Source organism: Trachinotus anak, unplaced genomic scaffold, assembly GCF_046630095.1.
Source record: "Trachinotus anak isolate AG129_WGS33_773 ecotype Australia unplaced genomic scaffold, CSIRO_AGI_Tana_v1 ptg000013l, whole genome shotgun sequence".
NCBI classification, from domain to species: domain Eukaryota; kingdom Metazoa; phylum Chordata; class Actinopteri; order Carangiformes; family Carangidae; genus Trachinotus; species Trachinotus anak.
In genome coordinates this window covers 19,098,482-19,155,688 of record NW_027273864.1, presented here as the reverse complement: position 1 = coordinate 19,155,688, position 57,207 = coordinate 19,098,482, and the positions used below count along the sequence as shown (strand labels likewise).

General features: G+C 41.5%; 1 protein-coding gene across 2 annotated transcripts; it reads right to left on the bottom strand.

The window, feature by feature from the left end:
* Positions 1-9,666: 9,666 nt before the first annotated feature.
* Positions 9,667-56,751, bottom strand: pax7a (paired box 7a). Of its 2 annotated transcripts, none has more exons than XM_071494690.1 (9): positions 56,276-56,751; positions 54,717-54,952; positions 53,763-53,907; positions 53,182-53,310; positions 34,189-34,388; positions 26,114-26,279; positions 25,494-25,690; positions 13,731-13,980; positions 9,667-12,541 (listed from the first exon to the last, which is right to left on the bottom strand). In XM_071494690.1, exons 1-9 carry the CDS (start codon positions 56,358-56,360, stop codon positions 12,426-12,428), a joined length of 1,524 nt encoding a protein of 507 aa, XP_071350791.1. In that variant the 5' UTR covers positions 56,361-56,751; the 3' UTR covers positions 9,667-12,425. The 2 variants fall into 2 exon arrangements, with proteins under 2 accessions (XP_071350791.1, XP_071350792.1); XM_071494691.1 differs by having other exon boundaries at positions 10,944-12,541; positions 53,778-53,907; positions 56,276-56,727.
* Positions 56,752-57,207: the final 456 nt, after the last annotated feature.

Sequence of the window (57,207 nt, the reverse complement as noted above, 5' to 3'; positions counted from 1 at the left end):
TCCAGTGCGCTGAGCGAACGCCACTGACGGTTTGACAGCCCTAATGAAAGCTGATTACCAGGAGGCATCTATTAATTTGTCCTTAATCATGACAAAGAGAGTCTGTGGCTAACAGCTGTGAAATGGCAGCCGCCGCGCGGAAATGAGGCTCAGGGAAAGGCCGGGGACAAGGGGTTAGGCCCTGCGCTGTCATTAACTGCCTGCCATTGTGTGTGCTTGCTCAGAGCTTAGCTACAGGTAACTCAATAAGATAACACGGAGCACGCTCTGCCCAGGTCTTTGTGAAAAGCTATTGCTGGGAATCCTGGGCGGCTGAGCGAAGAATAGGAGGATATTGGTTTGCATGCTCTGAGCAGGAGTTCTTATGATCCAGGTGAGAAGCTGACAGTAACAGGTTTAAGCTCTGTTCCTTCATCTGCTGCAGGGGTGCTAAGGGAAAAGTCAATCACTGACTGAACAGGTTGCTGAATAAGGAACTGAGCTGGCTTTTCAAAGAGACACAGTGCAACAAATGTATGCTCAATCAAGCCTTAATTTTAGAGTTTTACAACCTGAAGGCGTAAATGACAAGTCTGTCTTGTGTTTGAAATGCACCGAAATTAAAGCAAAAGCAAATGCTAACTCCAATAGGCTCAGATTTCATGTGGCGAGGGCGCATCATAATGAAATCATCATATTTGAATATTTACAGCTGTGTCAAATCCTGGATGTAGATGCTTTGGCGGATTGGTGGAGTGATGATCAGAGAAGGAGGCCCCTCAAATAAGTCTAAATGATCTGGCTGGCTAGAGTGGCTAATGTGGTTTATAGGACCCTTGGGGAGCATTGGGAGGGGCATAATTATAGTAGCTGTCACAAGGTCTGTAATATAACAACGCCAATAAGTATTTAACCCACACAATGATCAATCACAAGACTAATCATCTATGAATTTTTGCTTTCTTTGTGAGTATAATAACACTAACACATGCTTTAGAGTGTAAGACAACACCACATCCCATCCACAAACACATACAACACAACACATCTTAGTTGAGGCAAACGCACAGTTTAATCATGGTTGGAGGGCTTTATTTGAAAACATCAAATCAAAATGGACTGGGTTAGATTTGCTGTTTTCATTTCCTGCTGCTCTTAGGTTGTTATGTTTGACAGCTTGACACTGGAGCGCACATCACTAATGTTAAATAATCTGAATATGAATGAATAATACATTTAATTAGTGTGCAACAACACAGACAGGTTTGTGTGGTGATGTTAAATCTGCTCGGCTCATGTCTTACATTGTTCCTGTTCTTGCCTTTTTCTGCGTCAAGTCTAATCACAAGTGACCAGAAAGATTTTACCCAATGGGATGCAGCCGGGGACATGTTTGGTGTGTACATACACAATAAAAGGAGCAGATATGACGCCATTGCCCAAGCTTGTGGAAGAATAATTGTAAAATTTGTACAAGACAGGGACCTATTTATGCCTTGTGAAAATCTCAATGGAGTTTTTCTACCCTTTTTCAACATGAATGGCAATGATTCACATTTAGTGTTAGTATTCAGAGTTAAGAGTTCTTCAGATCCATTCATTTGTCATACAATTTTGCCATCGCAAATGTGTGAAATGATGAATTTTGATGACATGAATCTTGGCCCACAACAGAGGGGTAGATACCTTTGTTTTGTGTGTACATGCTGCTACTGTAGACCTACAAACTGAATATCTCTCCATCTTGTTATGATTTAATATTCAGATACAAATATGTAGAGATTATAGACACACTAAATAATGCAAGGAAAATGCAAGGGAAACTCTGCAATTCTGCTTATATTCTGAATATAAATCTGGATTATATTGTTGTTTATATGAAGTCTCTACTTTATGTTTCAGTATTTTTTTCTCAAGCCTAGAAACATTCATCCTGATAGAGGAAAGACTGCAGGGCTTGGATGTAACGTGACAAACAAGGCAGAACATTTCGTTTGGCTTCATATGAATTAATCAGTGGAAATGGGCAGACATGTCGAGCAAACAGTCATTTAAGACTCTGCTGAGACACTGATGGAGGCCATGATTCAATTAGATACTGAGCTCTTATAGATGCAACAAGTCTTTCCTCAGGAGGGAGGACAACAACCACAGCTGGCTTCAACAGAGACCCACAGCTGACTGACACCCACGCTTCTGTAAAGCTCCTGAGGACTGGCTAAATTCTTTGATAGATGAGAAGACAGAACAGCTGCAGAAACTGATTGATGTTGGAAAATACTGTGAATTCAGGTGATATTTCATTTTGATTCAGAGAAATATCATAGGAAAATGGTCAAATTATTTTGGGTTAGCACAGAGCATCTCAGCACCAGAGAATGTGAGAACTTGAACACACCTTGAAAACGTGTCCACGTGTAAAACACAACCTCACTAATGGGAAAATCTTGTCGACTTAATTTTTCTGACTAATATCTTTTCTACTTTATTGCATATTACTCCATTTTATATTTTACCCTCACCCATTTTGTAGCTCGGTGTTACATCATAAACTGGCTAACTTGCATAAAACACGGTAACATCAAAATTTCCAATCATTTATTTGACATGGACTGTCACTACATTATCACTGGTTTGTGTTAAGGCACTTACTGTCCCAGTACGTGTTGGCTAGCAGAGTAGCGACGACTTTGAAAGCATATTTTCAGTTACAGGTAACTGAAATTAAATGTACATACATGTACATGTATTTCAGAATAAGACTTTTGTCTTCTCAACATAATCTTCAAAACACATCACATGTTAAAACGACACTGAAACTTGTATTTAGTCTCTAGTCAGGCTCAGTTACTCTGCAGACTTTACTCTGATTCAGCCTTTACAAAATTATAATATATAAAATACAATAATAGCAAAACAATTAAAAACAAACATTATGTTTTACTGTTAATGAGAACCATATGTGAATCTGATTCAAATAGTGTAACGTCATGAAATAAGAGTTCAGAGAAGTTGTTGGCATTAATTTAAACAGCAGCGGCACTGAAGTGTGCCATCAAAGACATTAAGTGCTGTTACTGTGGGGCCTATAGAAACCAGCTCCTCTCCTCTCAAGTGAACTCTGTGCCTGCATTCAGCTATTTTAACTAAACAATTGCAAAAGCATCCTTCATTCTTACTTAAGTACTTATTTTCAATGCTTATAAACAGGCGGCAGCAGGTACGTGATCAAGTGGCATTTTAGTGTTAAAAGAGGACTCACAGTGAAACAACACGCAAAGTAAATTTTCAGTGTTTTCATAGTGTTTCTCAATGAGCCAGGCAATATTTTAGTTGCATTTTATTAGTATATTAGCATTTTTATTAGCATTTGACTATTACAGACTTTGAATATGACTGCACTGAATGGTTTTTCTATATTTTTGTTTGTCATTTGGTGCGTGTTGTCAGTTTAGGGTTGGGGCAGCAGGGAGTTGAGAGGCACCGCAGGCCTCACGCTGAGCTCCCTGGTGATGCCCCCTCTCATCTACGAGAAGAGTCTCTTCTCCCCTGCTAAGTTTGCAAAGTCCAATTTTCAGCTAATATGGAGGTCGCAACAGCAGGCGCAGAGGGCGTAGTAGGACATAATGGCTATGGGATTGTAAATATTGGGTTTTAGAGAGACACAATTGGAGGGCAAGCGGAGAGAAATTTCCATAGAGTATGTGCTAGCACCATTGGAGGCCTTGGTGCGGCAGAATAGATTTTCCATTCTAGTGTGTCACATTAGATTTTCGGAGGTGCTCAGTGGCAGGTACATGTCATTAGTAACACTTTAGCACAGTAATGAACCTTTTTATTTATCCGGTGCTTCTCTCATGAATGAATAAGGAGCTGCTCCCCAACTGTGCCCAGCCGTGAGGAGCAGACAGAGGAGGCAGAGAGAGAGAGGGAGAGAAAGGGAGAGAGGGAGAAAGGGAGGGAGAGAGAGAGAGAGAGAGGATGAGGGGGGGTTGGGGGGGCCCGGAGCAATATGAAGTCGAAAGGGGGAACGTGGAGCCCTGGGGAATGCTGAGGAGGGTTAAATGATCATTATGGTGACACTCACCAGCACACACATATGCATCAGTGGACAAAAGAGCACACACACGCACACACACACACACACACACACACACACACGCACACATGCACACTCCCCACCTCCGCTCCCTGGGGTCCTGATCTGACACTCTATTTACACACACATTTACACAGTCTACTCCCTCCTTTATAAAGCTGACAGGTACTTAAGCGGTACATTACTCCGAGGAGCTCAAGCCTCACGGCGGTGTAACCAAACTGTCCATTCACTGCTAGCCTTGTCTCAGTGTTCATTCAATAATGGCCTCTGAGAAATGCACCAGTAATGAGCCCTTGTAAGTGGGCAGGCAGGCCAGGAGTCTGACGCTAAGCATCAGGACAATTTTAAGACGGTCCAGGCTCATTGGTGGAAAAGAAAAATCTGTCAGGGTTCAGTAGCTTGTGGAGCCTCAGTGGCGTTTGAGTCACATGGGAGCTCAGCTCTCCAGACCCGCTGATAGTAGAGTTGCTTGACATATGTCTGCTTCTATTAGTTTGTCTGTTTCTTGTGCTGCATCATAAATCAATAGTGCAAATAAGTTTATCGGAGTTGTGGCTTCACTGAAAACCAACCAGTACTTATCTGTTTTAGGTGGGTGACTTTAACCATTGGTGGCGAACTTCAATCTCCTCCTTGGCTCCTCTCACATCTCAGCCTGGTGCAGTGAAGCGGTTAGAGTGGCATTGGCTGGCGTGGTCAGGGCCCCCATGTCACCCCCAGCATCCTCAGTGTTCATTTCCCTTTCATCTTGAGTGTGAAATCGCTGCCGGTGCAGCACTGACCTCAGCATTAAGAGGTCAACTATTGAAATCTGATGTGCGCCTCTCTGGCTGAGGGACTTCAACAGATGGAGGGAAAGAGAGGGAAGGTAAGAAATGGAAGGCGAAAGGGGATGTTCGAAAAAGAATCACCTTAACCAGATATGTATTATAGCTTTGAGTCTTAAAAAGTTACTTTGTTCAAAATAAGATGAAGAATATAAGGAGGGTGGGTAATGACATAAGTCGGATTCTTGACACCACGATATGTTCTATCCTGGTTTGTTTTAATTTTCAAAATGTTTATTCTTAAAATCTAGATTTTTAACAATACATGTGAGAGCAGATGATGTTTAAAAGAAAATTTGTGTAGTGGAGGTGAACATGTCCGAGCCTTTGTTTGACTAAAGTGAACACAAGTAATGAGAGGATGTGATCATGAATTTGAATATTATAATGAAAATTTGTGCCCATTTATTCAAGGTCATGTTCAATATTTGGCCTTGTTTTTGCTTTGTTTTCGTCAAAAAAACATTCCTACTCATTTTGATACATGGTTAGTTTGCAGTAGGTCACGTTTTACATCGTCCATTTACTTTCATATTTTTCCTCCCAGTTGAGGGCAGTTATATCTCTGAGTAGAGAAACTCCAAAAACTCCAAACTTTGCAGCTTTTGGCAGCTTTCTACAGAACACATGCCAGAACTTCCTGTCTCCATGTGTTTCAAACATTAGGTTCTGCATTTAAAGTCAATTCGACACCTCATCTCAGTATGAATCCCCTCCGAAAGCATATGTGATATGAAGCGTCAGAGAAGTTTGAGGTCTTGTCTCATATTTCCCATCGGCTACACTTTCATCCCTCTCTCTGCAGCAGACCACCCCTAGCAACCCTGCCCAAATAAGGTGTTCTGCCTTCAGTGCTCTCCTCTCTGAAGAATCTGAAGAGTTCAGAATCTGCCGAAACTTTGGATCTCAAACACAAACATCTTTTATTCAAAGGGTGTCTGTAATCACAAATAAATAGCATTTCTGGCGATGAGCACAAGGCACAAGAGAGAGAGGAGCCTATCTCAGGAGCAGATAACTAGTAGATATGATTCCTTAGATAAGGAGCAGTAATTTGGCTTTTAGAGATAGCTCCGGGGGCCGCTGTGCTGAGCTGCGCTGATTTACTGTGTGTATGGGAGGTTGTTTTTTTCCACATTTTTATCTCTCCTGTTGAAGAGCTTTTCATCTCTGATGATTTTCTCTCTTTTTTATGTATTTCCCCCAGAAGGTGAGATCACAAACCCACAGAAGGCAGAGTGGCATGTTTTAAAGCGATGGACAAAATACAAATATTTGAAAATGTATTTCATGGTAATTATGTCAGGTTTCATGGCCTTGGCACAGTACTGAGGCACAGCCTGGATGCCTTAATTTGTATAGAAATTGTAATCATTTGTTCATTTCAAGGTGAAAATTGCATTTTTTAATTTAAATTGTATCCTGCGTGATAGGCTATTATCTAGAAAAATTGTCTCTGTGTATGGCGGTCTATGCCCTGCCGTCACGCCTGTTTAGAGCCCACTTCTCCTGAGAAAGGGCTTATATATGAATCTCCTGACTGAATGCACCCAGCTTGTTCTTCACTTAGGGCCGCCACTGCACTCATTTCCATTTTTGTTATTAATATTAATTAGTTTGAGAGCACAGCTCAGATTTTAAATGTAAATCAAGCTTGGCTTCACAGTGATTTTTATCTCACTCCGATTTCTTAGATTTACAACTTTACTTGGACTTTTTTTTCTTCTCCTTTCGTTATTTAAAAACTGCTTTAAGGGAGGTATGCATTGGTGTGTGTTTGTATCTGTGCATGGATGTGCACATGTGCATTTGCAATATTGGACTAATAAGCCATTTCCTATAAACTAAATGTAAACTAATCAAATGCAATGCAGGTAAAAGATTCTCCAATTGGGACAGAGTTTCAGGTAAATCAGACGACTTTAAGCTACGACAATACCCTATTTCAGATTCTGCTTTTTACTTATACATGACAGATTATCTATCTATAATACCTAAGAGGGGTAACCGTGAAATTCAAAATACCAAAATGTTCTAAAAATAAGATTGTCTCCCTATGCAAAACACACATTTGGGAAGAAGATATATGCACACCAAGCTGTGCGTCTGTGTCAGTGGGATCCTTGAGGTGACGAGCACAAAGCTGAGGCTCAGGTACACGGCGTATGCTGGCATAATTACAGGATTTGGGGGATTATTATACTGTAAGTGCTTTCATGGCGACAGCTGGGAGCTTTTTACTCCCTGTGACACATAATCTCGAAGAATAAAACCAAGACCCCCAGAGCATCGCTTAATCATTTCTTAGCATACCTGCACACGGCTCTGAACTCAGTTTCTGAAGACAGATTTGTAAAATTAGAATATGATTATCATATCTGGTAAAAATCATTCTAAAGTCATGTTTTCAAACACGTTTTCTTTAAAATGGAAACATTTTTGGCCTATTTTTCTTCACTGAAGGCCCTTACTGGCTGTTTGTATTCTACCCGCTTCCTCTTCTCCTTCTTCCCCTGCATGGCTTTCCCGACTCTTCAGCAGCAAGTTATTTATCACAGCATGGTCAGGTTGAGGAGCCTGGCCCTAAATTAGATCTGAATCAGAGCCTCTATTCCATGGCTCATTCTGAAAGTGAGTATGACCAGGCTGAGGTTGTGACTTCTCTATCGCTGCCTCCTGAGCGATAGGGCCTCCTGGTCTCTACAGCGAGGCTCAGGAGTTTCATTTCCATCCCTGTGATCTAAACAAACCCATTACCGCCAGCCATTTATGCACAGGGGCAGTACGCAAGCCCCGGGCCTGAGGACACAGCCCACAGCTAAGCTACCGTGGCACAGAGCCACCTTCAATGGCCGTATGTCCATATAGAGAGCGGAGAGAAGGAACGGAGAGCTCGGGCCTCTGCACTTTATCTAAACCACTCCAGAGAGGCGAGTGGAATCGGCTCTTGTGGGCTCTGTTTATCCTCTGCTCCTGTAGTCAATCAATTAGGGGATCAAAGAAGGAGATGAGGGAAGTGTCACAAAGCTCTCCCACACAGCGCTGCCTGAGCTGCCACCTTGTCCAGTCTGAGTGACAGCAGACCGCAGGGAGACAAAACTCCCAGGCCGGCACCTCAGGAGACAAGCTGGAGCAAAGGGGACAACCATGGCACATGCCAAGGTCTAATCTGGACAACCAGAACACAAACTTTTAGAGGAATATATGAGGGATGACACATGGCAGGCAAAAAGCCACCTAACAATGCATATTAAATATGTTGAGAGGATCTGCAGAGAGATCCTTCAGTCTCCTCAGACTGAACTCACATAGAAAATATGCTTTGAATCTATTTAATAATTGACCATATTCCTGCCTCATTGACATGCTTCCCCAGAAGCCACACGTGTGTTTTGTAATTAGACATTGAAGAGTATTTTCCATTTGCATCAAATTAAACTGAGCCTTGATGATGATATAACATAGTGATAACACTGCAGTTTGTAGTTGATCTGAATCTGTAAATCTAAAGGGAATACTAAATATTCTGTGTCTATTTATACTCGCTGAGCTGTTTAAATCCCTCCAATATTTAACAAAGTATGAAATATGAATGATAGTTACCTCATGATAACACAGTCTGAATAGAAGTTTATTCAGATCAGTACTTACTTTATTTAGCATCAAATTTATCTCCTAATACAATTTGATGTTAATGATGTTAATAATTGTGATTAGTGATGCCTTTAATTAGTTTCATTTAATTGCAAATGAACAGTAAAGTATTGGTTATTATTTTGTGGTATATAAAATGTAAATACATCTCTCACAACACAGCTTGGCATGATTTGCTAATTTACACAAGATTATGTATAGACATTTTATAGCTGCAGTGACTGCAGACATGTTTGAAATGTGTTTAAAATCAGTCAGGACTGAATGAACATACCTAAGACGTGTTTGACATACCTCCAGCAGTGCTGACGGTAAAAAACTGAATGAGCTCCAGTGTTCTGATGTGTAACATAAAGCACAACGGATGCTGCCGTACCACACTGGTTCGTTCCCCTGCATTCACACCATACCACAGAGATTTGCAGACAACATTCCCCGGCCAACAGCGGGAGAGGAGAGCGCTGCTGGTCAGCGGGCAGAATGAATGACTTCCTACAGCTGCAAACAGACACACAGACACACTCTCACTCTGTGTCTCTGAGTCTGCGACATCTGAGCTCTCATCACTCCCTAATCACATCACCGGCACTGGAACAGTCACTGGTGGCCCGCTGGCTCCACTGATGTACTTTAAACACACATGGAAGACACATGCAAACACAATGTGCACATGTATGCATGTATGCATATGTGCACAGATGAGCTCATAAAATTCACACTAACAATTATTTTCATTATGAATTCATTGGCTGACTTTTTGTTTTTGATTAATCATCACGTCTTTTACTCTATTTAATTTTTAGAAAATACTAAAAAAAAAAAAAAAAAATAGCCCATCATCATTTCCCAGGGCCCAAGGTGAAGCCTTGACATTTATCTGGCTGACAGCCCAAAACTGAACTTCAATTCACAATGACGTAAAGCGGGGAAACGCAACAAATTTTTAGATTTCAGATGCTGGAACCAGAAAATCTGTTTAATGAATAACTTCAATGGTTCCTCAATTATCAAAATACATAGTAGTAGAGAAGAGACCACACCAAAAACATGCAAAACAATCAACAAACATGCAGTAAAAAAAAAAAAAGAGACAAATGTCAGAAATCAGTTTTGGATCTTTAATTGATAACAGTTACGCCAGTGTTACAGTAAACACACCAACAGGCTGAAGGTAGTAAATACCAATACAAGTTTCCCACTATTCTAATACTTCATACAGCAGAATAAATTATACCATGATAATATACACACATGCGGAACAGAAAAAGGACTAAAGCAAAGCACAGGTGTCAGAAAGCAACTAAACAGGTTAAGGGTGAAACAGACGGGAGGGGGATAAGGAGTTGTATGCTTTAAATATCCAAATGTTTATTGACGCAAATGTTAGAAATGGGTTTGATACACTAAAGACGATTCTAAAATTCTTCCTTTTTAAAATATACACGAGTGAGGCGTCTAAGCGGAGCAGTTGGAGCTGCTGCGATTCAGTGCGGAGTCAACGTTACTTTGACTTTTTCCTTCTGAAGTCTTATTGGTCCACAAATCAAACGAGACTCGATTCAGTTTCCCAGAGCAGAGAGGCTGTCTTCACCAGCTTCATCATCACCATTATCATCATCATCATCGTCAATGTCACGCTGAACCTGCTGGCAGAGTCCCACACCGAAGATTCAGGGGTTCAGGTGTGTTAGGTCCATGTTCCAGTCAAGTCTGGTCTGCAATAATAATCAGTCCGTAAGATCAGGTGGTCAAAAACACCCTCGAAATGCTCTGATGTGTAGAGACGTTTCCTCCAGCCACCTGTTCAAATATACAGTGGTCCCGTGGTCCAGGGAGTCTGTCTGTGTCACCAAGCTTTCATTTTCCTTTGAGCTCAGTTTGATCCTCTTTTATACAATTTTAATTTCAACATTTTTAATGGAATTTATATTTTACTAATTTATACAAATTCATTCCAACCTGGGCCCAAAACAAACCAATCTTTTTGGTCAAAACAGGTTAAACCAATTAAATACAATTAAAAAGAAAACCAACAGAAAACAAGCCAGTTAAGGAAACTCAAATCAAACATTTACTTCCACAGATCCCTTGCTTACCTACCACTCAACATAGTTTTGTTTTAGTATAAAACATACTCTTTATAAGCAAACAATACACAATCTGCTCCAGCTACTTTACAATTTTTTAAAGGCGACAAAGGACCAAATTCTGTCTTGAGATTAAGTTCACAATTCTGTGTACATCATCAATATCACACTGATGCCAATGAAAAAAATAAAAAATAAAAAATCACACACATCTCAAGGGGAACAGCTGGTCCTGGATCATGTCAAGTCAACTATGAGTGCTACACAAATGTCTCATATTCACTATTCTTTAAATTTTTTTCTTCTTCTTTGTACATTTCAGTGAGTACGTCAAAGTGGAGGATTAGCGAGGGCTCCGGTCCAAACCAGAGAGGGGGGCCAATCAGTGGTGTTACCTGTGCCCTTTCACAACTGACTGGATTATATGATTTTTCCAGAGTGCATGTGAATGGCACAGCTTGTGTGCTTTTTAATCTCATAACAGAAAGAGCTGGAATGCTTATATTCATAAATGGAGCCTGTGGAATGTTTCGAAGGAATGCTTATTTAGTCTGAAAGTGGAAACCGACTGAAGGTGCATTTACAGAATGTGCTAATTACTCTATAAAAACAGAAATACTGGCTGGTAATGGAAAGGGTCACTGTGAATTAGCTTTGACATTATATTTGTGTGATTTAATCTGCTTTACACTGTTTAAGTCACACAGGATTCCCTGGCAGATGGGGATTTGGGAGGAGTAGGGGGGGGGGGAATTGAGTTAGCCCTCCTTGGCAAGGTCCATATTTCTAAACAAAATACATTAATTTCCCCAATCCTGTTTTTGCAAACAATGCCCCCCTCCCCGTGGACCGCGGCTAAGGATGGGATGGAGGTTAGAAGGGGAAAGCTATTGGCCGCCAAAACGCTGCTTTAATTCCCTGCAGAATCCATCCAGCCAGACTTCCCACAGAGTGGCCAAGTTCTTTAGGAATGTCAAGATGAATATGAAAGTAGGAAGGTCAAATCGCTCACGAACATTAGAGCTCAGGGAGCAGGCAGAGGAACAGCAGCTTGGAAAACAATCATCCTCTCTTGTGAGACTGTGCCGACACGCAAAACATGCACACGCAACAGACACTCACTCCCAAATCGTCTCAGTCATCCACTGTGTTTTACACACCAACATCTAACAGAGAAAAGAGATACGAATGGAATCAAAGAACAACATAAATCACATTAACCATAATCATATAACAGCAACAATAATCTTAACAATATCAAAAAGGAACAAGAATAAGAGTCGCTCAAATGATATTGGCTTTGTTAACTACTATGAACAGCAAGGTCAAAGTACATGTTGTTGATGGCTCTAAATGTGTGCTGGACTGCAGCCATGACAAAGAGGAATCTGGCCCAAGGCAGCCGACCATTCTTGGGTCGTCTGGGGTCCTGTCTGGCCCTCTGAGCAAAAACAAAACAGGGTTTGGGGTAGGGGTACAAGTACAAGGAGCAGGCAGGGGTGCCCGAAGATTGAGAAGAGAGGGTGCAGAGCCGCCTGGTGGTTGACAATGGTGTGAAAAGTTTAGTTCCATTCCCAGAAGAGCCTTGTCACACCCGCAAGCGTCACTTTCTCTGGTGCACAGCAAGGCTGCGTGTCTGTGCGCTGATGTCACGGCCGGGCTGCAGATCGAGCAGCAGAGAGGCTGGAGCTGGAGTTGGAGTCCAGACTTGATGGAGCATGGAGGAGTGGGTGGCACAGGGTGGAGGAGAGACGTCTAGGATGTGTCCCGTGGGCTTTAGTAGGCCTGTCCCGTCTCCACCTGCAGAAGCCCCAGCACGGCCGAGTGGTCTCCGAGTTTCATCCTCCTCTGGGTGGACAAGCTCACGTTCTTAGCTAGGTAGTCCACAGCAGCTGCACGGAAACAAAAAGACAGAAAAAACAAACACACGTCAGACAGGTGGTAGATTCCTCAGACATATGTCCCATTCACTCTCATTTCATTCTTCTGATTAAGGTTGAAATAAGTTGTGGCAGAAGCCAGTGAGTCAAATAAAAAACAATTCACAGAGAGAGAGTGAAAGATAGAAACCCCTCCCCTGTCCCTTGTCTGAGGTTGGCACGCTGCTGGCACAGAGCATGTGCATCCTGGTAAAGTCTCCATGCTGTCACTCAGATGGGTCCCCGTGTGTGTTCTATGTGCCAGTCTTCATTACACTTGGCATCTCTGATTTCATGCCCTCCACACTCCACATGGCCGATCATTTTCATCCTCAGACAGCAGCTCTCTCCTCTCTCCTCCATTCATTACACATCTACTGTGCTCAATCACCATCTTAATTAACCTCACATCAGCTCACATCCGCACTGCCATCAGTTTCGTGCTGCTGACAAAACACTGGTGCGCACACACAAAATGTGACGGATTGGCACGCGCTCACGTGCATCCATGCACCACAACACAAACACGTCAAAAAAAAAAAAAAAAAAAAAAAGAAAGCTAGCAGATGCGCAACACACCAGCTCACTACTAGAACCTGCATATAAATACAAACAAATGTCGGCTAGCTGGCGCTGACTGGCTTGTTGGGGAAGTGTGCTTCATTTTACCTCTTATGAATGGCTGTGACAGCATCAGTCAATTATGCTAATCTAATAAAGCTAACTCTTTCCTGCCCTGAGGGTGTGTGCATGTGTGTGTGTGTGATGGAGATGAGAGAAAGAGGGAAAAAGAGAGGTGGGCAAGAGGACACTGTGGCCCCTGAGGGTGTGCCGTTCTTTGAAGTGGCCCTCTCCTCTTACCCATCCAAGTGGAGTGGGGTGTGACCGAGGCAGCTCTCTAGGAGGATGGTGGTGGTTGTGGTGGTGGTGGTAGGGTGAGGGTGTGTGTGTGGGGGGGTTCTTTATCAAGAGCACGTGTCTGCTCCTACCAACCAGGGTACAAAGGTCAGGAGGCTCTTGCCTGGGAGCTAGGCATCCCTCTGTAGGCTTTTTAAATTTAGTACACTTAAAAGGAGGATAGAGACAAATGACCTGTTTCTTGCTGGACACACAAAAAGACAAAGGCACTCAGTATATAAATGTCAGTGCAGGGTTTACTTACTCTGGCCGTACTGGCTGTACTGGTAGCCTGCGGTGACGGGATCCACACTGTAGCTGGTGGCGCTGTAGGTGGGGGGGCAGTATGACTGGGAGGAAGCCAGGCTGTCCACACTCTTGATGGTGTCAGAGCGCTGGCTGCAGCTGGCTGAGATGGGGTTGGAGCTCTCCAGGCTGCTGTGCAGGGGGGAAATGGAAAAGTCGTGCTGGGGCTGGGAGGGTACGGCACTGGGGTTACTCAGGATACTCATCACCTGGGGGGTGAGAGAGAACGGAGGATGTTAGAAATTTGGAAAATTGAGGATCAAAGCATTGACAGAGTTGAGGGAAAGTACTTTTTTTCCCTGCAAATATAGTGCCATCCTAGCACTTCACGGTGAAGATGCTTGATAGAAATACACCATTTCAACTTTGTAATAGGGAAAGGAAAAAACTTCCCCATCTTTTTTTTTTTTTTTAAGAGCAGGGTAAAGGATACAAGGAGGGTGATGAGGTTAAAAAAAGGAGAAAGGGAACAAGAGAGACTGTTTCCATTAGCTGGCGCTGCCAGTAAGTGTTCTGCTGTGGGACAGAAGGGTCCCAGGGTGATAATAGACCCACCATCCGTGCCAGACAGCCCCTGTCCCAGAGCCTGAGGCCTGAGCCTGAGCCTACAGCACAACAAGCACCAAGGGAGTCCCTAATCCCTCGCCCCTAGCCTACCCATCTCATGAATAGTAATGGAGTTGGAACTGGTAAATGATCCCCTCAGATCCCCACACAAAGTAGGCTCCACAAACCTTACTGAGGGGCCCGCTGATACTGCAGGTTGGGGCTCGCCTGAATATTACAGTGTGTATATTATTCATAGTGTATAAAAGCTTCCAATTCAATATTCTAGATTAATGTAATAGCATGTGGCATTCGTCAGAAGAAGGTCTCACAATATGTTAAAATGGAAGAGATTACCTCTAGTGCTACCCCTGTCTGAAGCGCAGCGGCCCAGAACACTGTGAGGAATTTTGTTTTCTTATGCTGCAAGTTTCTTGAAGTGAAAAAGAGAAAGTAGCGAGTGTGTGTGTGTGTGTGTGTAGGAGGGGGCGGTAAAAAGAGAATTGTCCCACACATGCTTCCCTCCTATTGCAGGAAAACCTTCCTTTCAACATCAGGTTCATGTTGAGTTTCGCTATGCTGCACTGGCCTTTGGCCCCTTGGCTGCTAAACCAATTAGCCCATCATGGAGGTGGTTACACAGGGGTGATACACATGCAGACATATGTTTGCATGCACACACCCACACACACATATGACACAACCATATAGGCAATGCAGGGGCAAGCCAAACAGTGCACAAATGATGCACTAAGCCAAGAATATCCCACAGAGGGAAAATCAACCATATTCTGCAAATTAATCATATCTTTAGAAAAGGCCTCCCAGGAAATTTGAAGCACTCGAATCACATCAGAAACATAAAGGCTGGTTAGTCATTTCCACATGTTAATTCTATCAGTATGGAAACCCCCATCGTCCCCTCCACATCTGCAGACAAAGCATGTGACATGTATCCATAAGAGGGAGATTCATGGCCCTCTTCATGCTGGACACATGTGATGCTCCCTCTCATATGGAGCCGAGCTGCACACTCTGAAGAAGATGAAGAGTATGAGTGCTGATGGTTTGTGATGGCAGAAAGCGAAAGGAGGTGGGGGGTGGGGGGCTTGTTAAGTGTCCTGAGAGAGACAGCTGGAGGGCAAGAGTCCATTTTAGTCATTGGTTAATTGAAGCTCGATAACGTCGCTTCTTATGAAACAGAATAGCCAACAATTGGCTCGATTATTCTTCATGCTCATAAAAGTTCTTCAAAAGAAAATGACTTCTTATCATTGACATTGCTGCAGTTTTGCTATTTTAGTGAATTAGGATGGATCAGCCACTTATGAGTCTGACAAGTGTTGTCATCTGTGAGGATATAGCAATTCTTCAGAAAAAAAAGAGAAGAGGATCCTGTTTTAATGATTAATGGTTTGCTAGAGGGGAAAAGGTAAGCTCTTCTGGAGTTAAAAGGTTTTTGTTAGCTGTGTGCCAGTTGTATTTTTCGCTCACACTGCTAAATAGAAATCTGACATCCAAACCTTCAAATCTGACGAAGGTACAGATGGAGGTGAACTCATCTATCAGGTGCTGGGTTAGGGCCACTTCAGCTTCTAAGCATGACTCAAAACTCTCTGACTAGTTCACCACATCTCTTATGTTATCCTTGGGTCAGTTTTAATTGCTGCTTTGATGTCCCCATAAAGTTCTTTTAGTTCACATTCAAGTGTTACTTTAGCTTAGTCACATTACTTCAGTCACATTTGCTCGTAAAAAAAAACATTTGCTGCTGGATACCTTCACATATTTCTGCTGCTACACGCTATGTATAGCAAAACTTTACAGATATTAAATTCTGGCATAAAATGTAGGATCCCTGCTGGTGGTGTTCAGTCAAAATCCCCCTCACACTCATACCCAGCATATTTACTCTGAGAGAGGAATAAAGAAGCTTTTTCTTTTTTTTTTTTTTTACATAAAAAATACCCACAGCTAGACATTAAGATGGTGTGATTTTGAATGAAGTCTGGTGCACCAGGATGTAGCTCGAATTTCTAAAATATCCATCTCAGTAGACGCACAGGTACATTAAACAAGACTTGTGGAGTTTGAATTTGTGTAAAATTTTTGAGCTGAAAAAACCTTAACTACATCAAGTTTCCTAACATACTCTTGTGGAGAAGCACTTCTTTCCTCTCTACTTCCCTCCCTCCCTCCCTCTCTCCCCCCCTACCCCTCGCCACCTCCCTCTCTTTCCTTGCATACAGCGTCCTCAGCAGCCCAGAGTTCGTTTGTTGTTTGACGTTGTGTGAGTGCTGGTTTGGGAGATAATGTGAGCCAGGACCTAGTTTAAAGGACAATGCTCCAGGGCGTTCCCTGCCTCTCTCACACACCCCTCCCCTTCTCCTTTTTCCGCTCCCTCTCTACAGATAGATTACTTTATAAATAATAATAAAAAAGTAATTAATTCTCTCAACTTCTGAGCCCTCCAGCCTGTGGCGAAGTGAATGGGGAAGTGTAAATTGATACAATGTGCATCCTTTCAGATAAATAAATAGTGCACTTGAGACACAAAAAGAGGCCCTTTCATACCTCCCTAATTTCTTCAACAGTCAAATTACATTTTTTTTTGTCTGCTTGAATGTTTGACGAGTTGTTCTTTGTTGGATTTCCTTCCAGAATGAAACAATGAGACAGAGACAGAGCTGAGAGAAACACTGTGAGCGAGACAAGAAAAATAAAAACAAAATAAAGGGAAACAAAGTCAGCAAAGAAAGAGGTTGCAATTGTGCCTCGACGTCCACCACTTTTTTTAAAATACTGATGTTATTGCACTTTTTATTTTATTTGAATATCTTGTGCAACACTGAAATGTGCAGCATTCATGTCTTTTTATACATTGCAGTCTGGACCTGATGTGTCTTAGATCTGTGACTCACAACAGCCATACTGCAACTGTCTGTCCCCATTCAAGTAAATGGCAATAATAACTGGGTACATGAACTCATGTTGGACTAAAACAACACAATTGACAAATGTGAGGAGAGGAAGCGGAGCAGCGAAAATATGAGAGTCTATAGAAAGAGGGTGGGGGGGGGGCAGAGAGAAGAGAAAGTGATATAGACTGAGTGAGAGGAAAAGTGGAGGCTTTGGGAAGTACAAAGACTCCTGTAGGACTGCACTGGCCTGAGGGCTAGCCTGCCTGGAGAGCTGATAGGAGCCCCTTCTGTTCCATTCCCGGCGCCAGCGCCAACACACCCCACTCCACAAATACTCTTAATCTGCGCAAGACTGGATTAGTTCCTCTGTCACCGATAGCTCCCCGTTCTGCCCAAATCAAAATGCCCCCAAGATGTACCTTTAAGTTAGGCAGAGGTCACCGGGGCAGACAGGGAAAAATGAGCACTCCAAATGTCTGTAAGTTATCTGAGTGGTGCAGAATAGCATCTTGCACCTTAGCAGATCTGCCAGGCTGATACTCGCTTCAGCAGAGAATGATTAAAGATCCACAGTGATGGCACTGAATTTCAGATCAATATTTGAAGGCCAGTCCTGAGGGCATGATTACAGGAAGAGAATAGTGTTTCATTCTGTGACCCAGTAGTCATACAGATCCAGTGACTGGAAAGAGTCTGACTTTGAGAACAGCCAAAATATTGAGGATATACTCTTAAAAATATGTGTATGCGGAGCACTTTTTTTTTTTTTTGATCACCTGCTAAATAAAAATGCAGTTTACAAAATCAGAATCAAACACCTAATAACCTGACATAAAACAAAAATGAAAGAGGTAAATAACAAATGAAAATATCAGGGACTTTCCCTCCCGAGTCAGTCGACTCCTGCTCCCACAATGTCCCACCCTTCCCCCATCCCTCACATGAGAGGGCCGGCCCAGCAGGCAGTAAGGCCCCTCATCTGAGCAGACAAAATGACTATTTAAAAATAACAGTGATTGCATAAATTGAATTAAAGCGTTTTGGTCACGGTGGAGGTGGCGCGAGGGGTGGCGTGGGGCCGCAGCAGACAGCCGGGATGGTGGCAGCCAGCAGATGACGGGCTCTGGCCTGCATGCCACTGCGTTAATTGGCTGCGGCACATTAATAAAAACTGAAAAGTGTCTTCCACCATAGGATGAAGAGACAGAAGCGGAATGAGAGGTAGAATGAGAGGAAGGGTGGGGGGCTGATGCTGGAGGGAGAGAAATGGGCCTTTGAAGAATGTGGTGCATATTGGGGGGGTTGGGGTGGGGTGCTAATTGTGTTCAATTAAGAGGCTGATTGGCACTGACAGAATCTGGGCATTGACAAGTCAGGCACAGATGAGGACGATTAGCGGGCACTGGAACAAGCTGTCAGTCCTCACAACATGTTAGCTGTCCTCCGCCTGTGTCTCCTCTCCCTGTGCTCCACGAAGCTGTTCAGTCATACAAAGGAAACTAAAACAAGTATAAATGTAACAGAATATTAATCTATTTTAGGGTTATCCACACCTCCTCTGTGTCTCTTTACAAATTTACATTAAGCTAAATCCTTTCTAGCCCACTTTAGCTCATGCTAGCCTTAGTGTTCAAGACAGCACAGCTGCACAAGCTGGAGGAAGGTCTCCCCTCCCTCCTAAACGTCCCACAGTATAAGCCATAAACTTGGCCCTGCACTAACCAGAGGTTAATATGCCGTCTATTGGACTGCAATTGGAGAACGTGTGGGGAGCAATCCTCTATTCTCTGCTAGTGATATGCTTGAGTAACTATGGGATGGATTCAGCCACTGGGAACAAGAGAGGCCCCTTCAAAGCACGCACGCACACACACGCATGGACACACACACACACACACACACACACACACACACACACACACACACACACACACACACACACACACACTTGTGTACACACACACACACACACACACACACACACACACACAGACTCCAGCTCTCCGCACCTTGCACCAACGCCTCTTCTAAATTAAACGGCAGATTTTCTGATTCCAGGAGAGTGGTTTCAGCTAGGCAGGGCCTGTGTGTGTCTGAGGGAGCTGCTCCAGAAGGAAAGCGAGGCGGATCGAGGGAGTGGAGGAGAAAAGGGGGGAGGAGGAAGAGGAGGAGGAGGAGGAGGAGGAGGAGGAGAGGGGTGGAGGTTGTTTGCTAAAAACAGCAGGGGCCAGGTCTAGTGAAAAATGTCAGGTCAAATTGTTCTTGACAGTGTTAATATCTGCACCTCATAGCCATAATTACATGTAAATAAATAGTGAAATAGCTCTCAGCTGGAGACTGAGAGGGGAGAGCTGCTGCATGAGACAACCAGCTGAGGACCCAACCACCTCCCATATTCTCATCGTATTGTCAGGAGGAAGAAAAGAGAAGACAGAAAAAGACATGTGAAATGAAGCGTGCTGGCAGTAGATACTCATATTTTCTTTTCTTTTTTTTTCTTTTTTCTTTTTTTTTTTTTACAAAGACCAAGAAAACTGAGTGTTGACTCAACTATTTTAATGGGTCACAAATATAAGTCCATAATGAATGAGAGGGAAGGTGGAGAAAGTCAGGAACCAGTGAGGGACATGCAGGGAGAGACAGAGGGAAGGAGGGACAGGATGAGAAAATGTGGGTGAGAAGAGAAAAAGTCAGAAAGAGTATTAATCACGGCTATGCACCTGTCAGAGTGGCATCTGGAACTAACGGGAACCACATGCAGCTAGACAACATCCCAAACCTCAGGCTAGTAGGGCAGGTTCACAGCAAACCAGCCCTCCGTCTTCCCCAGCCGTCCCATAACCCTCTGCACCCTGACCCTTGACCCCATAGAGATAGGTCACCCAGCGTATGCTCCACAGACACTTCACCTGTCCAACAGCCTGCTGTTACAAGTAGCTATTATTATTATTATTATTATTATTATTATTATTATTATTATTATTATTATTATTATTATTATTATTATTATTATTATTATTATTATTGTTATTATTATTATTTCAGTGCAAGTGTTTAAAATTGTGGTTGTATGCAGCTGGAAATTTCTGCAGATGAACATGTGACACACTTCATGCCTGTGTGTAATAGGTATTTTAGATAGGATCGATGTCTGTGCCTATACTTTAATAAAGACAGTACCACTCTCCACCTTATAGGCATTTCAACTGCGTGGGACACACAGCATGTGAATCAGTCTCAGTCATTTTCCTCCTTAAATCCCCATCTTCTAGGATTTACTGAAATTCATATTGGCTGCCTCTGCAAGATAAATGTAAATCACATTCCCTTATATTTACTATTTATCAGGATGCAGCAGCTCACTTTCAGCAGGAAATATCTCTCACCCGCACACAAACACCCTTGCATTTAAATAGCATTTTTATTGTCCGCCATAGCCTTTCATCTGGGCGTAGGGAGAAGAGCTGCCTCTCCAGGGGAGAGTTGGAGCAAGAGAGGAAGGTGGGGAGAGAGAGAGGGAGACACAGAGAGAGAGAGAGAGAGAGAGAGAGCAAAGCCCTATTGGCAAGGCACCATGGGATGACAAAAAGCCAAATGGAGGGAAGGAAGGTTGGTAGGTGAAAAATAGATGATGAATACACAAAGCTCCGACCAAAAATATTTTGGAATGAAAAGGAAAATGGCTTCACTCGGGTTCTTGAGAGACCTAAAAGATGCAGCGAGCAACAAATGGCTCAGGTATACAGGGGGGTAGGAAACGGAAGTGCAGCTACTTGTGAATTAGGTCTGCCTGTAAAGGAGCAGTTATGAACATGATGTGCTCCACAAGTGGCACAAGGCTTTGAGTTTAGACTGAAAAAAAGTGCTGTTAGTTACATCATACTTCATAAAAGCTCTGCATGAAAACAAGTCTCTGCAAACTGCAGAAGCAAACCAAGACACATGATCATATAGAGGATGAAGGCCGACGCAACACAACAACCACGGTATGTGCAGAGGTACATTTCTGGTGTCACAGATGCAGAATCTTTCCTCAGAGTTCAAAAGTGTTGCAAAACAACAGCAAACACTAATAATCTGTTCAGAAACAGTATAGCCAGTGGATATGATTTACAGTCCCTGGATTTTCTTGGCAGCTGCCAACAGCAGGTCTCTTTTTTCTGAAAGCCTCTTACATCTTTTTTTATACTTGCCAAATTGAAACAGTATTTGTTTTAATGGGAGTTCTAATTAACCAGTATGTATTCCCCCTCTTGCACTGCGAGTGGCTGAGCTATGAATGCAGGCTATGTGCTCATCCCCTTTGATTTGTTGTCAGTGGAGCCTGCCAGCTGACACAGTGCCCGGTGAGAGGCTTAATGCCCAAGTTTTAATAATGTGGGGGACTACATGAATCTCCCCCTCTCATTGGTATTCAGGTGCAGAATGTCTTGTTAGAAGTCAGGGAGGGAGGCGGAATGAAGCCAGAGCTCCAGATTGTTCCGTACATTTTCCCCTCTCCATTTTTTTTTTTTTTTTTTTTTTTTTTTTGGCAACAGCAGAGCTTGCTTCTTAAAAATAATTCATCCCGTTTTTAAAAGAAGCGTCTGCGCTAGCTAATGGAAGAGCAGCAGCACAGTTTGGAGTCTCCCCTGGCTTATCTCTCTCAGACAGTTGTGGGGAGTCGCTGGTGAGCATGGTGTCAGCGTGCGTGGTACGGTGCAGCGGCGCGCGGGCAGGCAGGCCTGGGGACACAGATCAAAGGGAGGCAGGGGTGAGAGCCGCTCTGCCTCTGATCCCGTGTACGTGTGTGTGTGTGTGTGTGTGTGTGTAAGTGTGTGTGTGTATGTATGTGTGGAGGCCCGGCCCACTCACACAGCCCAAAGGCCCTCCTCAGATACACACACACACACACATCCTTGTCATTCCAAAACACACAACACTTTTATAAAACTGCAAAACAGAAAAAAAGTTCCTCACAAAACTTTGCAAACTTCCTTCATCAAAACAGCAATAAAATCTCTATCCACCATACCTATAGAGTTCACTGACTTCCAGCTGTTTCTATCATGTTGAATCATCTGTGGACACCATGCTACATCACTGCATGCATTCAACAGTGCATTTCCCACTTTCAGCCAGGAAGAGAAGTGCTTTTTGTTCTTTTCATTCCCTGTTGTCATTTCTAGAAATTTCTCTGAGGAGTGAAACCCAATGCCACTGCCGTTGAACTCCTCTTGCTATGGCTTCAGCTCTTCATTGCAGTTCGGTTGTTTTCTTTCCTCTCCCAGCAGGTGTCCCTGTCATGCAGTAATGAGGAATTCAGCCCAAATGTCTCCCCACAAATGCCATGCCCATGAAGACCGCTTCAAAGAATCATTTGAAAAGTATTATCTAAAAGGCTCTTTTCATCTTCATGTTATCAGCTTTTGTTGAAAATATACAATATTCTTTAGAGATGACTGCATGTTGGCTATTAAAGCGCAACCTCTTCATTGAAAGCAATGCTGTTTGTCCAAAGCAAATATTGTTTATTTGTTTTCTAGTCAGAGTATGCAAAATTCAAATTTGAAGCCTCAGGATAAAGGAGTCAACACAGGCCTATTTCAAGTGCAATATCAAAGATGAAAAATACCACAATGAAAAGGCAGACATAAGCTTAAATCTTCAGGTAAAGATGGCTGAAAAATACTGGCATGCCTGCCCTCCGTGCCCTTGCCTTTCCCTCTTTCTAACACCTGCTGTGCCGCTAAATGAAACAAGACCAACAACAAAACACACTTCTGGTGTCATACCTTTTGCCCAGCCATGCACAGCTTCAGTCTCACCACCTCTAATACACTGCCTCCCTCAACCAGCCAAACACGCTGTATATCCCACAATGACAGCAACCAGTTTGAGAGTGGATAGCTTTTCCACCGCCTGTAATGGGAAAATGTGTGCTGTCGGGATAGGTTATGGGATTGGGATGGACGCGAGCTCCTGTCGGGACTGCTGAACGCTGCAGGATTCCATTACAGACTTGGCACCTCGCCACCACAGCCCATTTACTGGGAATCAGAGAATTTTTGTCAATCTTTACAGCAACCACTAGGCCATCAATGCCAGACACTTGAAGAAATCGCTCACACATACCAATGCACAAGCATATCTCCTGCAAACAGATGCTGTCTGTAACTTACAATATCAAATTCTCATTTCCATCTCGATAGAGAGTCGGTTTGTGTTCCTTTTTTTCCATTACAGGGGAGGGAAAACAGGAGAGGGGAAAAAAAACATGCTATAAATCATGAAAAATAAACTGCAAGGTGTGTCAATAATTTTCCAAAGCGGAAACTGATTGAATGTTTGAGTGAAAATTTGTTTAAATGCAAGCAAAGACAAAGCTAGGTCTGGCCTGGACAAGGTAAACTGAATGTTTATTGTGTGAGTTTTCAGTGTTGTGGATATCTGCATGTTTGTGAAGTGACAGGGAGAGAGAGAGAGAGAGAGAGAGGGAGAGAGAGAGGCTGCCCAGCCCAGCAGGACCCTGCACCACAGAGTGAACTCTGATTCTGCTGTCAGTGTGAACATTCATCTCCATGCTGAGAGACTGATAGGAATGCCACACAGCATTCTGCATGCATTCAATACATTTCAATACTGCACTGCAAACATGGTGTGACACATCAAAACATCCACTCCATGTGCATATGCCCCCCACAAAAAAAAAAAAAGATAAGATAAAAAAGATAAAATAAAATAAATAAATGACTTCAAAAATAATAAACTACATTTCAGGTGGGTTTTGATAAAGACTTTCATCAAACCCACTTGATCGAGTAATTGAATACTGAAAATCCATGCTGTACAGTTGCCCAAAGGCTCCTGTTCTAATCCTCACTATGACAGGAAATGTTTAATATCCCAACACATTCTTGAATGCCTGTGCAGAGAGGGAGAGAAAGCGACAGTGCACCCCATGCCAGTATTAGAGAGAGCCATTAATGAAAAAAAAAAAAAAAAAAAAAACGACTCCATGTTCCTGGTGTTTTTGTGCAGGTTTGCAGTGAGAGCATTAGCAGTTAAAGCCCCTGTGCCACGATTAACAATCAAACACGCTGTGAGCCTCCATGTTATCCTCCGTCGCTCCAGCAGGAGAGAAAATCTCTTTTTTGTCACAAAATCCTTAATTCTTTCTTCTCTGAAGAAAGAGGGTAATACCAAGAATGTTTCCAATCTGCTTTGAGAAATATTTGAAGAAAAAAAAAAAAACTCCCAATAAAACACGTGTGAACGACGGGGTAATTGTGGACAAATGCAGCATTGAAATTCATTTTCAACTCTTTACACACCATTTCAATCTTATTTTCTGCCTGTTAACCACATCTTGTTGGTGAGGGTGGGCAAGACTGGCCAGTATTGATGGGTAATTGTGTATAATTCACTCCGTACACACGATGTGCATCAATACAAATCATTTTTCATTCTGTGCTACTTAAGGCTCAACCCTTATCATTGAGTCGCATTTAAATGCTCATTAAGGGAGGTGTCCAAAGAGGTTAACATGTGAAATCCCACGCTTTTCAAAAAAGGAAGCGAACAAAACTGCACATACAGTATCAGACATTAAGATGGCACAGAAATCATACACATTTTTGGGTCTGGTACAGATTTAAACAAAAATTTTGAAATCTAGGAACTCAAGAAGGAGTGTGCGAGAGCAGGTGAGGTGACCAGCAGAGGTGGAAAACATATGGAGAGCACAACACCTCCGTGTCTCTGTGCATTGAACTGCCTGGAAATCACACAGTGAAGACAAGAAGAAAATCACACATAGCACTGGAGTCTTCCAGCTGCAGACAATTACGTGAAGAAGATTATGGGTCTACATTTATAAGCTTTAGCTAATTATTTCATCTGCATGTGTTCTCACTGCACAGCGCAAGGATTTAGATGTCCCAGGAAAGTCGAAAACCGCTGTTTGGAGCAGCTTGAGCACTTGCGGTGCTATCAAGATGAATTTTAATTTGTTGATGTTAATCCAATTGTTTTACAAATGTAGCAATTTAGAATAGCTAGAATAAATCCAGGGCTTTGGAAAGTGAACATAAAAGCCCACACTGGCAGTTATTTTGCTGAACATGCTGTTTCTGAATTTTAATTTCAGTCAAATACAATTACATATTCTGAACACTGAGGGGAGGAGAGGAGGAGGAGGAGGATGAAGAATGTTAACACTTTGTATAGGGGAACATATAGATGTGGTATATCCAGGTAAATCCTGCTGGACTGACCTGTGGGGAGAGCCCGTTGCCGACAGGGTTCATGTGGTTGCTGGATGCTGAAGGGCTCATGAAAGTATCAGAGTAGCTGGAGAAGCTGTGGCGATTGGACGACAGGCCATAAGCAGAGCTGCTGTCAGCACTCAGACCTCCCTGGTGCATGGAGGATGGAGGCAGGGGCTGGGGTCTGTGCAATGTACTGCTGCCCTCTGACATAAAAAAAAAAAACCAAAAAAACAAAAAATAAACAACACAAAAAGTGACCAGGTAAGAACAAATCCAGGAAAATATGCTGAAAATTCTGAGTTCAGGAGGTCAGAAGTCAACGGTTAAATGTCATTCCAGCAAATTATTTATATAATAAACACATATAGATTAAAAGTTTTTTAAAGGACAAATATGAAGTGAAGGCTTGTTTCCGTCCCACTGTGACAAAGCAGTGATTGTAAAGATAATTACTTGCTGCATGGATCTTATATGCAGCAAATGCTTCATATATAATTTATAATGTTGTTAACATGAATATATGGATGGCATACCCCAAATAAACAGCACAAATGTAATCTACCCAAATTAGATTAAACTCAGAGCATACTGTATGTTTCAGATGGGACTGTTTGTGTAAGTCTTACCCTGCGATAGCGTGGTGCTGGGGTAGCTGGACTCTGGTAGCTGGTATGTGGGTAAAGTTGGCATGCCTGTGGGTGGGAATCCTCCGGGAAGCAGGTGGTTGAAGGCCGCTAGTTGGTTGGCCCCGGCCTGTTTACGCCACCGAGCTCGTCTGTTGCTGAACCACACCTACAAAAGAAATTAAAGTCTTCTAAAAGACACAATTTCACAGTTGAAATTCTTTGTTTGTTTTTTTTTTTTTTACTGGTTTTTAGCTTTGAATGTTGAACTCCTGCAGGTTTTAAATTGGTTTTGTTTTATCTTACGTTCACTAAAATTTATGCTAGTGCAGTGAGCATTTGACTGCGGAAGACCCTCTGCAGAGTCGGCTGGCTCCTGCCACCTGTGATTAATCTGCCGGTTAATGTGAGTGGTGGTGCTGGTGGTAGCTGAGAGTCAGCAGTCCCTGTGGGAGCTGCCATAGAGGCCCAGTGGTCTGTCCCTGTTGTTCTTAAGTGGCTGAAGCTGTGATCTGTGTAAACAGGCTGCCCTAAGCCTCCTTCAGAGGGAAGAAGTCATTTAAAGGTCAGAGGTAGGCCACCAGTCCCCATATCACACACCTCAGCTATGTTTGTGAAACTATTAGATGCTTTGAGAGAGGCCATCACTACACATCATGCAGAGAAATATCAACAGCTATGCTACAACTGTGCTGCTCTAATGTGGTTGTTTTAAAGCTTTAAAAGTCAGTTTAGAGAGAGTGCTTTAACTTCAGAGTCGAGACACAGAATTCTAAGGCTGCAAACAGCAAAATGCTCGCAAAATGAGCAGCACTAAAGTGCAGACATACAATGTCAATTGCCTGAATGAAATGGGGAAAAATAGGGCTCTTTTGAACCGCAAAGATTTACACATTTTAAAAAGGCTTCTGCTTCAACAAAACACGAATATAATCAGGGCCTTTTGAAAAGAGCCAGCAACCTGTTCCATTTAACCAAGACAAGGCCCAGGCTTCACTGTGTGCTAAGGGTTGAAGGACATTGATCTATGCCTCGCACAGGCAATTCATCAGAGTTTAATACACTGTCAGCGCAGTTCATCTACTGTTGTGTTTCAAACGGCCCAGGCTATTGTGAGAACACATGAAAGAAGGGGACAAAAGCCCCTCCATACGCCACGGAGAACAGTGGGCACAAAGAGGGGGCGTCCCTTTTAAACAGGTCTTAAAGAGGGACACTTTCAAGGGGACTTACACAGCGACATACTCACTGCTTTTCGGGGGCTGCCTCTTTTTTTGTACACACAAACATACATATAAACGCGTATAGGCCTACAAGGGATCTTAGCCCAACAGAGATCTTAATTTGAATGTGGTTCTTTTCCCACACAGTCACTACCTCTGCAAAAGACCTGTTTTTTTTTTTTTTTTTTTTTAATTCTTATGCTTATAGTTCGGTTTACTTGTGAGCACTTTCTAGGATGCAACAGGCGACAACTGTGTCGGGCAAACCTCAATTATGCAACTGGAAAACCAACAGGAAATCTTTATCTCAAACCCAATTGCCTCTAAAGACCCTGTCTGAATCCCTCAATCAGATATTCCAAAACAAATGTGGTGTGTGGCTCCAGTGAAATTTCTGCTATTGGGATGTAGTGGAGCGTGGTCCAAGGTCTGAACTAAGCTCCTACTGGGCCAGACAAACAGCTGCCTGGCCCAGGGGAGGGGGCACGGGGGGCACACCCCTTCCTTCCACACACTCCCCATCACCCCACCCCTTAGTGCCACTTCACCTCCGACCTCATCCACTCACCCCACCCCTCTTTTATGTTCAGTTTCACTTCCTTCCCCCTTTGTCATCCAAGCTTAGGAAGGAGGTGTTCCATCATGGCAGACACAAAACACTTAAACGTTGAAGTCTTTTTTTTTTTTTTTTTTTTTGCTCTCAGTACGTATATTTATTTGTGGCTGCTCTACTGCACTGTTAGGTTTGCAAAAGTAATGGTGCTTCCCACTGTAGATTTAGTGTAAATTTTGATATTCTTGCTGATAAAATCCGACACAATCATTGAGCTTGTTTTCTGTTTTCACCTTCATGTAATTGAAATTTGAAAAAGTCTTTTATGAGACCAGGAATTATACAAAAATCTGTCACTCATAACCTGTCAGTATGTCACTTAAAACTTCTGGAAAGGTGTTTTCCCTCTGATCTAACCCTGCTTCTTGAAGGTTTTTATAACACTAAAATGTTTTACACATTTTTTTTTGAGGAAATGTAATTGGTACTTGAATCATGTTCAGTGGCAAACTTTCCAGTGAAGGAATTGTAGGTTTTTCTACAGCATGAAAGTTGTTTCGAGGGTTACAAGCACAGGACACCACAGACATGGGACCAAATCCTGAGTCCAGTCTGTGGTCACATTTAGGCAAGGAAAGTGCTTTGGTTGAGGTTAGGTTTTGATTAAATCTAATAGCTTTAAGTCACTATTGATTGTTTCAGCACTAAACCAATACCACAATCTTTCCCGAACCCCAACCAAGTGCTGTGAGTAGCTAAACATAATCATAAATAGGCTTTAGCTGCTACTAGCAGACACTGCAGGGAAGACAAATGAAACAAGTTTCAACCTTCAGTGGTAACATTTGGTGACTTGGCAGATATGTTCATTGACAATGTTTCCTTATTATTGTAAAATGAAATCCAGCCAGCATGATGTTTCTTGCGAGATGTATTTGCTGTAAAAACTTCTAGGAGACAAAATTGTCTGATCACCATCCCTTCAGCTGAGTCAATTCTCATTTGTAGGTACTGGCTTTGAACAGACTATGTTAATACACAAATCTATGTAAACTACCAAAGAGGCTGCAGCTCCACTGAGTTATTGTGCACAACTACAGGTGCAATGTGTCCACTTCAACAATGTATATATAAATGGTACAAGAGAGGAGCATGTGTCACTGGCTAAGTGCTTTCTCCAACAATCATCAGGCTGTCAGCACACACAAGTGTTGATGCACATGCGCACAAGCCATCACAAACATGCATACATTATGAGCACACATTTGCACGTAAACACATGCACTTTCACACAAACTAACACACAGCCTGAAGCTGAGGATTTGAGGCTCCGCTCTGGAACCTGATCACAAAGTCACCTTGGACCACAGATTCTCCCCAATCCGGTTTAATTCTCTGCAGCACAGAGAGCTGCAGCGCTCCTCCATGTCTCCCTCTCTACCTACAAATGTGCAGCCGAATTCATGTGGCTCACTTCTGGCTCGTTGTCACGGACTAAAAGGCTTCCCTGCATCCAGTGCACTTGGACACGTCTGCACTGCATCTCTGAATCATTGTGGAGAAAGTTTTGGGAGGGAATGGGGATAGAAGAGCAGTAACCCATCTTATAGAAGTCAAGCTTAGCCCCTGCTTGTGAAACAAAAGACTTAAAGGAGGACACAGCTGGAGGAGGACAAAGGGTGAAGGTTGTTCTACAGCACAACCAGAAGAAGGTTTAGATGCAAACCTCAAACCCGCAATCCCATAACAAACCTGCAACCACAACATTCAGTACAATTCAGTACAGTGACACATTTTAGTCTCCAGTTCAAGTTTCGCTGTTTGCATCGGTTCATTGTCGTTAATCTTCCATTCACTCTCAGCCAAAAGAATTGATTCCTAGCGATATAGAGGCATTTTGCCTTTTCTTATCGCTGATCAGCGATAATACACGCTCCAAACACTGTAAACGCGTGACACTGCACTGCAGTAAAAACCTCTCTATGTTGTTTCTCTTAAATAGGATCACTCATATTTCAGAAATTCCCCGTTCAGACAATCCTCCATGAATTATTTTGCCAAAGACAAGTACTGAATGTGTGACGCCTTTCAGGAGCCAATTTGCAACATTCGGTAGATGAATACCGAGAGCTGAGATAATGACAAAACAAAATGTGCTGCTGACTTCATATCCACAAAAACACAGAGGGGTGATGCAACCAGCCTCAACATACAAATCCTCCTCTGTCTCATACCACGCAATACCCCCCCCCCCCTTCCCTCCCTGCCTCCTTCCCTCCCTCCCTCCCTCCCTCACACCTCCTCCTTCTTGTCTCTCCTTCCCCTCTTCTTTCCCCTCTCTCTCTCTGATTCCCTCCCTGCTTGCCTTCCAGACTGGCACTATGCTAATTAAAGTAGCTAGGAGTGTGAATTTGAGAGGAGAGTGGGATTAGCTTGATAAGTATCAGGAGTACAGAAGCACTGTACCAAAGTCATTTAAATTCTAATAATAAGAAACTGTTAGAACATTCACACTGATGCATTGCAACAATTTCTCCCCTACAATCTACACAAATCCTATTTATTCCTTTATGAAACATAAACCCACACTGGCGGGAATACAGTTGCCTGTTGGGTTTGGTTGTCACCACTCGGCTCCATTGTGATTTTCTCTCTTGCCACTGGTACTTGACTGATATTCTAACAATCAGGAAACTGTGTATTACCTCTTGATACCTCCCTATGGGATTATATTTTCACTAGCTAAGTTGAAAACTGGTGTGACGGCCAGTTCAGACTCCATATAGGTGTTTACCTGTGCTCATTCCATACATCAACAGGCCAACACAAGCCACAGATAAAGGGAGAAACTTTTAACCAAATTGATTTGCACGCCTGTAAAAAGCAATGCTTATACCTTATTAGATTCCACTAACTATAATAGCTACATGCAGAATGTTTATTGGCAATGAAAGAGGATCTATGTGACAGATGTGGTAAAGCGAGCCGGCGGCGGCATGATGAGCCTCAGCCCAGACTCAGGAGTCAGTCTCTTTAAAAACTTCAGTCTAAATAGAGGAGAATGTAATTTGCTTCTTCTGTGATCGTTGATTTACAGCGGTCTGCTGCCTATTGCCTGCACACACAACCCCCCTTCCACTTCTCCTCAGTGCTACCCCCACCTGGTCCACTTCTCGGAGGGAGCGGACACAAATGCTGCTCTCTTCTCTAATAGCTCATGGAATGGCTTTGCTGCCTGCTCCTGTTAAAACTGAGGGGCTATCAGATGGAAAGTGGCAGCGCACACTGCATCAGCAGAGCATATACTGAAGGTAGACTTGGCAGCATCCCCTCCCACTGAGACAGCCTGGAACTAATTGCTGAGAGATATGGATCATATCCCACAATTTGTCAGTTGGGGTGATAAAACCATTGCGAGGCTCGTGGTGGTGAAGGAGTGCTGGTAGCTCTGCTGAAAGGGGCAGCGGGGCTGATAAAGATGGATGGTGAAAGGGTCTTAAAATGGCAGGCGAGGGCACACACAAGGGAGTTAGCTCTGTTTATGAGTTTAGGTTGTGAGTCAGCGCTAAGCCAAACACTCATCACTTCCACAAGAATCTAGCAGTTTAATTTACAACACAGCTTTGGGCTGTGGCGGTTGAGCGCCAGTGCAGCCATGCTTGCACTCCACCAGCACACTTTACCTCTGCACCCAACCTGAAAAAAAAAAACTACTTTCCACATTATCACCATGTTTAATGACAAACGGTTAGCAGTGAACCATGACCGTGGACACAAATTCAAGTTAAAATATGAGTGTGTGAGACCCCTCCAACACCCCCTGCCCATAGTTTCTTTCTCAGCCCCAAACACCGATTAGTCTCTGGACGACATCTGGAAGATGCGTCACTGCAGCTGTGCTGGAGAAGCTTTGCTCTCAGGCCAAAGGGTCTCCTCTCTCCTGCCCTGTGATGGGCCATTTGGGCACCTATGTGAAAGTCCAGCTGGTGGACATTTTCAGAACACTGTGATACAAACAACACACACATGCACACACCAGAAAATTCACATTTAAACCAAAAATGTAGTTTTTCTTTATTATCTAAATGCTCATTAAGAGGATTACATGTTGAAATTTTTATGTTATATATTGGTAGAACTTGAAATACTATAACTCCTTTCAGATGAATTTGAGAAATGCTTCAACACATCTATAAGACACACATCGTCTTGCAAACATGCTCACCAAACTGCAGCGCAGCTTTGGGCATTATTTATTTTGGCTACCAGCGCATATTTCGTTGTAACCTTCTCAGAAAATTAAGTTTGAGTTGACCTTTTGAGACGTTCAAAGCCTTTAAGTATTAGATTATGAGGAAAACAGCATTAACAAATTATAGCCATGACTCAAATTCCTCAGGTTTTCACATGACATCATTTAAGTCTATTATCTAACAGCAAAGAGGCAGCAGTCACTCCGTTTTTTTCTTTCTTCTCTTGCTTTCATGTTTAGATATTTTTGTCATTCTCCATAAATAGGCCTACATGGGTGTTAATACAGGCATAGATTATTCTTTCAAGCCTGAAGTGTTACTGTCCTCTATGATCACTATAAATTACACTAGAATGATGTATTTGTATATGTCATTTACTGGAAAAAAATGGTTTGTTCGATTGTGCAGCTAAATTAAACCATATTAGAATAGTTGGAACCCAATCTACAAAATGCTAAATTGAATTTACTTCTAAATTGATATTATCAGAATGTGTTAGAGTAGATTTTCTATAAAAATTATTGATGTAGCTTTCAGTTCTCCCACCTCTTGTCCACATTTACCTCTTATGCAAACACACACTAACACAAAAAAAAAAACGAATAAATTGCCCTTTAACAGACAAGAGATAAATTTCTCCTCCCTTGAGTGAGGCATTAAACACTCAGACATATAGGACATCCTTGCGTGTTGGGGGGCTTCGAGATGGACAAAGACATGTGTGGAATCAGTTACCCCAACTGCATGTTTGTAGTGTGATGAACAGTTAGCATGCGGTGAAGAGTTTGTGGGGGTTCAGAGGGAGTGTGAACGACTGTGGTAAGTGGAGAGCAGTGCCCCAGAGCTTTTTTTTTTTTTTACTAGCAGTTGATTGATTAATGTTGTTGTCGGGGCATAGGTTCCCTAGAGAGGATGAGGAACCCTATGTGATATGTGGAGGGTTTTACAAGCAGCGGCGAGCTTGAAAGTGATGGGATGAGATCCTGGCCAAAGGCCGAAATGAGAAATCCATCAGGAATGCATTCCCTTTCTCTTCTCTTCTTTTTTTTTCTCCCTCTCTCAGTCTTTGCAGGAACAGCTGTTGCTGTAACTCTACTGTACATATCTTCCTTCGATCTAACGTACAACTGCAGGGCACCCAGGCTGTCAGACAGATTCTTGGGTCTGAGGTGTGAAGATGGGGAGGATCACTGTCAAAACACTCAAGCATGAAGGATCACAGTAAGCAGCAAACTCCCTTACATGAACCGCGCAGTACGGAAAGAAGGGCAACATTTTCGACAGATGAATACATCATTTCTTTAGGTAAAAGAAGAGTAGTACTTTTATTTTCACGAAGAACACCGAGTGAGTGTGAATGCAGTCAGGTGTTATGCTTTTTAGAGGAGTGTTTAGGGGAATTAGAGTGTTTGCTCTTCATGTAGCACAGAGCCCCGTGAGGCCTGAACAAGGTGTAATAGAGTGTGAGCCCCTACAACTGGCTGCGTGCTACAGTAGAAGCCAGATATTTGTCTCGGTGATTCTCAGGACTGAGCTGCTACAGCACATTGATATTGACAGGTGGAGTCTTTAAAGTTAGCAAAGCTAATGTCCAATTACACGTGTTTAAAGGAACACCGAAAGTACTAGGAAATATTTCCTCACTTACCCCTAGCAGTATCTAGGGATGGAGATGGTTTTATCCACATTCTCATATGTTCAACTGGAGGTAAATGTAATTTTGTTTGTGGTGTTTACAGCATTGAAGAAAAAAAATTGTACTGGCAACCTCTCTTTCTAGATCACTGTCCCAGTTAGTCTGCATAATAATCCACAGATCTCACTGTGAACAGTTTTGATTGGACAAACAAAATAGTTCCAATGAAAACAGAATATTCAGATGAAAGTTCAGTGTTTCTGGAAAACCACATTGCAAGTGTCAATTTTTTCATTTTTCATCTATTAACATGGACAAGCTAAGCAAAAACTTTCTGCCTGGCATGGTCCCACAAGAGGTGAGTGAGAAAATGTGTTTACATGCAGGCCTTGTTACTCTTCTGTGTATCTGACCTGTACTCTCGCCTCTGTGAGTTTTGTCCTCTGAGCCAGCTCCTCTCTGGTGTAGATGTCTGGGTAATGTGTCCTTTCAAAAGCCTTCTCCAGCTCCTCCAGCTGCTCAGCAGTGAAGGTGGTGCGGCTGCGCCTCTGCTTCCTCTTCAGGGGCAAGTCAGGCTCCGAATCTACATCTGAACCGTCGTCTGTGCGGTTACCTGAGGTGAGAAGAAAGGGACAGAGGACCATCTGTGTGTGATCATGGAATGAAAACAAAGTTAAGGAGTCTTTTCTGTGAATTAACTGAGGGGTGTTTGTAGAAAATAGCATCAGCTGTGGACTGAAACTGATCATAAACTAGCTCTAACAGCATTATCTGCATTTTGGAGTCTCTTTTGTTGCTGGAGAGAGAGGGACTGGCAACATAGAGGATTCAAATGACAGCTTCTCTGCTCTCAATATACAACTGGGAGAATATTATCTTAATCTGTGGATATTTATTTAATATAGAAGAGGCCCTGATATACAATCCTGCCTCTGAAAGGGGCCCCAGAGGCTGTGAAGGCAGAGGGCTGAGGGGGAGTGGGGGTGTTCGTGGGTAGAGGGGTTAATCTGCACAGGCCACCTTGCTGCTCCTCACCCTGCTTTTCTCTCTCATTGGCCCAGGGCACACTGCTCATACACAGCTCAGCCAAAGTGTATAAAATAGAACACAATATCACACCGAAACCATTCAGTCCCATGTGTTTCCATCTGCTGTCATTAAATGAATTAGAACATATTTTACATTACTTTTTAGGCATTCAACTAAGCTGAATTTTTGCTCGAGGAATATAGATACAGCACAAAGCTGTACAATCCAGGCCGACAGGGAAATTTTTGACAGCAAATACGCATTACCATTGCACATTACCGTTATAACTGAATTTAGAAAATTGCATCATTTTCACCTCCTCTGCATGTCTATTCAAACTACATGGCCCTTTTCATTTCATGTCATAAAATTCACATTTTCATAATTTCCTCATTGAGACATTGACAAGGCGGCGTGATGTGCCAGTGTTGCTCCAGGCCTAGTTGGATTGCATCATGCACAGTCCAGAAAGTGTGGGAGAGGGAAAATAAAGGGAGATATTGAAGAAGAGGGTGTATGAAGAGATTTCTGCTTCTGACAGTGGCCCTTTGCTATTCAGCTCAAATGAAAACTATAATGCTCACCTGAATGTCTCGCCTGAGTGAGTTCCTGCTGTCTAATTCGTTGTTTTACCGCTCTGATGTCTGTTTAAAGCTCACTCCAGTCAAATCTTTCAACATAAGTGGACAAAAGAATACTCAAACCTAGCCTCCAAATAACAACTGTGAGAACAAAAGAGCAACAGAGCTGGCGGAGTCTCAAGGCCAGCTCCAGAGTTTAATTAAACAAGGAATTATGGGATTATATGGAGACTATCATTACAGGCCACTCCATGAGTCTTCTACGAACATTTTTTGTCCCCCTGAGCTCATGCTCAATGATTCTCTGTGGATTACATGTGGCCGCAGGACATGAGGCCGCATTCATTAAATCAATTCTTCAGTCTTATCCTTTTTAATAAAGATTGATTCTTGAAGCACAGGCTCACTCCGCTGCAGAACACCCTTGAACATACAAAGTTGAATATGTACATACACCACATATCCCTTTGTTGGTTTTCATGAGGATGCGTATATCCATTTGCCCGCTAACTTGCCATGACGACACTTGAGACCAGCCCAGCAGCGTACAGATCACTTTCCAAAGTCACCTCTGTGTCCTACAGGGAGACATGGGGGCCAGAGTCGACTCATACTCAAGGGGCCCTGAGAAAGACGCCAAAGTCTTCTCCTCCTCAAATTATTTTCATTTCCTCCCCTTTGTTTGAGGTGGTTTCACAGACTTTATTTTGCGAGTAAACCACTGTGGCAATCTGTGTCACATTTAACATGCTATCAGGCTAATGACTGATAAACCTCAACAGACAATGGCTTGCACTGCTTCTCTCAATTAAGCCCCACAGAGCCAACACATCTGCTCTTGTACATGAACCAGAAGCGCAAGGTCAACAGCCCTGCCTGTAATGAGTGAGGGAAAATGGAAAATGGCACACGCTGCATGGGGCCAACTGGGACTGGGGTTGGATGTAAAACTCATCTATATGCTGACTGCATTTGGTGAGTAGAAGACAGAAAAGATCTAAAACACATGGCTGCCAACCATGTTCATGTAAGACAGAGCCAGACACTGACTTCTGTTAATATATATAAGTGTTACAATAAAGGACTAGTCTATTAATGGACATCAGATTATTTGGAAACAGGTCTGCAAAACAACCCATCTTCAGTCACAAAAAACACTTCAGACTGTAAATTTCATGCAACTGCTTTCCATCTCACTCAAGTACCAATGTTAACAATCAGGGAGAAAATAAGCAAACATGCAAACAAAATCCCTGCAGGGCTGTCGAGGTCAGTTCCTTAATGGTACAATCGGCGCAAAAAGGTACACTCTGATTAGGCCTTTGCATAATACGACAGCTGTAATTTCCATTCAAAGGTTCATGGGGTATTGATAAACCACTCATGCCTTGTCTCATTAGTTATTGTCCAATTAGAATCTAATTATGTGCCATCCAGTGGGCATGATTACTGCCGTGTACTCTCCTCTAGGGGCCCTCTGAGCTTTTGCCCTGATATTGATTTCAAATTGTGCCCATAAAGAAGAATTAAGCAGGTTTACACATTGCTTTGTCTAGGTAAGTGCTTGATTAAGATTGAAGATAGCACTGGCTATTGTTTGAGTAAAAACTACCTTAACCTGAATTGTAATGAATGTCATGACTTACGAAAGAGATGGCTTCAATACAGGACTTGAAGAGTAATCAGTCACTGACTTTTAAAACAACTGTTCTAAAGGGTAATCACCTTTAATGGTTGGTGTTAATCTCTGCCAACAAAGATGTATGCACGCTACATATTAACTGTATACTGTATAAACTATAAACTAATTCTGATCAAGGGATTAACATACTTAACTCTTTTACATAAACAGGGAAGGATACAATACTTTTGCAGTCAGTTGCCAATCAAGTTACAACTTTACAATTCACCTTCCAATTTAGCTTCACAGAGACGAAGCAAATAAAAAAAAACAGCAACATTTTGTCTGAGGTGTTTCTGTAGCATCATCATTCACAATTAGTTTCAAATGTTTTCATTCATAACAAATTAAAGGGGGGGTGGGGTGGGGGAGTGGGGGGGATTCCACACTGAAGATGAACACCACAGATGTGGAGATCCACATGACATCCTTTCACCCTGGTGTGACTCTGCTTTAATGATGCTCTAATTCTGACCAGACCTTTTAGATAAAACAGAGTTCTTACTTTTGAAGGACTTGAGCTGCTAGTTAATAGTTTTAAGGTTACTCTGAGGTTTAAAGCCTGCTCTCTCCCCTGATGCTCCACTGCTGACCTTGCAGACAGACTCCTCAGACTACAGGCAGATGGGATCCTCATCATCACCCTGTTTCCTCAAACCCCTCCTCATATTCACCCCCTCCCCACCTACTCCTCCAGCCCTTCTTCTCTTCTCCCTTCAACCCTTCGGACTCATCCACATCCACATCCACATTTCCCCCCGAGACGCTGAGGTAATGCTGATTTAACAGGCAGCTGTCCATTCAATACCGGCAATTAACCAAGTGATCTGTTGGGTTACAGATTTATGATCCATAACAACAGCAATAAACTTCATGCCTACCAGTTTGTTGAAAACACTTCATCCAGACACCAAATACTGTGAGGTACAGCATAGTTTTGAATGAAAAATAACAACTAGGGCCCTAAAGTCATAAGACATTACACCATGTCACCAGCATAAAGAAGCTCTGTTGCATTCTCTCTATTCTCTGAAAAATATCATTTTATCCCTTTTCATGTCCATATCTTTATTTGAATTATGACAACAACGAATAAAATCTATACAATAAAGGAAAGAACATATAAAACCAAAAGCTGTTAAAAATAAAAACAGAAAAATATAATATATACTTGGAATATAAACATAATACAAAAGAACATAAAATAAAAATCTGTGGCAATATTTTGCAAAAAATGAAGGAATATTATATTTTTGCATGAGAAACTCTCTAATAAAAAACACTGGAAAAACCTGCTTTTGCAGTGGTGCAGGTGTAAGGTGTTTTAATCCTTCATCTCACCAGTGAGCAGTATTAGCTTAAAGTAAAGTGGTACTCATCCGAGTCAGACTGTCTCTGATATCATAACCCATGGCCTCAATATCAGCCATACCTTTGCAAACTATCCAAGACAGAGGGACAAAAACAGACAGAGCTTTGGCAGTGCAGCATTAGCTCATAATGGCTCATTTTGAAAAGCATATTAGTTCCAGCATAATTACAATCAGGCCTCACGCTCTGTGTTTTGCAGGCATTCACAGGACCAGCCTCTGAGCACCGAGTCACACCAGTTGACTGTGACTGACAGCAGATTTAGTTAAAAATGGTGTTTTTTCCTCCCTCTTTTTTTCCCACAGGACAAAAATAACACCGCATCTTTTCTCCCTATTTATGTTGACTTGTTTATTTTGTGCCTACCTTTTGTCGTAGTTGATACTGCAATTATACTTTTTGTCAGTCAGAGGGGGTGAATATCAAAAGGCCTAATTATGCAAACAGGCCTGTGATAAGAGGCATCTGCCTGAGATGGGATCTGTTATCTCTGACATGCATCTGTCTCTGTGCTGTCTTTGCTGCTCCAGGCCTGCATATAAACAGCCCTGCCTGTCCCCAGGACTGCATGCAATTCAACCACCAACACTGGAGTGGAGGGATGTTTCGGGGGCGGGGTGGATCGTGCAGCAACATCAAATAACTAACAACTTCCCAATTTGCATTTTTCTGAGAATGGTGCGGCATCTCTGCTTCATGCACTTGCCTGTTCATCCCAAAGGGGTTGCCAAGTGAAAGGAGGCATGTGATTCAAGGCATTTACCGAAGGATGTATCTGAGATAGGAACCTTATGTGAATACAAGATAGAAGACAGTGATAACCAGAATGGTTTAAAGACAAATTCTCTATGAATAATCTTTTCCTGTAGTTATCTCGCTGCTAGCGACAAACAAAAACAAAACTCTCAAAGTGAGCAGAGTCTCAGCAAGGTTGGGATTTATTTCTATATATTAGATATACCTCGGTCAACATACCAAACAGTTTGTAAAAAGGCTGCATATGTGACAATATCAAGTTAACTGTTTACTTGGTTTGGTAACATGCCAAAATGCATAATCAATTTCCTCTGGTTGTCAGTGACCTTCTCTGGGCAGTAATTTGACATTTAGCTGAAATTGAATCTGGATGAGATGTGTAACTCTACATAAGGACATTAAAAATCCTCCTATCTAAAATAAAATCATTTTCAGCTCACCTTTATGGACAGATGTCATGAGATTCAGCTTTGTCTCATGCCTATCATGCTATTACCAGTTTATAGCAGGTGGTTGAGGACCAAGGGCACTCGTCCCAGAATGTATCCACTGAGATGGGACAAGTGAGAAGGAAAAGGGGAAGTGAACAAGAGTGCTATAATTTGTGCACACCGTGTTCTGCAATTACACTTAAAAAAAGAATAAAAAAGTTTTAAGATAAGTAGTAGCTGTTACAAACTTCAAACATACTCAACAACTAGCTGATGAAAATGCTAGAAAAAGCCGCCTTGCTTTCTCTACACACAACACACAATCTCTCACTGCCAGTGTCAGAGTTTAAGACTCTTTCACATCAACATTCCTCAGGAAAATTCCAATACTTTTCTTTCCTTGTCTCTTGGACAGAATCGCATTCTTTAGAAAAGGAGTAGGGGGCTTGAAAAAGAGCAAAAAAACTGCAAGAGAGGAAGAAAGATGGGAGGCTCTATAATCTTTGGCTCTCACAACAAACAATTAGCCCCCTTTTCTCTGTTTGAGGTGGGGAGAAAGTGGGAGAGAGAGGAAGGGGGGGGCACACAAGAAAAAGCAGAGGAGACACAGAGTGAACAGCAGCGAGAGCGATGCTCTTTTATGGCTCTTGTCATATGGATGAAGGCGCAAGCGCGTCCATGAGAGCGCACGCTCACCTTCAACAACAGGGCGTCCACTGGGCCTCCCGGCCTTTTCAGCCGGGAGAGACGAGCTCCTCAGGGGGCCATTAGAGCATGAATAGGGGCCTGACAGCCCTGTGCAGTTCCGCAGGGCATCCATAAACGCTGACATATTGACTCCCCATGCCTCTGCACAGCCTGAGTGTGAAAGTGTGAAGGGCTTGAAGGGTGGGATTCTTTTTCTTTAATATGCTACTGACTAAAACTTGTAATTTAGTGACAATATGATTGGTTGCTTTTGGCTTTAAAACATGCTCTTTTTCTATGTGAGGCAAATACTGTTGTTCCTCAGAGTACTGTTCAAGTTTTTTTTTATTTTTAAAAATATAAATAATTGTTTTAAAATACTTCTTTTCATGTAAATATGAGGATAAATACACTTCTGACATAGGAAATATGTTAGTTTGCACCATTCAGACAATAGAAAATCCTAGATTTACATACATCATGCATATTTACTTTTATATTTACTCTTTTGGCAGACGCTTTTATCCAAAGCAACTTACAAGTGACATATATATTACATATATGAATTTACTATTTTCTCCCACTGTGGCAGTTTTTAGAACAAAGCCAGATTACAGAGGATCTAACAGAGCCACATGTACCCATAAAGACTTCAGAGGATACAAAATGTGAACCTTGTTAGGAAGACTGTTGCCACCTCTCACTTCCCCGCTAAGACTGAGCTTTACACCAGGTTTCTTCTTGTGCAGAGCAGAATGTCACTGCCTGAGCTCCGGTCTTTGCTAATTGAGGTCAGAGCGAAAGTAATGAAATTAACAGAGAGCACAAGAAAGTAAAAAGAAGCCCATGGGGGTCTCTGCCAAATGGCACTGGAGCCAGAGCCCCGGTCCCCCAGCAAAAAGCTCTAAAAACCTACGCAGGAAATCAAACAGTAATGTCTCAGGGCTATGAGCCGAGGTCTCCTGGAGGAACAAATCATTTTCTCAACAAAGCCAAAGAGAGATTACTGAGCACAGTATAGGAATGCACAGCGGACATTTTTATGTGCCCAAGGGAAGTTTCCTAATTTTCTGGACAAGGCTGGGCAGCAAATATTGTGGAAAAGTTTGAGTGATATAGAGGACACTAGAAAGGAAAGAAGAGTTGTAAAGAAGGATGAAAACTTTAATAAAAACTTGGGATTCATCTGAACAAAGCTAAAAATAAAAAAAATTAAAAAAGGAAAAAAAAAAACTTAATTACTTAATTAATAGGCAGTAAAAACTTAGGTCTGTATAGTTGGTTTTAAAACTGTGTACTGTGTGAAATCATTTGATACATTATCAAAAATACTATTATACTACACTATATTATGGTCCACTGACTTCTAGTGGATTGTAAGTAAACAAACTGTTACCAAAGAGTCCTTTTATGTTCGAAAATTAAATGAATATTTCCTGTAAAGAGCTTTTTTTCTGGGCACAGTGAAGCATTACAGTGCTTGGCATTAATTTCTGAGATCCCTCCATATTGAGAGGTTGTAATGTGGCACAGTAGCAAAGCTTTTTATACTGAGACTACATATTCCCCAAGGAGAGAATGACTGACGATGCAGAAATAAGCCCATTAGTTGAAAATAGGGGACAACATTTGAAGTTGTTATTTTGTCGGCTAGGACAGGAGCTCCACCCCACTGTTTGGACAACTGCTTTCACATTTTAACTTGGTGGGAAAAAACACATTTCTGATTCGCAACACTTAGGGAACATGTTTATTGTCTTTGTGGTTACGGAAAAAAAAAAACATGCACAATTAAAACAAATGAATATTTCAGTGGCAAAGCAGATCAAGAGCATAAAATGTGAAATGTTCTGGCGTTAAGTAGCATAGGCTAATGGCGATTCTTAAACTAGCAGACCATGGTCAGTGTCCCTCATTCATCACTGAGGGAGAGCATGGGCGCACTGTGCTAAACGTAATTACTGTTGCACATTATGTGGGCTATTCCTGTATTGTAATAAAATTAGCCAGAAATGCTTTTTGTCTTTTCTAATGCAGCTCCATGGTAACCAGTGGATGGTCATAATGCAACACACTGTCCTGATCTGTGCCAGCTGTCAGAGTTTGACAACCCTAGCTGGCAAGGCGAATTGGAGGAAACTACATTTCTTTCAATAAATTGTGTGGCTCTGACCTACTCATCCATTGCGCAATTTAGCATGGACATAATAAAGCTCGAGATGTCCTGATGTACTCTATACTCATTTTTGTGATCCTTCAGCTTTATTGTTTGGCAGAATAACAATGGCTTAATCGCCGAGACAAAGATCTATTTCTGCCAAAAGTCCTGCTCATTATTACACTGTCCATCTTAAAATTTTTTTCCTGAGATTACCTCAGGCAGGCACGGAATTCAATTGCACCATACAGTCAACTCTACATTCCTCAAAAATACAGACAAAAACCTTTAACAATAAGAAAATGTTAATGCTGTGCAGACAACATTCATTTAAAAAGGCAGGACTGCTGGGTACTAATTGTAAGTTGACCACTTTTTTACTAATTAAATGATCATGCATTATAAGTAATATCATATAATCATGTATGAGTCTGTATGTAAAAACTGACTTTCGCAGGGTTGAAAAGCAAACAGTCAAATTTGACAGAATAAAAAAGGACAGCGCTGAGTCAGTTTGGCCCATTATAACAAAATGCTGCTGATTTCTCTGCTTGAAAATGTTATTTGGCTTAAATCAAAGAGGCAACTACATGCAAAGGCTTGTAAATATACTGCAGAATAACTGGTGCACCGTTCACAAATTCTGAAGGGGCTTTGTCATTATTTGACATTATCTGTGAGCATTTATAAAACAAAATTTATGTTGTCTGGTGGATAACGCATTAGGCAAAATGAATACAATTTATGCAATGACATGGTTAATTAAATACTGCTTACAGCTGAAATCACTCTGTAAACTCTCTGTCCCCTTTGGCATTTCACCTAGTTGAGACAAAACCAAAACCTACAGTCTTCATGAGGACAACAGTAGGAGAAGTATATAATCTGATCAGTCTGTGTGTGGGGCTTATTTTCTATGTTGTGTGATGCTGTGATGCCATGAAGGCTCAGAATCAGTTTATTGCTTGTTAACATTGTTATTGGTGCTTTCTGACAACAGGCACCATTGTCTGTATAGGTCGTGAGGTCAGTTAATTACGCTTGTTTATTGCAGCAAAATGACGGCAGCTTCTCTAATGATGTGTGCAGAACAACTGCAGAAGGAGGTTTGTTTCAGCAGATGTTACCTGAATTGAACAGTTTTTTGTTATTTTTTTCCTTTTTTTTTTTCCGGAAGCCAATCAGAAAGACGCCAAGAGGACATCTCAAAGCAATTAAATGAGATTTCTGTCTGATAACAAATACTATAGGTTTTTCCATTAAAATCTTTGAAACTAATCTCACCCGCTGAGAACACTTGTCTCCCCTCGTGGCATGGCAAGGAATCAGCAGTGAGAGATAAATAAATGGCCTTTAAAAAACATTGGCCCTCTTGTCAAGACACATACCCACTCGAGAGCAGCAACAGTCCACATGTCAAGCCATTCTCTTCCCATTTCCTCTGCTCTCTTTGCTAAGACACTCCTGTCTAATGAAGTAGAGGGACTGAAATCCCACAGGGCTGCAGAGCTCTGTCATCCCTGAGTGTTGTTTTCCCCCTGGACAGGCCAGTCGTTGTCCACTATTCAAGGTAATACTCACCAATCAGGATTCATTACAACCCCAAATCTATGAATGAACTGCCCACCGCAAACGCAAACACACAACTGCCCGGGAGAAGAAATAGGCCTCCCAGGGATCCCCTCCAAACTAAATTGGATTGCCAATGCGGCCCACAGACATTTGAGAAGTCGAGAAAAACAATGGAGCAGATAATAAATACTCCAAAGCCACAATGATGACTCCACTTGGTAAACTAACACAGTATTGATCGTCTTCTTTTTTTTTGTGTTTGTTTAGAAAAGCCTCATCCCTGCTAATAGCTGTCTGAGAGTGTAATCTCTCCCTTGTCCTCCCCCTCCTCTCCTCCCCTCCACATTCCCTATTATGTGGTTTCTTTCAGCGCGCCTCAAATAGTTTAGGTTCAGTGTCGCACTGGGGTACGGGGCATGGGACTGGGGACCAATTGTTTGCTAATGTTGACACCTGCCAGAGCAGGCTTGGTCTATTTGGGGCCCGCCAAGCTGCAAACTGGATGCTCCCCCTCTTTAGCGAGATTAAGTGTGGGTTGCTGGGGTCACAAATCACTGGACTCCCTCTGATGTTGTGAGGCACAGAGCCAGAGACTGAGAGGACTAAAAGAGAAAGCTGGAGAGGGAGGAACAGAGGAGGGAAGAGGGATAAAGAGTGACAGTCTATTGTTTACTGAAAAGGAGGGGAATAATGTATCTTCTTGAGTGCGCGTAACCAGTGTGTTCCATCCAAAGAAATATATCAACAGTGAATCTACAAGCACACAACAGATTTCTGCCTGGCTTTGGGTGCATAAATGATCAGGAACATTTGAAATCTCTTTGTTTAAAATTCAGCATTAACAGGAAAAACCAATTGTCACAGTCTGCACATAACAGCTTGTGCAATTTCCACACTCGAAATATAGCATTAGTAGTAAGAAAAAATATGATGCAGCGCATTAAGCCATCTGCTTTCATGATGATTCACGGGACAGACTTTCTTGAGTTCTCTTGAAAATAACCCATGCTCTTTGAGAATAAATAAACATGAAAACATGGCGCACTTAGATCCTGTGCATCTACATTCTAATTCTTCAGAGAACTGTTAAAGAAAGTGCTTATTGATCCAAACACATATTTACATATATCTCCTTTTAGGTTTATTTAAACACACATATAGTGGAAAGTCCAAGGGAGAATCAGCATGGACATAACAGACAGTGCCCAGCTCCTCCTCCTCCTCCCCCTTCCTTTGCAGATGTACATTAATTCTGAGCTGCTGCAGAAGCACCCTCTCTCCCTTTAAAACTGCTGCTGTCCAGCCTGATCGTGTCAGTTTGAAGGCCCCTATTGAAAAGTATTCATGCATCTGCCTTTGAGGCACAATAGCAGCTAGTTTATAAACTGTCTGCCCAGGCACCCAAAGGCTTTAGTTCTTATTGTTTTGCAGCCCCTTAATAAACTTTTTGGAGGAGTTCATCAACTTGCCTGAATAGCCTATGCAGCAAGTCTCAAGACAGAAAATAACAGAGGGGCCTTTTCTCCTCCCTCTTCTTTCTCTCGTCCTTTTCTAGTGGCTGTTCATCTAACAATGGTGAGAGTAGGCTGTCAGACATCACAGGGCTTTTTTGTACTAATACAAGAAAAAAAGTATTCAATAAAAAGAGAAAGCCACCTCTTAAAATGGCTATCGAAGACATTGTATTTTTGCACAGGAGGTAAAGGCAACTCAAGCTGCACAATAAGTTAAAAAAATGTTTACAAACTTATACTTATGTGGAAACATAATATATGTATATATATATATATATATATATATATATATATATGTTATAAATAAGCTGTTTTGTTGTTGACGTTGCATGACATGTTAAAAGTGATGAAAATATTTAGATTGAAGTCTGAATTTCTGAATAATAATAAAATACTGCTGGAGAAAAATAGAACAAAATATTAGTTTTTTATTCAGTCAGAGATTTGCCTGACACCTGTTAGACAGGCAGCACAGAAATGACGGATGCAATAAAATGTAATTTTGGCTGTAAGCCATTAATCCACTGTTATACCTTTAAACTCGGTGGTAAAAAAAAATTAGCCAAACTTAAAAGTCTTTAATAGATGTCTGCTCTAATTAATTTCATACCTAATTAAAACAAGGTTACAGTCCATGCAGGCTGCCCTGTTTAGCCTGCTGGATGGCCATAATTGAAGTAATAGCGGAAAAAAAGAAGCCTGCTTAGAAATAAAAGCCCGCAGCGGTCCAATTCAACAACACCACCACCCAAACGCGCTGCTTACCCCCCCCCCCCCCCCCCCCCCCCCACCCCGACCACCACCGCACACACACCCTACCCCTCCACCATCTGACCCAAAAAGGCCTCATTGGCTGCCCCGGACTAACCACCTACTGTTTCCCACCGATGCACTCGGTGCGTTTTAACACCCTAATTAGATGTGACAAGTTCAACGAGCTGGTTTCAGAACAGGAAAAGCTGGTCAGGTTATGATTTCCGAGTCAGACTCACAGGGGAATCTCTGGACAGCTGATTCCTGTCAGCCTCATTCATCTTCTTCCAGCCAATTAAACATTAGCGCTAACAAAGCGCTGGTAATTTGGGCAACAGGCCTACATTAAACGCTTAAAGTGGAAATGTAAATGGGCATGTCGGTAGGCCCAGAGCTCTAACATAATAATAATAATAATAATAACAATAACATAAATGTGATGGCACAAAATGCAAACAAAATGACTATTGATAGACGAAGTACTTATATTGTAACACACTTAGTCTGTAGTGTATGAAGTTACATTTGTTAAGGAACAAGGAACAATATAGGAGTAATATTTCAATAATTGTCAACATCAAAAATTGCATTTGCCAAAAATAATATCCCCATTTCAACCAAGAAAGATATGAAATGCTTTCCCAAATTACCTCTAATGGCACGAAATGAATTTACCTCTACATAATTAGGTTACAAAATGATTGAAAACTGTCTTCTTAAAGCTACGTTAGCTACTTAAAATAACTCCCATCCTTTCCAGATAAACTGCACCAAGAACAAGTGGTGAAACAAATTAAACAAATCAGAGATTTAAAAAAAAAAAAAAAAAAGAAGTTACACATGATTCAGCTCGCCTATTATAGGCCTACCTTTTACACCTGTTGACATGAATTTGTGATGCCGATGTTAAGGCTGTGTGTGTGTGTGTGTGTGTGTGTGAGAGAGAGAGAGAGAGAGAGGAGAGAGGGAGATAGAGTGAGAGAGGGGGAGTCAAACTTGAGCAAAAATTGAGATTCTCTGTTTATTTTGGACCACAGCCCTGCAGGCACAGCGCATGATCCCGGAGCCCCATAGTGAAAATTGGCGAAATAAAACACAGACAGAAATGGGAGACGCGCTGAAGCACCCTACTGTTGTGACAGGATACCTGGAGGGCAACACTTCCTCTTTAATTTGTCTCGTATGGTTTGAGACCCCCAACCAGACAATCAATCCTCAGAGTCTACATAAGCCCACTGAATTTAATTCTCGATGGTTAAATTATATGCTATAATTAAATATATCATTTTAAAATGCTCGGTGGCATAGAGGCATCTTATCAACTTGGTCTTCCTTTCGTTGTTATCACATTAACAGTAGCAACATCTAAAATGGGCCTATCAGCATTTGTGAGGAGGATTGCAGGCTAAACAAATGGCACCTATGGGCTTACATCTTATATTCTGATATTTTCGAGCAGGAAATGTTAACCTTGAAATGCTACTATCTGCGTCTAACAATGTGTGATCATAACCCCATAAATGAGGGGAGAAATTGAATCCTTTTAAGTTATTAAGCAGGAAAGGATTATAAACTCGTCTTTATAAATGAGCTAGAAATCCCCATGTCTTCCTCTGTACACTTTTAAATTTCCCACAAGAAGCTGGAGAGGAAAGATTGCCCCTTTTCAAGAGCCCCACAAGAGATGGAAAAACCATTTTTGTGCCCAGATAGGGAGTCGTCCCACATGGTAAGCGCCACTTTAATTAATAGACAGCCTTGAGAGGTATCACTGTCAGCCTGGATAATGGTGGCAGAGCCAGTGTTTGTGCTTCCATGAATATTTCTGATGTGATCAAAGTCAAATGCCAGCACAGAATGAATTTAAGCCTACTCCATTTTTTTTTTATTTTTTTTTTTTTACTTAGCCTAATGCTGTCGACACTTAAAGCTCCTGACACTGAGATGCCTCTCCGCTTTGGTAGGCCTACAAGCTTAAACAGCGCTCCTTAAAATTGATGCATTACTCATTACTCATAAGCAATGGGTTTCATGTTATTATTTTGCACGGTTTGCTCATGTCACCTTGCTGGAACCAATAGGCTAATTTGTTACACTGGTGGTAGCTCTGGCCATCAAATATCGCGATAGCTCATTAACAGCAAATAACACTTTATACACATTATTTTTTTTTTTTATGTAAAACATTATTTTTGAATCCAAAGCTTACATTTTGACTGATTTTTTTTTTTTTTTCACCAAAATGCTTACCTACACTTAGAGAAGGTATCTTACATTTTTGGAGATATTCTTCATCTTAAATCGACTCAGTGTTGTAGTAGCCCTAACAATCAACTGACAAAAACGACCAGGTCTTTAACTTCCCTTTAACTATACCTATTGGTTGATTGTTAAAATAGGACAGGTAGTCATTAGCCACTAAGCAACACCTTACATGATAAGAACAAAGCTTAGCTAGCTACATGGAATTAATGTGCTATTTCAGAAAATACATAACTTGAGTAAAAATGTCACCAAAATAGTCTGGTGGAAATGCTTATACTGTGATAAGTAAACATTTATATTCTGTTAAGTGCTGTAGAAAACTTAACAAATTGAGAAAAAAAAACATTTAGAGATAAGAGTGTCAACATTTATCATATTATTTCAGCTAAAATTGAAATCTGTCACACCATTTAAGGTGTAGGCTTGTATATTAAATGAGAAACTGTTGAAACAAAGCAGTTATTCCTTAATAAGAAACACCTTCACAGCCAAAGCTACTACGTTACCTGCTATTTAAGCTAGCCATGGAGTTAATGTGCTCACTATTTATACATTATATTTGATATTATTCATTCTTAGTATTACTGAGTGGTTGTTAAAGGTTATGATCATAAATCATCCCACAGACATGTCAACCTGCCACTGTTTGATACAACCAAGACAGCAGGTAGATAGCTATCACCTATGTCAAATACATAGAATCTACACAACACTGTTGTGAAAAGAAAAAAAAAACTCACTTGACTGCATAAATATTTTTTTCTTAAACATAAAATGGCTCATTATATTGCCACTGTTTACTGTACATAGACTAAAAATATATAGGCCACTTGAGTTGTTAACAAATGAAATATGAGCAGTTAAAAATCAGAATCTATACATTTTATTTTGTTTCAGTACTGAAAAGGCACTATAACCTATTTTGCCAGCTTTACAAACTTTTTATTTATTGAGCTACTGCAAATACAACCACCCCAGAAAATTATTACACATGTGTTAGTATTGTTCATTTTATTTTATTTTATTTTATTTTATTTTATTTTATTTTATTTTGCTATCGATCATGTCCTGTCTTTCAGCTCCTGCTCCCTTTATAAAAAAAATGTAGGCCTACCGATGTAAATTCCAGTGAAATGTGGCTTGAGTGGCTGCGGGGACAGGGGAGGTTAATCCGAGTTTAATGCAGTGAAGCACAGCGCAGGGTCTGGGCTATGATGGGTATGTTATCTCTGCCCAACATTTGGGTCTCCCTCAATTTCCACCCAGCCAAATAGCTGCGAGAAAGTGCAGATGGAGTCACTCTCAATGCCTGAGGAAAAAACGTTATTAATAGCTAAATAACTTCCCCATACTTTCACTGAATCTCTCTCACACACTGTTCCAGATGGATTTGTTTGAAGTGGTCTCTCGCTTCATTCCCCTGTCCTTCTCATTCAGCACGGCTTTAGACCCGAAATATAGCTACATTATATTACCATACACTTAGAGACTGGGTGTGTGTGCACGAAAGTGTGTGCGCGTGTTATAGTGTGCGCGTCCCGCATGCGTGTTTGTGACGTGGAAAAGCACAGAGGGGGCAGCTTTTCACACTTTCCATCACTGGAGGCCGAGTTTGTCGTTAATAACAGCAGAAATGATTGTTTTTGTGTGTTTTTTTTTTGTTTCTGCAGTAAACATGACTGTTCATGTGAGAGGAGGATAAGCCTGAAAAAAGTCATTTTTATGTAATTGCTTGACGTATGAAGTAAATTTACAAATCTTTGCAGGTATTTTACAGCACAAACTGAAACAGAAAGGGGGGGGGGGGGGGGGGGGGGGGGGGGGTAGATAATCTAGAGACAAGTATGCTCTCCAAATATGATAGAAAAAAAAAAAAGTTTAGGTCACACTGTAGCATCTCATAGCTATTAACTGTAGCCTCCTCTCCCTTCCCTCCTAACCTGGATGTTTAGGTTGTCTGACTTGCTCACACCTCTCCGCCGGTCTGTCACTTTCCCTCCCTGATGCTCGGATATAATCCCACATGGCATCTGTTTAATTAGATTGAGGACCTCAGGTAATCCTGCGATTTGCTGAAGTGTCCATCGCCTGTCTCTGCCTCATCTGACGGTCAGGTTGGAGGCTCAGCGTGGCAGATGGACGCCGGACAGCTGATTCACCTTCTCTCTCTGACCGGTGTGGTGCAAAACAAGGCTGCCCACGTTTGCGCAGATGTAGTGCAGCCTTTTCTCCATTACTCGCGCGTAATTAAACTTTGGCACCATGGATGGGAAACTTGTTTGTGCACAGACAGAATGGTGGGAGGACCAGGGAATCCGCTTGGTGATCACCAGGCGGTAAAACAGCTAACAGAATTAAAAAAAAAAAAAAAACGCCTATAAGGTAGAACTATTTTCGAAGCATTAAAACTTCGTTTTGGTTGGTTACCTTCTCCTATATCCTTCTGAGAAACGACAGTCGACTCCATGCAGCAAAAATGAAATTTAGAAATATTGTAATGTGGATAACAGTTTAAATACACGTTCAATAAAGCTAGATTAGCGCTAGGATAAATCCATGATGTAACCTCTGAGAAAATCAAATACACAGACCTAATAAACAAATAGATAAATAAATAAATTCTTAAAATCTGGATAAGTAAACGAAAAAAAAAAAAAAATCTCATGAATTTTGTGCCCAGGGCGAGCCACTGTGAGCTCCGCTCTGAGATGAAAGTGAAAAGAAATAAAAGGCTCTATTTAATCTGCTTTAAAACCCCTCTCCACATAAGGGCTGTGCTTCAAACTCGGAGAGTGAGGGGCTGATTGGGGATAAATACATTTCTTACCATGCCTGCGAGCTATTACACCCGGCACGAACACAGCCACCTATTCAGTAACCATCGTTTCCAGTGCTTACTCTAATAAGTATTAACATTATTAAATGCCATCCGGATGCCGGTAGTCTAAACTGCATTACGCAGAGGGGTGCGTCTCTTTTTATAGCAACGTAATTCAGTCCCAATTTAAAACATAAGCGGTGCTAAGAAAATAAAAAAAAAAAAAAAAAAAAAAATCAGAAGCAGGAACATTATGTGGATATTTTGTACCAACAGTAGAAAGTCAATAATAATGCAGTGGCAATGTAGCTCACACTTTAAAAGTCAAACTATCACATTATCCAGCAAACTGAGTTGTGCGTAAAGGACAGAGCCTTCAGAAATGCTGGCCATTTGCAGCCAGAAGGCTTCACCAACCATCTATATGAACACTGGAGATATTTGCAACAAAATGGTGACATTTTTCTCGCAACATTAATGCATGGTGTGACAGAAGAAAAGAGACCGTTTTCACGCTATCAACTGATTCTTTTCCAACACCATTATATAAAATTACAAAACTATCTACCAGCGGGGCGTACTGAATAATTCATCTCCTTTTATGTCTCTCCTTGCCCTTTGTCCAAAGTTTTCTCTCTCTTTTACCCGATGTTTGAATGAGAATGGACGGGCCCATACTCTCCTTTTCGCTGCCCTGCTTTCCAGGATTTGCTTTTGTACCTCGGACTCTTCACTTTAGAAAAGCGTCAATAGAGGGGAGGTTTTGCTCGTGAAGTCCATCTTCAAGTTTGAAAAATCTTTGGCAGTATCTTTTTTTTTTTTTTTTTTTAGTAAAAAAAAAAAAAAGTGGGGGGAAGGAGGAGGGGTGGGGGTGGTGGGGGGGTGGTGTTTGGGGGGGGGGGGGGGGGGTCTTTTCTAGACTCTTATCTGAACCCCATCCACACATGTTTGATCATCAAAAAGGCCAACCTTTATATCGCTGTGAGGATGCGCATTTTTCACTCCCCATGACCAAGAAAACCAGTAAAACTCTAAACATAATAAAATATGACAATAAACTCAAGAGTTTCTCTTGTAAACTGTCAAACAAATTGACTTCTACTCGTGCCAAAGAACTTCACGTTAACTCAGAAAAAGGAGCTCTTCACATTTTCTAATTGCATGTGATGGTGTTATATTATATCTATATTTAAATATATACAAAATGCCACAGAAATATGAAACCCACATGATATACCAATGCATTTAAGGCTATTAAAAGCTTGTAAATTCTATTGACAAATACCGACAGGGAATACCTGCATCAAAGCTTTATTTTTCCCTCCTCGCAGCATTACTAATAGAGCAAATAATAATATGAGCATTGATTTCCTCTTTAACTGACAAGTGGTGAAATGTCAGGGAACTGACATCGATTGTGAAATGGGTCAACTGTCAGCTGTCGTTTAGAGGTCGTTAAATGAGTGAATGAATGAGGAGGAATTCGCTACACAAATTAATTTTCTGCAGTTAAATACCTTCTGCCAAGGCTCTCATAAATAATTGAGTAAATGAACAACTGCTGGCTCGGAGTTAAAAGCAGGAATAAATTCTCTGTTTAGCTGCAGCTCGGATGTGGGACAATTTCCCAAGAGGACGTAAAGTAGGAAGTCTGTTTAAAACACTTGCTTCCTGCTTACAAGGCTGCAATTTACTCAGACTAGTAATAATAATTATTAGAATGATCATAATAATAAATTATTGTTTCAGACATATACAAAAGGGCCATATACTTTCTGCTGTTAACTTACATTTATCACCGAGGATGCCATCGATGCTATGCTTTGTTTTCTTTTCTCCATCTTCATCCTTCTTATCACAGTCATCCTCGTCATCTTTTTTGCCAAATCGGGCCCTCAAAACGCGGCTGATGGAGCTCACTAATGGCAACAAAAAGGTAAATGGGTGATTAGCCCTAAAACCCATAAAAGAACCATAATAATCCTATCATACATTTTTTCTTTTCTTTTCTTTTCTTTCTTTCTTTTCTTTTCTTTCTTTTTTTTAAAGGATACCATACAAAAATAGCACAGGTAAAGTTTTACATGAAGCAGCTGCGTTGAGAAAATGTTTCAAATAAAACTGTATAATAAAAGGAGCAAAATTACATTATAAATACAATAATATAAATTCACTTCTGAGGACCAAAGGCATATTTTCCCAACAGGATGACTGTTTTTTTTTCTGGGTCAGTCAGATGTGCTTCCTGCTACACTGAAACATTTTATTATCAATAACTGGGGCTTAAAACAGGTTGGATTCAAAGTGATGTTCACTCAGAGGTGATGCTGCAGTGTTCGCTGTTAATAAGGGAAAAAAAAGTGCAGCTTACCAGATGAAGCCTCACCTGAAGGAACTGTGCTTCTGTCGCACACCCCGTCCTTCAGCAGCTTATCCCGGATCTCCCAGCTGAACATACCCGGGTTTTCTCTCTTGTACTCCTCGATCCGCTTCTCCACGTCAGGAGTTGCCACCTGCTTTAGGTTTGAAATGGTGTGAATGTGAAGAAAAAAGACAAGAGGAGGGGAAATAGAAATTTTAGATAGTTGTATTTGAGAAAAATCATAAAACGGTAACATATGCCCAATATACGAATCCAAAACAGATAGAGCCTATAAATAATATACAGAACTATGGGCTAAATGATGTATAATTATAATGGTAATATTATAGGCCAGTGACTCTACTGTATAGAGGAGACAAAGAAATAGACCAACTATGAACAGCTTTTAACGGCACCACAAACACCAGTGTAAAACTAGCCTAATATATGTAATAAATATACTATAATGGAAAAAAGATCAAATATGATCATTATTTAGTATTAAATGCTCTAAATACTGTACAATCAATTACCTCTAAACACCATAAACACCATGTAAAAATAAACAGACATCTCGTGTTTTTAATGCAAATGCTTTCTTTCTTTTCTGTTTGATCGATTATGCAAAATATTGAATATTTATGCAAATAAGAAAAAATAAAACATCAGCTCTAAAGTTTGTTATGACCAGTACAGGAAAGATGTTACAGGTGTAAATGTAACTTAGGAGTCAGAAGTCTGTGATTACAGCCTATGAAGCACAGTATTATTATTATTATTATTATTATTATTATTATTATTATTATTATTATTATATTTCAGACATACAGCGACTTCAACAACAAGAGGAGGTCAAACATATTTTTTATTGTCTTCATCTTTGCACTCTATCAGGCTGCTTTGATAACACAACATCAGACGATGCCCATCTTGCGCTGCTGTAAACAACGGACCTCCACTCACCCTGGGTTTGCTGCCTCCTATGGCCCCCGGACGGATCGAGCCGGTCTCTTGGTACCGGCACAGGATTTTGGACACACAACCGTGAGAAACTCGCAGTTGTCGCGAGATTACGCAAGGTCGGATGCCGTGGTGGGCCATCTCCACTATCTTGTGTCGGATGTGATTTGGCAGGGGCCTCCCGTTGATGAACACTCCGCCAAGCTGGTTCACCCTACCCTGGCCCAGAGGGGTGGACACTGCGCCATAATAAACAATGATAGTCTCAAAATCAACCAAAACAACCACACATCATGTTCTCTAAAGCTTTCAAATGTTCACGTCTGAGCAGATGAAACTAAAATTTAGGGCTGCGGTGTATACAGCGGCATGCTTTACTATGTTGCTGACTATTTATGGGACGCAGTTTACGCGCATTATCATATTCTACATTTTCAAGAGAGCGTTGTGCCAAATTCATCCGGCATCAGTCTTGCTGACAGGATGTATCCGAGGCCACTTCAGGATCCAATTTCACATTCAAGAGACACTAAACAGGGTGACACTTCCCACCTTGATTATTCCTAGTCATGCTGTACAAATATTGATGTGATCCTTTGAGCCATCTCTTTGCTGTGTGTATTATTGCCATTTCCAGCAGCAGGACACTTGAACAAATCCCGGAGCTCGAGTAACTTGCGAGCTACGTGGTTTTTGTACATTTCAATCCAGGGCACTTGAGCACGAACTGGGCGTAATGGGAAAACTGTTTCCATAAATGCATGCAAATACAAAGTGATCTTTTTTCCGCCCATATGTTCCCATATACTTGAGTGTGATGGCCATAGGAGTTTAAAAAAAAATTACCAATTAAATTACTTCTGTGTGTGTGTGTGTGTAGCAGTCAAGATTGGACTTGCAAAAATGTTCAGAAAATGTGATAAAACAGGATTTGTTATTCTGTCATCTAAATTATAAAGATAAATTACTGTTAGATTGACTTATTATTTTGTACAGAGGATCATTTACAATACAATAATTTTTAGCCCAAGCATTATCATTAATACAATTCAAATGTAATTTGAAAGTCATAGCATTAAACATAAAAATAAATACATCAATTAGAAAATAAAATGGGTATTAATACAAATATTTAATGTAGATACTGTGGCTATAATAAGCAGGAAATACGGAATGAGTCTAGACTCAAAAAAAAAAAAAAAAATTTAAATTCAGACCGAAGTAAAAATGCATAAATGTATAAAAATGATCATCAAGATGAAATAAAACTGTTAAAAAAAAAAAAAAAAAAAGTCATCTGATTTTCAACGCTCCAACTTCTGCTTTTCTGAAACTACCTTTCAAGTTTTGATTCATTCAGGTTGTAAACTTTACTCATCACTGACTGGAGGTCGAATTTGTTCACCCTCCGTCTTATTTCCCAGCATGTCGCCGGTAACAAACTGTGCTCTGTGTGACTATCACGCCACAAGCTGACAGAGCGGAGTCCTGACGAGTTCTGTCACAGCACAAGTCCAAACAACAAACACACGCTGTCACTGTTTTTTTTTTTTTTTTCTTACCTTCCAGGGGGAAGCCGGTTCGGGGGTAGTTCTGGCCTGGCGCAGGGCGCACCATCCGAGGCACTGTTCCTGGTAAAGTAGCCATCCTACAGCTACCCGGACAAACCAGACCGGACTCTGTTCAAACCTGCTACTCTCACAAAGTCCAAGTCAAAACCCGGGACGTCTTCAAAACGGTCAGTCAGATGCTCTTTTTGCTGTCAAATCCCAATCCCAGGCGGAGAAACTGGACAAGCCCTTCTTCCACCGGGGAAAAAACAAAAGTGATGCTCTCCTCTGGTGCGATGAATGTACCAAAATGTACCAAATAAAGATAGCAACAAACAAAATTAAAATACCCTTTAAGCAGGGAACTCTACAATATGGAGGAGACAACCGAAAGTTGTGTGTCTGAATTGGAAAACTGCAGTGTTATTCTTTTCCCTTGGTGTAGTTTGGGTTCAGTATAATGTCTGCTGGCTGGTTGGAAGTAGTTTAAGTGGCCAACTTTCGTGCATGTCGTAGGAGGAGACAGCCGAGCGCTCCCATAGGCTCCCTGGCCTTTCTTTTATGGATGAAAGAGAGTGGGTTTAGCCAGGAGCCGGCCGACCAATCAGAGCGACACATTCCACTTTTAATTCACTGCTGCCTCCCTCATAAGACCCCATACACCAAACCCAGTTCAAAATGTTATTATATCCAAATGTTATTCTAAATCCTGCCTTTTCAAAATGTGTCTATGATGATGTCTATGATATTCAGCTGATCAAACCTGTGGAATATCAATGCTTTTAAAATGATTCTTTCTTTCTTTCTTTCTTTCTTTCTTTCTTTCTTTCTTTCTTTCTTTCTTTCTTCGCTCGAAAAAGAAACAAAAAACAAACAAACAAACAAAATGAATAACATAAAATAACAAAATAACAACAACAATAGCAAAAGACGAAATAAAAAAA

Bases quoted from the DNA above. Each gene is read 5' to 3' on its own strand.
- pax7a (XM_071494690.1), bottom strand. From the start codon at position 56,360: ATGGCTACTTTACCAGGAACAGTGCCTCGGATGGTGCGCCCTGCGCCA. The intron at 53,311-53,762 runs GTAAGCTGCACT...TGTTGCCATTAG, and splicing joins TTCAGGTGAGGCTTCATCTG to TGAGCTCCATCAGCCGCGTT. The intron at 26,280-34,188 runs GTCAGATACACA...TTTCTTTTGTAG, and splicing joins TCACAGAGGCGAGAGTACAG to GTGTGGTTCAGCAACAGACG.